Raw genomic sequence first — 72,089 nt, forward strand, 5'->3', positions numbered from 1 at the left:
TTACGCAGTAGGTTACTATCTGTAATCATGACTGCCAGCCACGTAGGAGGGGGAATGGTAAAGGAATGGGAACCAGTCGAAGCACTGTGTCCTTTTCGAAAGTGGGATTGAGGTACAAAGACAGATTAACCTTAACAACAATCCATCTTGAGTATCAGAGTCCAACATACAGAGTGCAGGAGAAGAGGTTAGATGAGCTTCCTTCCTTGAATATGTAACACTATTTTTTATAAGTGAGATGGTGCATTTCAGTCTCAAAGGCAGCAATTTCCTCGAATAGAACATTGCTAGCACCAGGATCTAAAGCAGGTTTTAGTAGAGTTTGAGTCAGTAAGTCTTTTATTAACTATCATGACCAACATAATGTGATACATATTACTTCCATCTTGACAGAAATAATATTCAGGCACAGGCTCCCACTATAAAGTAGTGACGACATTCCAATGCTATTGACATCTTTTTAATGCCTAAAAGAATGATTGGGAGTTTTACTTACCACATAATTTGGTAAAATGATGCAGTATGCCAGAAGACTTCCTTTTTTTTTTTTTTGCTTCAGTCTCGGCAATTCAGAGAAACTCTGCTGTGAAACACTGCCACTGCTGGTCATTTAGTATAATCTGCAGATGGAAAAGTCCACTTTTAGTACATTTAGTATAAGCAATACAAAAAGTTTAGATTTTCATAAAGGGTAACCAGATCAATACTATGGAGTCTGTTTTATTGTGAAAATCAACAGCTCAATTAAAAAATCAAATCTCAATTTGTGTTTATAACCTCTCATACTTCTCTGCATTCCCTTGCCTCATTTGCTAACACTCTCTAAACAATTGTAGCACGTACATTGGGATATAAATCTTTTTGCCAGCCAAGTGGCAGCGCACCCTTCTTACTTCCTTTGTTTCAGGATATGGTACACCAGTAGCGATTAAGCCAGCTGGTAAGTTGAGAGAGGAAGGGTTATGCTACAGTTAACAGGAATAATAGAAACTATGAATAGCATAATTTGCATCTTCTATTCAGCCAAATCCTACCAGTGCAGCAATGGTGAAGTTGAGACTCTTATGCTCAAACCTGCGTTCATACAAATGAGTAAGTCTAAATAAAGTTCTAATTTCTTTCTTCGTACCATCTCATCTTTTCGTTGGGCATCCTGTCTACCCTGCAACTCATCTCATTACCAAGATAAATGTATCCTACTCCTTGTTAGGCAACAGAGTGGCTCTCATGTCAGACAACATCTTCCTTTACCTTCATGATGCCAGCTGCTTTGCAACAGAGTGGTCTTCTAGTCAGAAAACATCTTGCTTTAGCTTTATGATGTCAGACTGCTAGGCAACAGAATGGCACCTCAAGTCAGACAACTTCTTGCTTTAGCTTTATGATGTCAGACACCCCTGGACCAATTGTCCTTGTGGAAGCTAACCACACAGGAGGATGAGATATCAGAAGTTACACAGTAGGTTACTATCTGTATTCATGACTGCCAGCCACGTAGGAGGGGGAATGGTAAAGGAATGGGAACCAGTCGAAGCACTGTGTCCTTTTCGAAAGTGGGATTGAGGTACAAAGACAGATTAACCTTAACAACAATCCATCTTGAGTATCAGAGTCCAACATAGAGAGTGCAGGAGAAGAGGTTAGATGAGCTTCCTTCCTTGAGTATGTAACACTATTTTTCATAAGTGAGATGGTGCATTTCAGTCTCAAAGGCAGATATTTCCTCAAATGGAACGTTGCTAGCACCAGGATCTAAAGCAGGTTTTAGTAGAGTTTGAGTCAGTCAGTCTTTTATTAACTATCATGACCAACATAATGTGATACATATTACTTACAGCTTGACAGAAATTATATTCAGGCACAGGCTCCCACTATAAAGTAGTGACAACATTCCAATGCTATTGACATCTTTTTAATGCCTAAAAGAATGATTGGGAGTTTTGCTTACCACATAAATTGGTAAAATGATGCAGTATGCCAGAAGACTTCCTTTTTTTTTTTTGCTTCATTCTCGGCAATTCAGAGAAACTCTGCTGTGAAACACTGCCACTGCTGGTCATTCAGTATAATCTGCAGATGGAAAAGTCCACTGTTAGTACATTTAGTATAAGCAATACAAAAAGTTTAGATTTTTATAAAGGGTAACCAGATCAATACTATGGAGTCTGTTTTATTGTGAAAATCAACAGCTCAATTAAAAAATCAAATCTCAATTTGTGTTTATAACCTCTCATACTTCTCTGCATTCCCTTGCCTCATTTGCTAACCCTCTCTAAACAATTGTAGCACGTACATTGGGATATAAATCTTTTTGCCAGCCAAGTGGCAGCGCACCCTTCTTACTTCCTTTGTTTTAGGATATGGTACACCAGTAGCGATTAAGCCAGCTGGTAAGTTGAGAGAGGAAGGGTTATGCTACAGTTAACAGGAATAATAGAAACTATGAATAGCATAATTTGCATCTTCTCTTTAGCCAAATCCTGCCAGTGCAGCAATGGTGAAGTTGAGACTCTTATGCTCAAACCTGCGTTCATACAAATGTGTAAGTCTAAATAAAGTTCTAATTTCTTTCTTCGTACCATCTCATCTTTTCGTTGGGCATCCTATCTACCCTGCAACTCGTCTCATTACCAAGATAAATGTATCCTACTCCTTGTTAGGCAACAGAGTGGCTCTCATGTCAGACAACATCTTCCTTTACCTTCATGATGCCAGCTGATTTGCAACAGAGTGGCCTTCTAGTCAGAAAACATCTTGCTTTAGCTTTATGATGTCAGACTGCTAGGCAACAGAATGGCACCTCATGTCAGACAACTTCTTGCTTTAGCTTTATGATGTCAGACACCCCTGGACCAATTGTCCTTGTGGAAGCTAACCACACAGGAGGATGAGATATCAGAAGTTACGCAGTAGGTTACTATCTGTAATCATGACTGCCAGCCACGTAGGAGGGGGAATGGTAAAGGAATGGGAACCAGTCGAAGCACTGTGTCCTTTTCGAAAGTGGGATTGAGGTACAAAGACAGATTAACCTTAACAACAATCCATCTTGAGTATCAGAGTCCAACATACAGAGTGCAGGAGAAGAGGTTAGATGAGCTTCCTTCCTTGAATATGTAACACTATTTTTTATAAGTGAGATGGTGCATTTCAGTCTCAAAGGCAGCAATTTCCTCGAATAGAACATTGCTAGCACCAGGATCTAAAGCAGGTTTTAGTAGAGTTTGAGTCAGTAAGTCTTTTATTAACTATCATGACCAACATAATGTGATACATATTACTTCCATCTTGACAGAAATAATATTCAGGCACAGGCTCCCACTATAAAGTAGTGACGACATTCCAATGCTATTGACATCTTTTTAATGCCTAAAAGAATGATTGGGAGTTTTACTTACCACATAAATTGGTAAAATGATGCAGTATGCCAGAAGACTTCCTTTTTTTTTTTTTTTGCTTCAGTCTCGGCAATTCAGAGAAACTCTGCTGTGAAACACTGCCACTGCTGGTCATTTAGTATAATCTGCAGATGGAAAAGTCCACTGTTAGTACATTTAGTATAAGCAATACAAAAAGTTTAGATTTTCATAAAGGGTAACCAGATCAATACTATGGAGTCTGTTTTATTGTGAAAATCAACAGCTCAATTAAAAAATCAAATCTCAATTTGTGTTTATAACCTCTCATACTTCTCTGCATTCCCTTACCTCATTTGCTAACACTCTCTAAACAATTGTAGCACGTACATTGGGATATAAATCTTTTTGCCAGCCAAGTGGCAGCGCACCCTTCTTACTTCCTTTGTTTTAGGATATGGTACACCAGTAGCGATTAAGCCAGCTGGTAAGTTGAGAGAGGAAGGGTTATGCTACAGTTAACAGGAATAATAGAAACTATGAATAGCATAATTTGCATCTTCTCTTTAGCCAAATCCTACCAGTGCAGCAATGGTGAAGTTGAGACTCTTATGCTTAAACCTGCGTTCATACAAATGTGTAAGTCTAAATAAAGTTTTAATTTCTTTCTTCGTACCATCTCATCTTTTCGTTGGGCATCCTATCTACCCTGCAACTCATCTCATTACCAAGATAAATGTATCCTACTCCTTGTTAGGCAACAGAGTGGCTCTCATGTCAGACAACATCTTCCTTTACCTTCATGATGCCAGCTGCTTTGCAACAGAGTGGCCTTCTAGTCAGAAAACATCTTGCTTTAGCTTTATGATGTCAGACTGCTAGGCAACAGAATGGCACCTCATGTCAGAAAACTTCTTGCTTTAGCTTTATGATGTCAGACACCCCTGGACCAATTGTCCTTGTGGAAGCTAACCACACAGGAGGATGAGATATCAGAAGTTACGCAGTAGGTTACTATCTGTATTCATGACTGCCAGGCACGTTGGAGGGGGAATGGTAAAGGAATGGGAACCAGTCAAAGCACTGTGTCCTTTTCGAAAGTGGGATTGAGGTACAAAGACAGATTAACCTTAACAACAAGCCATCTTGAGTATCAGAGTCCAACATAGAGAGTGCAGGAGAAGAGGTTAGATGAGCTTCCTTCCTTGAGTATGTAACACTATTTTTCATAAGTGAGATGGTGCATTTCAGTCTCAAAGGCAGATATTTCCTCGAATAGAACGTTGCTAGCACCAGGATCTAAAGCAGGTTTTAGTAGAGTTTGAGTCAGTCAGTCTTTAATTAACTATCATGACCAACATAATGTGATACATATTACTTCCATCTTGACAGAAATAATATTCAGGCACAGTCTCCCACTATAAAGTAGTGACAACATTCCAATGCTATGGACATCTTTTTAATGCCTAAAAGAATGATTGGGAGTTTTGCTTACCACATAAATTGGTAAAATGATGCAGTATGCCAGAAGACTTCCTTTTTTTTTTTGCTTCATTCTCGGCAATTCAGAGAAACTCTGCTGTGAAACACTGCCACTGCTGGTCATTCAGTATAATCTGCAGATGGAAAAGTCCACTTTTAGTACATTTAGTATAAGCAATACAAAAAGTTTAGATTTTCATAAAGGGTAACCAGATCAATACTATGGAGTCTGTTTTATTGTGAAAATCAACAGCTCAATTAAAAAATCAAATCTCAATTTGTGTTTATAACCTCTCATACTTCTCTGCATTCCCTTGCCTCATTTGCTAACACTCTCTAAACAATTGTAGCACGTACATTGGGATATAAATCTTTTTGCCAGGCAAGTGGCAGCGCACCCTTCTTACTTCCTTTGTTTTAGGATATGGTACACCAGTAGCGATTAAGCCAGCTGGTAAGTTGAGAGAGGAAGGGTTATGCTACAGTTAACAGGAATAATAGAAACTATGAATAGCATAATTTGCATCTTTTCTTTAGCCAAATCCTACCAGTGCAGCAATGGTGAAATTGAGACTCTTATGCTTAAACCTGCGTTCATACAAATGTGTAAGGCTAAATAAAGTTTTAATTTCTTTCTTCGTACCATCTCATCTTTTCGTTGGGCATCCTATCTACCCTGCAACTCATCTCATTACCAAGATAAATGTATCCTACTCCTTGTTAGGCAACAGAGTGGCTCTCATGTCAGACAACATCTTCCTTTACCTTCATGATGCCAGCTGCTTTGCAACAGAGTGGCCTTCTAGTCAGAAAACATATTGCTTTAGCTTTATGATGTCAGACTGCTAGGCAACAGAATGGCACCTCATGTCAGAAAACTTCTTGCTTTAGCTTTATGATGTCAGACACCCCTGGACCAATTGCCCTTGTGGAAGCTAACCACACAGGAGGATGAGATATCAGAAGTTACGCAGTAGGTTACTATCTGTATTCATGACTGCCAGCCACGTTGGAGGGGGAATGGTAAAGGAATGGGAACCAGTCAAAGCACTGTGTCCTTTTCGAAAGTGGGATTGAGGTACAAAGACAGATTAACCTTAACAACAATCCATCTTGAGTATCAGAGTCCAACATCCAGAGTGCAGGAGAAGAGGTTAGATGATCTTTCTTCCTTGAGTATGTAACACTATTTTTCATAAGTGAGATGGTGCATTTCAGTCTCAAAGGCAGATATTTCCTCGAATAGAACGTTGCTAGCACCAGGATCTAAAGCAGGTTTTAGTAGAGTTTGAGTCAGTCAGTCTTTTATTAACTATCATGACCAACATAATGTGATACATATTACTTCCATCTTGACAGAAATAATATTCAGGCACAGGCTCCCACTATAAAGTAGTGACAACATTCCAATGCTATTGACATCTTTTTAATGCCTAAAAGAATGATTGGGAGTTTTGCTTACCACATAAATTGGTAAAATGATGCAGTATGCCAGAAGACTTCCTTTTTTTTTTGCTTCATTCTCGGCAATTCAGAGAAACTCTGCTGTGAAACACTGCCACTGCTGGTCATTCAGTATAATCTGCAGATGGAAAAGTCCACTGTTAGTACATTTAGTATAAGCAATACAAAAAGTTTAGATTTTTATAAAGGGTAACCAGATCAATACTATGGAGTCTGTTTTATTGTGAAAATCAACAGCTCAATTAAAACATCAAATCTCAATTTGTGTTTATAACCTCTCATACTTCTCTGCATTCCCTTGCCTCATTTGCTAACACTCTCTAAACAATTGTAGCACGTACATTGGGATATAAATCTTTTTGCCAGCCAAGTGGCAGCGCACCCTTCTTACTTCCTTTGTTTTAGGATATGGTACACCAGTAGCGATTAAGCCAGCTGGTAAGTTGAGAGAGGAAGGGTTATGCTACAGTTAACAGGAATAATAGAAACTATGAATAGCATAATTTGCATCTTCTATTCAGCCAAATCCTACCAGTGCAGCAATGGTGAAGTTGAGACTCTTATGCTCAAACCTGCGTTCATACAAATGAGTAAGTCTAAATAAAGTTTTAATTTCTTTCTTCGTACCATCTCATCTTTTCGTTGGGCATCCTGTCTACCCTGCAACTCATCTCATTACCAAGATAAATGTATCCTACTCCTTGTTAGGCAACAGAGTGGCTCTCATGTCAGACAACATCTTCCTTTACCTTCATGATGCCAGCTGCTTTGCAACAGAGTGGCCTTCTAGTCAGAAAACATATTGCTTTAGCTTTATGATGTCAGACTGCTAGGCAACAGAATGGCACCTCATGTCAGAAAACTTCTTGCTTTAGCTTTATGATGTCAGACACCCCTGGACCAATTGTCCTTGTGGAAGCTAACCACACAGGAGGATGAGATATCAGAAGTTACGCAGTAGGTTACTATCTGTATTCATGACTGCCAGCCACGTTGGAGGGGGAATGGTAAAGGAATGGGAACCAGTCAAAGCACTGTGTCCTTTTCGAAAGTGGGATTGAGGTACAAAGACAGATTAACCTTAACAACAATCCATCTTGAGTATCAGAGTCCAACATCCAGAGTGCAGGAGAAGAGGTTAGATGAGCTTTCTTCCTTGAGTATGTAACACTATTTTTCATAAGTGAGATGGTGCATTTCAGTCTCAAAGGCAGATATTTCCTCGAATAGAACGTTGCTAGCACCAGGATCTAAAGCAGGTTTTAGTAGAGTTTGAGTCAGTCAGTCTTTTATTAACTATCATGACCAACATAATGTGATACATATTACTTCCATCTTGACAGAAATATTATTCAGGCACAGGCTCCCACTATAAATAAGTGAGGACATTCCGATGCTATTTACATCTTTTTAATGCCTAAAAGAATGATTGGGAGTTTTACTTACCACATAAATTGGTAAAATGATGCAGTATGTCAGAAGACTTCCTTTTTTTTTTTGCTTCAGTCTCGGCAATTCAGAGAAACTCTGCTGTGAAACACTGCCACTGCTGGTCATTCAGGATAATCTGCAGATGGAAAAGTCCACTGTTAGTACATTTAGTATAAGCAATACAAAAAGTTTAGATTTTTATATAGGGTAACCAGATCAATACTATGGAGTCTGTTTTATTGTGAAAATCAACAGCTCAATTAAAAAATCAAATCTCAATTTGTGTTTATAACCTCTCATACTTCTCTGCATTCCCTTGCCTCATTTGCTAACACTCTCTAAACAATTGTAGCACGTACATTGGGATATAAATCTTTTTGCCAGCCAAGTGGCAGCGCACCCTTCTTACTTCCTTTGTTTTAGGATATGGTACACCAGTAGCGATTAAGCCAGCTGGTAAGTTGAGAGAGGAAGGGTTATGCTACAGTTAACAGGAATAATAGAAACTATGAATAGCATAATTTGCATCTTCTCTTTAGCCAAATCCTACCAGTGCAGCAATGGTGAAGTTGAGACTCTTATGCTCAAACCTGCGTTCATACAAATGTGTAAGTCTAAATAAAGTTCTAATTTCTTTCTTCGTACCATCTCATCTTTTCGTTGGGCATCCTATCTACCCTGCAACTCATCTCATTACCAAGATAAATGTATCCTACTCCTTGTTAGGCAACAGAGTGGATCTCATGTCAGACAACATCTTCCTTTACCTTCATGATGCCAGCTGCTTTGCAACAGAGTGGCCTTCTAGTCAGAAAACATCTTACTTTAGCTTTATGATGTCAGACTGCTAGGCAACAGAATGGCACCTCATGTCAGACAACTTCTTGCTTTAGCTTTATGATGTCAGACACCCCTGGACCAATTGTCCTTGTGGAAGCTAACCACACAGGAGGATGAGATATCAGAAGTTACGCAGTAGGTTACTATCTGTATTCATGACTGCCAGCCACGTTGGAGGGGGAATGGTAAAGGAATGGGAACCAGTCAAAGAACTGTGTCCTTTTCGAAAGTGGGATTGAGGTACAAAGACAGATTAACCTTAACAACAATCCATCTTGAGTATCAGAGTCCAACATACAGAGTGCAGGAGAAGAGGTTAGATGAGCTTCCTTCCTTGAGTATGTAACACTATTTTTTATAAGTGAGATGGTGCATTTCAGTCTCAAAGGCAGCAATTTCCTCGAATAGAACGTTGCTAGCACCAGGATCTAAAGCAGGTTTTAGTAGAGTTTGATTCAGTCAGTCTTTTATTAACTATCATGACCAACATAATGTGATTCATATTACTTCCATCTTGACAGAAATTATATTCAGGCACAGGCTCCCACTATAAATTAGTGAGGACATTCCGATGCTATTTACATCTTTTTAATGACTAAAAGAATGATTGGGAGTTTTACTTACCACATAAATTGGTAAAATGATGCAGTATGCCAGAAGACTTCCTTATTTTTTTTTGCTTCAGTCTCGGCAATTCAGAGAAACTCTGCTGTGAAACACTGCCACTGCTGGTCATTCAGTATAATCTGCAGATGGAAAAGTCCACTGTTAGTACATTTAGTATAAGCAATACAAAAAGTTTAGATTTTTATAAAGGGTAACCAGATCAATACTATGGAGTCTGTTTTATTGTGAAAATCAACAGCTCAATTAAAAAATCAAATCTCAATTTGTGTTTATAACCTCTCATACTCCTCTGCATTCCCTTGCCTCATTTGCTAACACTCTCTAAACAATTGTAGCACGTACATTGGGATATAAATCTTTTTGCCAGGCAAGTGGCAGCGCACCCTTCTTACTTCCTTTGTTTTAGGATATGGTACACCAGTAGCGATTAAGCCAGCTGGTAAGTTGAGAGAGGAAGGGTTATGCTACAGTTAACAGGAATAATAGAAACTATGAATAGCATAATTTGCATCTTCTCTTTAGCCAAATCCTACCAGTGCAGCAATGGTGAAATTGAGACTCTTATGCTTAAACCTGCGTTCATACAAATGTGTAAGGCTAAATAAAGTTTTAATTTCTTTCTTCGTACCATCTCATCTTTTCGTTGGGCATCCTATCTACCCTGCAACTCATCTCATTACCAAGATAAATGTATCCTACTCCTTGTTAGGCAACAGAGTGGCTCTCATGTCAGACAACATCTTCCTTTACCTTCATGATGCCAGCTGCTTTGCAACAGAGTGGCCTTCTAGTCAGAAAACATATTGCTTTAGCTTTATGATGTCAGACTGCTAGGCAACAGAATGGCACCTCATGTCAGAAAACTTCTTGCTTTAGCTTTATGATGTCAGACACCCCTGGACCAATTGTCCTTGTGGAAGCTAACCACACAGGAGGATGAGATATCAGAAGTTACGCAGTAGGTTACTATCTGTATTCATGACTGCCAGCCATGTTGGAGGGGGAATGGTAAAGGAATGGGAACCAGTCAAAGCACTGTGTCCTTTTCGAAAGTGGGATTGAGGTACAAAGACAGATTAACCTTAACAACAATCCATCTTGAGTATCAGAGTCCAACATCCAGAGTGCAGGAGAAGAGGTTAGATGATCTTTCTTCCTTGAGTATGTAACACTATTTTTCATAAGTGAGATGGTGCATTTCAGTCTCAAAGGCAGATATTTCCTCGAATAGAACGTTGCTAGCACCAGGATCTAAAGCAAGTTTTAGTAGAGTTTGAGTCAGTCAGTCTTTTATTAACTATCATGACCAACATAATGTGATACATATTACTTCCATCTTGACAGAAATAATATTCAGGCACAGGCTTCCACTATAAATTAGTGAGGACATTCCGATGCTATTTACATCTTTTTAATGCCTAAAAGAATGATTGGGAGTTTTACTTACCACATAAATTGGTAAAATGATGCAGTATGTCAGAAGACTTCCTTCTTTTTTTTTTTTTGCTTCAGTCTCGGCAATTCAGAGAAACTCTGCTGTGAAACACTGCCACTGCTGGTCATTCAGGATATCCTGCAGATGGAAAAGTCCACTGTTAGTACATTTAGTATAAGCAATACAAAAAGTTTAGATTTTTATAAAGGGTAACCAGATCAATACTATGGAGTCTGTTTTATTGTGAAAATCAACAGCTCAATTAAAAAATCAAATCTCAATTTGTGTTTATAACCTCTCATACTTCTCTGCATTCCCTTGCCTCATTTGCTAACACTCTCTAAACAATTGTAGCACGTACATTGGGATATAAATCTTTTTGCCAGCCAAGTGGCAGCGCACCCTTCTTACTTCCTTTGTTTTAGGATATGGTACACCAGTAGCGATTAAGCCAGCTGGTAAGTTGAGAGAGGAAGGGTTATGCTACAGTTAACAGGAATAATAGAAACTATGAATAGCATAATTTGCATCTTCTCTTTAGCCAAATCCTACCAGTGCAGCAATGGTGAAGTTGAGACTCTTATGCTTAAACCTGCGTTCATACAAATGTGTAAGTCTAAATAAAGTTTTAATTTCTTTCTTCGTACCATCTCATCTTTTCGTTGGGCATCCTATCTACCCTGCAACTCATCTCATTACCAAGATAAATGTATCCTACTCCTTGTTAGGCAACAGAGTGGCTCTCATGTCAGACAACATCTTCCTTTACCTTCATGATGCCAGCTGCTTTGCAACAGAGTGGCCTTCTAGTCAGAAAATATCTTGCTTTAGCATTATGATGTCAGACTGCTAGGCAACAGAATGGCACCTCATGTCAGAAAACTTCTTGCTTTAGCTTTATGATGTCAGACACCCCTGGACCAATTGTCCTTGTGGAAGCTAACCACACAGGAGGATGAGATATCAGAAGTTACGCAGTAGGTTACTATCTGTATTCATGACTGCCAGCCATGTTGGAGGGGGAATGGTAAAGGAATGGGAACCAGTCAAAGCACTGTCCTTTTCGAAAGTGGGATTGAGGTACAAAGACAGATTAACCTTAACAACAATCCATCTTGAGTATCAGAGTCCAACATCCAGAGTGCAGGAGAAGAGGTTAGATGAGCTTTCTTCCTTGAGTATGTAACACTATTTTTTATAAGTGAGATGGTGCATTTCAGTCTCAAAGGCAGCAATTTCCTCGAATAGAACATTGCTAGCACCAGGATCTAAAGCAGGTTTTAGTAGAGTTTGAGTCAGTCAGTCTTTTATTAACTATCATGACCAACATAATGTGATTCATATTACTTCCATCTTGACAGAAATTATATTCAGGCACAGGCTCCCACTATAAATTAGTGAGGACATTCCGATGCTATTTACATCTTTTTAATGACTAAAAGAATGATTGGGAGTTTTACTTACCACATAAATTGGTAAAATGATGCAGTATGCCAGAAGACTTCCTTATTTTTTTTTGCTTCAGTCTCGGCAATTCAGAGAAACTCTGCTGTGAAACACTGCCACTGCTGGTCATTCAGGATAATCTGCAGATGGAAAAGTCCACTGTTAGTACATTTAGTATAAGCAATACAAAAAGTTTAGATTTTTATAAAGGCTAACCAGATCAATACTATGGAGTCTGTTTTATTGTGAAAATCAACAGCTCAATTAAAAAAATCAAATCTCAATTTGTGTTTATAACCTCTCATACTTCTCTGCATTCCCTTGCCTCATTTGCTAACACTCTCAAAACAATTGTAGCACGTACATTGGGATATAAATCTTTTTGCCAGCCAAGTGGCAGCGCACCCTTCTTACTTCCTTTGTTTTAGGATATGGTACACCAGTAGCGATTAAGCCAGCTGGTAAGTTGAGAGAGGAAGGGTTATGCTACAGTTAACAGGAATAATAGAAACTATGAATAGCATAATTTGCATCTTCTCTTTAGCCAAATCCTACCAGTGCAGCAATGGTGAAGTTGAGACTCTTATGCTTAAACCTGCGTTCATACAAATGTGTAAGTCTAAATAAAGTTTTAATTTCTTTCTTCGTACCATCTCATCTTTTCGTTGGGCATCCTATCTACCCTGCAACTCATCTCATTACCAAGATAAATGTATCCTACTCCTTGTTAGGCAACAGAGTGGCTCTCATGTCAGACAACATCTTCCTTTACCTTCATGATGCCAGCTGCTTTGCAACAGAGTGGCCTTCTAGTCAGAAAACATCTTGCTTTAGCTTTATGATGTCAGACTGCTAGGCAACAGAATGGCACCTCATGTCAGAAAACTTCTTGCTTTAGCTTTATGATGTCAGATACCCCTGGACCAATTGTCCTTGTGGAAGCTAACCACACAGGAGGATGAGATATCAGAAGTTACGCAGTAGGTTACTATCTGTATTCATGACTGCCAGCCACGTTGGAGGGGGAATGGTAAAGGAATGGGAACCAGTCAAAGCACTGTGTCCTTTTCGAAAGTGGGATTGAGGTACAAAGACAGATTAACCTTAACAACAATCCATCTTGAGTATCAGAGTCCAACATCCAGAGTGCAGGAGAAGAGGTTAGATGAGCTTTCTTCCTTGAGTATGTAACACTATTTTTCATAAGTGAGATGGTGCATTTCAGTCTCAAAGGCAGATATTTCCTCGAATAGAACGTTGCTAGCACCAGGATCTAAAGCAGGTTTTAGTAGAGTTTGAGTCAGTCAGTCTTTTATTAACTATCATGACCAACATAATGTGATACATATTACTTCCATCTTGACAGAAATAATATTCAGGCACAGGCTCCCACTATAAATTAGTGAGGACATTCCGATGCTATTTACATCTTTTTAATGCCTAAAAGAATGATTGGGAGTTTTACTTACCACATAAATTGGTAAAATGATGCAGTATGTCAGAAGACTTCCTTTTTTTTTTTTTTTGCTTCAGTCTCGGCAATTCAGAGAAACTCTGCTGTGAAACACTGCCACTGCTGGTCATTCAGTATAATCTGCAGATGGAAAAGTCCACTGTTAGTACATTTAGTATAAGCAATACAAAAAGTTTAGATTTTTATAAAGGGTAACCAGATCAATACTATGGAGTCTGTTTTATTGTGAAAATCAACAGCTCAATTAAAAAATCAAATCTCAATTTGTGTTTATAACCTCTCATACTTCTCTGCATTCCCTTACCTCATTTGCTAACACTCTCTAAACAATTGTAGCACGTACATTGGGATATAAATCTTTTTGCCAGCCAAGTGGCAGCGCACCCTTCTTACTTCCTTTGTTTTAGGATATGGTACACCAGTAGCGATTAAGCCAGCTGGTAAGTTGAGAGAGGAAGGGTTATGCTACAGTTAACAGGAATAATAGAAACTATGAATAGCATAATTTGCATCTTCTCTTTAGCCAAATCCTACCAGTGCAGCAATGGTGAAGTTGAGACTCTTATGCTTAAACCTGCGTTCATACAAATGTGTAAGTCTAAATAAAGTTTTAATTTCTTTCTTCGTACCATCTCATCTTTTCGTTGGGCATCCTATCTACCCTGCAACTCATCTCATTACCAAGATAAATGTATCCTACTCCTTGTTAGGCAACAGAGTGGCTCTCATGTCAGACAACATCTTCCTTTACCTTCATGATGCCAGCTGCTTTGCAACAGAGTGGCCTTCTAGTCAGAAAACATCTTGCTTTAGCTTTATGATGTCAGACTGCTAGGCAACAGAATGGCACCTCATGTCAGAAAACTTCTTGCTTTAGCTTTATGATGTCAGACACCCCTGGACCAATTGTCCTTATGGAAGCTAACCACACAGGAGGATGAGATATCCGAAGTTACGCAGTAGGTTACTATCTGTATTCATGACTGCCAGCCACGTTGGAGGGGGAATGGTAAAGGAATGGGAACCAGTCAAAGCACTGTGTCCTTTTCTTTTTTTTTTTTTTTTAATATCTTTATTCAGACAAAATTTCCCCCACCGCCCCCCCCCACATTTTTCTTTTACATCCGGTGTGTTTACAACATTACACAGTCATTTACAACAAATACAGATTTGTATTAATAAAAAAGTAAACAAAACAAAAAAATAAACAAAACAAAAGAGAAGAGAACCAAAATACATATTTAAGACAGCCGTGAAGAGAGGCAACAAAAACCGCTAAGCTTCAAAATAGTGCATCCTACGTTCTCTCCATAAAACTTATAAAGCTAACAAATTTCTCAACTACAATCAGAGACCGATTTCCTGCATTTCCATTTCTCAATAGGTAGCCATATCTTACCCCCCAGAGCTTTTGCCTTCCTTCCTCTTCTATCGTATATGGCCCTCTCCAGGTTGTATGTAGATAGTAGTCTTGCTACCCACGTCTGAAACGACGGTGCTGATTTCTCCTTCCATGCTTTAGCTACAATTATCCTAAATACTGCAGTGACCATGAATAAAAATTCTGGATAGGTTGTATTTACATCTAGGCTTACCCCCAAGATTATCAGCTCCTCAGTTAGTTTTGTTTGTATTCCCAGTGATTTATCCAGAAACTCTTCTATCGCCAGTTTTAGAGTATACAATTGTGGGCAGTTTGCAAACATATGTGTTATATTAGCCTGTGTAGAATTACACCTTGGACACGTTATTCCAGAGGTGCCGCCCCAGCTGGCTATTCTGGCTGGTGTGAAATATAATGAATAAACTGTTTTATAATGTTGAGTTTGAAGTGTCGCTGAGCATAAAATAGTTCGACCATAATCTAAAGAAGTTTGTAAGTCTTCCGGTCGTGCCTTTACCTGTTCTCTCCATTTATTACTGTATTTTTCTCTATCGTCTATCTTATAAACTTGGAGCTCTGCATACAGCTGTCTTATTGAGCATGCAAGGCTGCTTCCCAGGTATTCCATTATCCTACAGCTCTTCATCCCTCCTACACCCCCTGTTTTTGTGTGAAAGTAACTCCTCACTTGAAGGTATTTGAAGAAATTATTCCCAGCTATGTTATATCTTTGCTGTATATTTTGGAATGTTAAAATTGCCCCCTCTGCGTCCATTAGGTCCCCCAGTTTCTTAATCCCTTTTACATCCCATTCCCTCATAACTGTGTCACGGAAGATTTCCATTGGAAGATCATTGTTCATATAAAGCCTTAAATACCTGTTGTACCTTCCCAGTCCCAGTTTTTTCCTTATTGCTTTCCAAACTTTATAGATCGCACTCAGGGTCTTGAATCTTGTGTGCTTAAAGTATGCGAAGTCCACTGTTGTTACTAAGGCGTTTTCTGCCGCTTTACCCAAGAGGGCTTCATATACATTGGCCGGACCCTTTCTTCCCTCCTCCTCCTCCTGAGCACTTCCACCTAATAGTCCTTTGGAGTATTGTAGAGCTGTTGCCCAGTAATAAAATCTAAAATCAGGTGCTCCCCAACCTCCCCTTTCTCGTGATAGAGTTAAAAAACGGTATGCCCTACGTGTCTTCCCCTGTGCCCAAATTAGTTTATTAATTACTGATTCTATTTTATTAAACCATATCCCTTCAATAAAGAGTGGAATTGCCCTAAACAAATATAAAAATTTCGGAAAAGAGGGGCGTGGCCAAGATGGCGGCGGAGTAGGACGCCTTTTCGTGCCGCTCCGGCGCTGATCCAACAAAGCATCTAACAGCACGATTTTGGGGGTGCCCACGAGCCCCTACGGTGGCGGAGACGTTCGCCTAGCAGAGCGGCGGACGTTGGTGGGGTCGCCGAGGCGGTGTGGTCTTGGGAGCACCTGCGAGAGCGTCCGCAACCCGCGGCCTGTGAGACCCCGGGCTTTCCAGCCATCGCGGCCCGGCGTGGTCGAAGGGCGGGGCCCTAGATCCGCCTGCAGGCACTGGAGCAGACGGAAGGCTGTTCGGACCAGAGCTTGGACGAGGGAGGTCCTGACGACGAGACCCGGCTCATACCCCACCACACCTGGGGGGAGGTGGGGCACTGACCCCTGGCCGAGCAGTGACACTTGCACGACCGGTGGCGCCTTACTATCGCCATCGACCGGCCCTCCCCTCGCGGGTGGCGCCAGCGGCCTGCTCGAACTTTCGTAGCCCCGGGCCTGGTCGCAGCACGGAGCCGGATGGCGGCGGGGCCCAGGAGTGATTCTATCGCTTATTGGAGAGCGGAGGCTCGGAGGGCCGAGGCGGAAGGTCACCGGCTCCCTGGGATTCCCACCTGGATCGCGGGAGACGCTCCCGGGTTGAGTGCCTGTGTGTGGGGGGCCTGGAAACTCTTGGAGGCGACGGAGGGGACCGAGCACTTGATCCGCCTGCAGGCCCCGCTACTTCCCTTGGCCACGTGGGGCCGACACAGGGCGCGGTGAGCCGCCATGTCTACGGTGCAGCGCAAACGAAACCAGGGGAAGGACAAGGCCTCCCAACAACCGGCCTCCCCTGGAGCAAGTGGGTCGTCGAGGCACTCTGATGAAGACGCCCCAGCGACGAAGGCCTTCATGTCGGAGCTGTTCGCATCCATCAAGGAGGACATATCGGAACTCAGGACGCAGCTCGCCTCCGACCTACGGGAAGTGCGGAGGGACGTGGACGGCATAGGTGAGAGGGTGGCGACCCTGGAGGACAGGGACCTGAGCGTGGCCACCGACGTTCATATGCTCCAGCAAGATATAATCCGCCTCACCGAGCAGAATTTGGACCTTCAACTGCACACGGAAGACCTTGAAAACCGCTCCCGTAGAAACAACATCCGTATACGGGCGGTGCCTTGGGACGGTGAGGCGGGAGATCTCCGGGGGTACGTTCAGGAGCTGTTTCTCCAGGTCCTAGATGAGGCGGACACGACGGAAATACGGATGGACAGAGTGCACCGGGTGGGCTTGCCACGGCGAGGGGGGGGCCCTCCCCCCGACATATTGGTGTGCGTCCACGATTTTCAACTTAAGGAGAGGATACTCCGGAAGGCCAGGGCCGTCGAAACGCTGCAATTTCGGGGCCATCGGCCACAGCTCTTCCAGGACTTGGCCGCATCTACCCTACAAAAGCGAAGGGACTTCCGACCTATCACAGCGTTCCTGAAAGAGAGGGGGATCGCCTACTCCTGGGGGCACCCTTTCAGAATAATTTTCAGATGGCAGAATCGCCTGGCCCAAGTACGCACACTTCAGGCGGCAAAAGAGCTCTTGGGATTGGCGGATGTGCCGTCCTCGCAGGCCACGGCGGCCTCTCCGTCTCGACGGCGCCGCCGTTCGAACTCATGGCACAGGGTGGGGCGCTCCCCCGCCGGATCCCCTACTAGACAGCGTCCGGACCTTTCTACCAGCATGCAGGAACGAGGGGCGGCAGTCGCTTCGGTGGCCTCGGCCACGTTGGCCGACTCACAGCTCAGCTCTGGGGCGGCGTAACCCCCGAAGAATGGCGGATCGGCGCCGGGGAGGCTCGGGCCTTCTGATCGAGGGTTCTGCAAGTACTCTGGTGGGAGACGACCTCGATTACGGCCAAGGGGAATAGTGGTTTCATTCCTCTGGCCTGTCACTTGATTGGGGGCTTCCTACGGACTTCGGCCTGCTGATCTTGTTGAGTATGGTTTTTGCACTTTTTTTTCCATTTCTGTACAATGTTCTGTGTTGGTTCGGGGGGGTTTTGGTTGGGGGACTGTTGGGTTGGGGGGGGGGGCCCGTGACGGCGGGCGTTTGGGGTTGAATGCTGAGTGTGAGTGGTGGAATACGCGCCATGCTGTAGAGGGGCTGATCCTACGACTGTTCTGGAAACGTTTGGGAGCACGTGGTTGGGGGGAGGGGAGGAATGAGGGTTGGGCGCCATTTGCATTTCTGATAGCAAGCTCTATGTGTGGTGTCTATCATGCCGATTAGTATAGGCACTTGGAACGTCAAGGGCTTGAACTCCCCTCAGAAGAGACAGAAGGTCCTGAAATATCTTGTAGACCATCATCTTGATGTTGTGGGGCTGCAGGAAACCCATTTGACTCGAAAGGATGAACTGCGGCTCCGCCACAGGGCGTACCCCATTGTGTACAGGTCCTCAGCTGCCACGAAGCACCGGGGGGTAGCTTTAATGTTTAAGGCAGCGTTGCATTTTCAGCCTGTGGGGGTCCGCAACGATAGAGAGGGGCGGTGGTTGATGGTCAAGGGGCACGTCCAGGGCAGGCTGTGTACATTTGTGGTGCTCTACTTGCCTAATTCGGGCCAGAATAAGTATTTGCAGGAGCTGCTGGAGAAGGTGGGGGACTTTGCGGAAGGCCTTGTGTTCATGATGGGTGATTTTAACTTGGTTTGGGATGGAGAGGTGGATAGCTCGGGGGGGCGGAGGGCGGACACAGGGGTCTTCTCGGGGGCTACGCAGCGGGGGGTGGAAGAGATGGGTCTGGTTGATGGTTGGAGGTTTTTTCACCCTGATGTAAAGGACTATACGTTCTTTTCCCATGTACACCACTCCTACTCCCGTCTGGATTACGTCTTCCTCAGCCAATCACTTAGAGGGAACATATTAGATGCCGCCATTCTCCCGATCTCTGTGTCGGACCACAGTCTCCTGGTGCTCACGCTTCGGTGGTCGCCTCCGGACACCGCGAACCGGAAGTGGTACTTCCCGGCCTCGGTGGTCAGGGATGAGACGTCCCATCAGGCCTTGCGTCAGGCCATCCGGGACTTTTTTGATAGCAACCCCCCCTCGGACACGTCCCTAATGACCACCTGGGACGCCTTCAAGGCGACGATCAGGGGGACGTGCCTGGGCCTCAACTCGCAATTGAACACCTTACGTAGGAAGGAGAGGGAGGCGCTGGAGGCAGAGGTGCTCACGCTTGAGAGGGAGCACAAAGCTAATCCCTCGAGGGTGACCCTGCGTCCCCTGACGGCAGTGAGGGGCAAGTTGAAGGCGCACTATACGAATAGGGCTGAACTCACCCTCTTGCGGCTGGGTCGGCACTCCTACTCTGGGGGTAACAAGATTGGCAGACACCTGGCCCGGCAATTGAAAGATAAGAGGGAGCGTGAATACGTGGGTGGGATTAGGGACGTGGCGGGAGTGCTCCATCACAGTGACGGGGCGAAGGCTGATGTCTTTGGCCGCTTCTACGCCGCGTTGTACAAGGGGGAAGAGCTGGACACTGCTGAACAGCATGCATTCCTACAGCGCTTGTCGCTTCCGCAGGTATCAGGGGCCTGGAACGATCTACTTGATGCTCCGATCACGAGGGAGGAGGTCCTCGCTGCCATCAAGAACCTGAAATTACACAAAGCCCCCGGCCCCGATGGGTTCACCGCTGTCTTTTATCAGACCTATGCGACTGAGGTGTGTGACTTCCTGGTCGCCCTCTTTAACGATATGGTTGGATCTGGGGTGAATTCTGGGACCCTTGCGGAGGCGGTGATCACGGTCCTGCCGAAGCCAGGGAAGGACCCAGAGCAGTGTGCCTCTTACCGCCCCATAGCCTTGCTCAACATAGACGCGAAGCTCTACTCGGCTGTTCTAGCGAGCCGCCTGCAGGACCTGCTGCCGTCGATTATCCATGCGGACCAGTCTGGCTTCATCAAAGGCCGCCAGACGCATGATAACACTAGGAGGGTAATCCACCTTATAGAGAAGGCGGACAGGTTCCGCATCCCGGCGGTCTTGGTGGGGCTGGATGCGGAGAAGGCCTTCGACCGAGTGGACTGGGGCTTTCTTTTTCACACGTTACGTGCGTTTGGTTTTTCCGATCGCTTCATCGCGATGGTGAGAGCCAACTTTTGCAGCCCGCGATCCCGGGTGGCGGTGAACGGCCATTTGTCGGCCTTCTTCCAGCACTCACGGGGCACTAGGCAGGGGTGTCCCCTCTCGCCCTTGCTGTTTGCACTCAGTATTGAGCCTCTGGCGCTGGCTATCCGGGAGCATGAAGGGGTGAAGGGCATCCCGTTCACTGGGGAACAGCACAAGATCACCCTTTTTGCGGACGATGTCCTCTTGTCGGTGGCCGACCCCGCTAACTCTCTCCCGTGTGTGCGTGATATATTGCTGGAATTTGAGGCGGTGGCCGGCTTCAAGATTAACTATGGCAAGTCGCATGTCCTGAACCTGACCCTATCTCAGGCCGAGGTGGCTCGGGTGAAGGCGACGACACCGTTGGCCTGGGCCTCGGGCTCCCTGCTTTACCTAGGGGTTCACCTCACTCCTACGGTTGGCGGCCTCTTCGCGGCCAACTTCCCGCCCCTTATGGCCAAATCGCGCGCGGAACTGGAGAGGTGGAAGCCTAAATTCCTCTCCTGGTTAGGACGGGTACACGCTGTCAAGATGGTCCTTCTCCCCAAGTATCTATACCTATTCCAGGCCTTACCAATCCCACTGCCCTCCACTTTTTTTAGCCACCTCAAATCGATGATGTTGAAATTTGTCTGGCAGGGTGGTCGGGCGCGGATTTCGTTTACGCTCCTGCGGCGCCTGCGGAATGAAGGGGGGGTAGGCCTTCCGGACTTCAACCTCTACTACAAGGCGGCCCAACTTAGAGTTATGGTAGAGTGGTCACAGCAGTTCTCGGACAAACACTGGCTACACATGGACCGGAGTGTGGTAGGCCGGTCCATCTGGGACCTTGCATGGAAGCCGAAGCGGGACCGCCCGGTTAACGCGTATATTAGTACCCCCACGGGGACTACGCTGAAAGTTTGGGACACTCTGGCTGGCGATGAGAGGTGGACGACCTTTCCATCCCCATTCACTCCATTGCATTTTAATCCAGAGTTCCCTCCGGCGCTCGCCGAGGGCCCCTTTGACGGTTGGAGGGAGGGGGGATGCCGGGCGTTACTTCACTTGTTCCATGGCCCCGATCCCCTGACGTTTGAGAACTGCATGCGGGACTACCAAGTGCTGCCAGGGGAAAGGTATCGGCATTTGCAACTGCTACATTGGGTCACTTCGCCCGCGGTGCGGGAGGCGGCGATGAGACCTTTATCCGAGTTTGAGGCCTTTCTCCTGAAGACCTCGGCCATGAAGGGGACCATCTCCTTTCTATATCAGCTGATGCTCCGCTCGGTCCTTTCCCCTAGACCGCGATACATGGAGCAATGGGAGGAGATGGTGGGGAGAGATATCAGCGACGGAGAATGGTCGGCGCTTTGGAAGGACATGACGCGGTTTAATCACTCCATACTCCTGAGGGAGGCGCATTTCAAAACTCTTACGCAATGGTACATGGTCCCGGCTCGACTGCATCGCATTTTCCCAGCAGCCACGGACAGGTGTTGGAGAGGTTGTGGCCTTCTGGGGGACTTCCGCCACATTTGGTGGGATTGCCCGATCATTAAGCCCTTCTGGGTCGAGATCTTGTCCCATATTAAGGACATTCTGCAGTACCCTGTCGATGACTCCCCTGAATTCATGCTGCTGGGTTTGAGAGACCCCGGCCTGGAACACCAATCATGAGCCGATAAAAAGATCTTATGGCTGTGTCTCGGCGCGGCCAAGCTCACGTTGGCCTCGGCCTGGAAACGGAAGGAGGCCCCGGCGGTTTCCCTTTGGCACTCTAGACTGTGGAGACTCTTGAGTCTCGAGAGAATGGCGGATATATTTATGGGCAAATACAAAAACTTCAAGCACGAGTGGGGCCCCTTGGTGACCTTTCTTTCTGCGGGCTTGCCCTCGGCTGTGTGCCCAGCATCGTTAAGGAATTTACACTTATTTCAGCTTTAGAGTATGCTTGTTGGATGAATGTGGTTTGCGAGCTGCGCCGTCACGGGGGGGGGGGGGGAGTTCTTGGGGGGAAGGGTGGGTTGCTACATTGGGACAGTTACATCGCCGAGATGAGGCTTAAGTGAACACTGGAGCGCTCCTGGACTATTTGCTGGCTGCACTACTTGAGCTACCCCTTGGAGGGGGACTGATCCGGGACTGCCGACATTACCAGCAACTGCAGACTTTTTGTTTTGCTGCTCTGCCTCATCTTCCTTTTAAGCCTTCCCACTGTGTGGGACCTTCTACGCGCCCAATGTGGTACCTTTTGTTTATTGTTATTTTTTTCTCTGTCTGCAAAATAAAAAAAATTTTACAAAAAAAAAAAAACATTCGGAAAAGTAACCATTTTAACAAAATTAATTCTACCCATGAGAGTCAAGTGTAAGTTATTGACCCTCTCCAAATTGGTTTTGACTTTGTCTAGTAATGGTTCCATATTTATCTCTACTAACTTTTCCAAATCTGCTGTCACCTTAACACCCAAATATTTTGTATCTGAGACAACTCTTGCATCTACGAATGTAGTGTGTCTATTCTGAACTATTTGTGTTTTTCCCCTATTTATTGAATAGCCCGACACCTCTCCAAATTTTCTTGCCTCCTGTTCTATTTCGGCCAGTGACTCCTCTGGTGTAGGTGTTATAACAGCCACGTCGTCTGCGTAAGCAAATATTTTATACTTCTTTCCATGCAATAAAACTGGCTTAATCCACCTATTTTTTGTAAGCCTTCTCAGATAGGGATCTAAATAAATTGCGAATAATAAAGGTGAAGCTGGACATCCCTGCCTAGTTCCCCGTCTGATCTGTACTGCGTTGGAATATGATCTATTAATGCGTATCCTAGCACTAGGATGTTTATATAGTGCCTGGATTGCGGTTATATACCCTCGTCCAATACCAGCCCACTCCATAGCCTTCCATAGGTAGACCCAAGAGACCCTGTCAAAAGCCTTCTCAGCATCCAAAAAGATAGCCGCGACAGGGTCCCCCAAGGCTGCTTCAGCATCCAGAATAGTAATCAGCTGTCTAATATGTTCGGTAGTTCCTTTGCCGGGTATAAACCCATGCTGTGTAGGGGACACCACCCTCTCTATCACCTTACTCAATCTATTAGCCAATGCCTTAGAGAATATTTTTGCATCGGCATTGAGCAGAGTGATAGGTCTGTAAGAACCCGGCTCAGTGGGGGGTTTATCTTTTTTTAATATGACAATTATATCAGCGCCCGCCCAAGATTGAGGAACTATTCTGCCTCCCTGTGCCAAGCAGCAGATTGACCAAATATCTTTAGCTAGTGCCTCCCAAAAAGTTTTGTAAAATTCTACCGGGATCTGATCCTGGCCTGTTGCTTTGCCAGAGGGTAAGCTGAATATTGCATCCCTTATCTCCTGCACCGTTAGCTGCATATCCAATTTGTCCCTTTCTTCTATACTCAATCCCTCTTGTAAACCTTCCCTTAGATATTCCAGGCTTTTCAACTCTATCTCTCCATCATTTTTATCCTGCTCATAAAGCCTCTCATAAAATCTTCTGAACACCTCCTGTACCTCTTCAACTTTATTAACGATTACCCCATTGCCGTCCTTAATTTCTTTAATCTCGCCTGCAGCTAACGTTTGTCTAGTTCTTATTGCAAGCAAGTGCCCCACCCTCTCGTTATATTCATAGCATCTCTGCTGTGAAACACTGCCACTGCTGGTCATTCAGTATAATCTGCAGATGGAAAAGTCCACTGTTAGTACATTTAGTATAAGCAATACAAAAAGTTTAGATTTTTATAAAGGGTAACCAGATCAATACTATGGAGTCTGTTTTATTGTGAAAATCAACAGCTCAATTAAAAAATCAAATCTCAATTTGTGTTTATAACCTCTCATACTTCTCTGCGTCCCCTTGCCTCATTTGCTAACACTCTCTAAACAATTGTAGCACGTACATTGGGATATAAATCTTTTTGCCAGCCAAGTGGCAGCGCACCCTTCTTACTTCCTTTGTTTTAGGATATGGTACACCAGTAGCGATTAAGCCAGCTGGTAAGTTGAGAGAGGAAGGGTTATGCTACAGTTAACAGGAATAATAGAAACTATGAATAGCATAATTTGCATCTTCTCTTTAGCCAAATCCTACCAGTGCAGCAATGGTGAAGTTGAGACTCTTATGCTCAAACCTCCGTTCATACAAATGTGTAAGTCTAAATAAAGTTCTAATTTTTTTCTTTGTACCATCTCATCTTTTCGTTGGGCATCCTGTCTACCCTGCAACTCATCTCATTACCAAGATAAATATATCCTACTCCTTGTTAGGCAACAGAGTGGCTCTCATGTCAGACAACATCTTCCTTTACCTTCATGATGCCAGCTGCTTTGCAACAGAGTGGCCTTCTAGTCAGAAAACATCTTGCTTTAGCTTTATGATGTCAGACTGCTAGGCAACAGAATGGCACCTCATGTCAGACAACTTCTTGCTTTAGCTTTATGATGTCAGACACCCCTGGACCAATTGTCCTTGTGGAAGCTAACCACACAGGAGGATGAGATATCAGAAGTTATGCAGAAGGTTACTATCTGTGTTCATGACTGCCAGCCACGTAGGAGGGGGAATGGTAAAGGAATGGGAACCAGTCGAAGCACTGTGTCCTTTTCGAAAGTGGGATTGAGGTACAAAGACAGATTAACCTTAACAACAATCCATCTTGAGTATAAGAGTCCAACATACAGAGTGCAGGAGAAGAGGTTAGATGAGCTTCCTTCCTTGAGTATGTAACACTATTTTTTATTAGTGAGATGGTGCATTTCAGTCTCAAAGGCAGCAATTTCCTCGAATAGAACATTGCTAGCACCAGGATCTAAAGCAGGTTTTAGTAGAGTTTGAGTCAGTCTTTTATTAACTATCATGACCAACATAATGTGATTCATATTACTTCCATCTTGACAGAAATTATATTCAGGCACAGGCTCCCACTATAAATTAGTGAGGACATTCCGATGCTATTTACATCTTTTTAATGCCTAAAAGAATGATTGGGAGTTTTACTTACCACATAAATTGGTAAAATGATGCAGTATGTCAGAAGACTTCCTTTTTTTTTTTTTTGCTTCAGTCTCGGCAATTCAGAGAAACTCTGCTGTGAAACACTGCCACTGCTGGTCATTCAGGATAATCTGCAGATGGAAAAGTCCACTGTTAGTACATTTAGTATAAGCAATACAAAAAGTTTAGATTTTTATAAAGGCTAACCAGATCAATACTATGGAGTCTGTTTTATTGTGAAAATCAACAGCTCAATTAAAAAAATCAAATCTCAATTTGTGTTTATAACCTCTCATACTTCTCTGCATTCCCTTGCCTCATTTGCTAACACTCTCTAAACAATTGTAGCACGTACATTGGGATATAAATCTTTTTGCCAGCCAAGTGGCAGCGCACCCTTCTTCCTTCCTTTGTTTTAGGATATGGTACACCAGTAGCGATTAAGCCAGCTGGTAAGTTGAGAGAGGAAGGGTTATGCTACAGTTAACAGGAATAATAGAAACTATGAATAGCACAATTTGCATCTTCTCTTTAGCCAAATCCTACCAGTGCAGCAATGGTGAAGTTGAGACTCTTATGCTCAAACCTGCGTTCATACAAATGTGTAAGTCTAAATAAAGTTCTAATTTCTTTCTTCGTACCATCTCATCTTTTCGTTGGGCATCCTATCTACCCTGCAACTCATCTCATTACCAAGATAAATGTATCCTACTCCTTGTTAGGCAACAGAGTGGCTCTCATGTCAGACAACATCTTCCTTTACCTTCATGATGCCAGCTGATTTGCAACAGAGTGGCCTTCTAGTCAGAAAACATCTTGCTTTAGCTTTATGATGTCAGACTGCTAGGCAACAGTATGGCACCTCATGTCAGACAACTTCTTGCTTTAGCTTTATGATGTCAGACACCCCTGGACCAATTGTCCTTGTGGAAGCTAACCACACAGGAGGATGAGATATCAGAAGTTACGCAGTAGGTTACTATCTGTATTCATGACTGCCAGCCACGTAGGAGAGGGAATGGTAAAGGAATGGGAACCAGTCGAAGCACTGTGTCCTTTTTGAAAGTGGGATTGAGGTACAAAGACAGATTAACCTTAACAACAATCCATCTTGAGTATCAGAGTCCAACATACAGAGTGCAGGAGAAGAGGTTAGATGAGCTTCCTTCCTTGAGTATGTAACACTATTTTTTATTAGTGAGATGGTGCATTTCAGTCTCAAAGGCAGCAATTTCCTCGAATAGAACATTGCTAGCACCAGGATCTAAAGCAGGTTTTAGTAGAGTTTGAGTCAGTCAGTCTTTTATTAACTATCATGACCAACATAATGTGATTCATATTACTTCCATCTTGACAGAAATTATATTCAGGCACAGGCTCCCACTATAAATTAGTGAGGACATTCCGATGCTATTTACATCTTTTTAATGACTAAAAGAATGATTGGGAGTTTTACTTACCACATAAATTGGTAAAATGATGCAGTATGCCAGAAGACTTCCTTATTTTTTTTTGCTTCAGTCTCGGCAATTCAGAGAAACTCTGCTGTGAAACACTGCCACTGCTGGTCATTCAGTATAATCTGTAGATGGAAAAGTCCACTGTTAGTACATTTAGTATAAGCAATACAAAAAGTTTAGATTTTTATAAAGGGTAACCAGATCAATACTATGGAGTCTGTTTTATTGTGAAAATCAACAGCTCAATTAAAAAATCAAATCTCAATTTGTGTTTATAACCTCTCATACTTCTCTGCATTCCCTTGCCTCATTTGCTAACACTCTCTAAACAATTGTAGCACGTACATTGGGATATAAATCTTTTTGCCAGCCAAGTGGCAGCGCACCCTTCTTCCTTCCTTTGTTTTAGGATATGGTACACCAGTAGCGATTAAGCCAGCTGGTAAGTTGAGAGAGGAAGGGTTATGCTACAGTTAACAGGATTATTAGAAACTATGAATAGCATAATTTGCATCTTCTCTTTAGCCAAATCCTACCAGTGCAGCAATGGTGAAGTTGAGACTCTTATGCTCAAACCTGCGTTCATACAAATGTGTAAGTCTAAATAAAGTTCTAATTTCTTTCTTCGTACCATCTCATCTTTTTGTTGAGCATCCTATCTACCCTGCAACTCATCTCATTACCAAGATAAATGTATCCTACTCCTTGTTAGGCAACAGAGTGGCTCTCATGTCAGACAACATCTTCCTTTACCTTCATGATGCCAGCTGCTTTGCAACAGAGTGGCCTTCTAGTCAGAAAACATCTTCCTTTACCTTCATGATGCCAGCTGATTTGCAACAGAGTGGCCTTCTAGTCAGACAACTTCTTGCTTTAGCTTTATGATGTCAGACACCCCTGGACCAATTGTCCTTGTGGAAGCTAACCACACAGGAGGATGAGATATCAGAAGTTACGCAGTAGGTTACTATCTGTATTCATGACTGCCAGCCACGTTGGAGGGGGAATGGTAAAGGAATGGGAACCAGTCAAAGCACTGTGTCCTTTTCGAAAGTGGGATTGAGGTACAAAGACAGATTAACCTTAACAACAATCCATCTTCAGTATCAGAGTCCAACATAGAGAGTGCAGGAGAAGAGGTTAGATGAGCTTCCTTCCTTGAGTATGTAACACTATTTTTCATAAGTGAGATGGTGCATTTCAGTCTCAAAGGCAGATATTTCCTCGAATAGAACGTTGCTAGCACCAGGATCTAAAGCAGGTTTTAGTAGAGTTTGAGTCAGTCAGTCTTTTATTAACTATCATGACCAATATAATGAGATACATATTACTTCCATCTTGACAGAAATAATATTCAGGCACAGGCTCCCACTATAAATTAGTGAGGACATTCCGATGCTATTTACATCTTTTTAATGCCTAAAAGAATGATTGGGAGTTTTACTTACCACATAAATTGGTAAAATGATCCAGTATGCCAGAAGACTTCCTTTTTTTTTTGCTTCATTCTCGGCAATTCAGAGAAACTCTGCTGTGAAACACTGCCACTGCTGGTCATTCAGTATAATCTGCAGATGGAAAAGTCCACTGTTAGTACATTTAGTATAAGCAATACAAAAAGTTTAGATTTTTATAAAGGGTAACCAGATCAATACTATGGAGTCTGTTTTATTGTGAAAATCAACAGCTCAATTAAAAAATCAAATCTCAATTTGTGTTTATAACCTCTCATACTTCTCTGCATTCCCTTGCCTCATTTGCTAACACTCTCTAAACAATTGTAGCACGTACATTGGGATATAAATCTTGTTGCCAGCCAAGTGGCAGCGCACCCTTCTTACTTCCTTTGTTTTAGGATATGGTACACCAGTAGCGATTAAGCCAGCTGGTAAGTTGAGAGAGGAAGGGTTATGCTACAGTTAACAGGATTAATAGAAACTATGAATAGCATAATTTGCATCTTCTCTTTAGCCAAATCCTACCAGTGCAGCAATGGTGAAGTTGAGACTCTTATGCTCAAACCTGCGTTCATACAAATGTGTAAGTCTAAATAAAGTTCTAATTTCTTTCTTCGTACCATCTCATCTTTTCGTTGGGCATCCTATCTACCCTGCAACTCATCTCATTACCAAGATAAATGTATCCTACTCCTTGTTAGGCAACAGAGTGGCTCTCATGTCAGACAACATCTTCCTTTACCTTCATGATGCCAGCTGATTTGCAACAGAGTGGCCTTCTAGTCAGAAAACATCTTGCTTTAGCTTTATGATGTCAGACTGCTAGGCAACAGAATGGCACCTCATGTCAGACAACTTCTTGCTTTAGCTTTATGATGTCAGACACCCCTGGACCAATTGTCCTTGTGGAAGCTAACCACACAGGAGGATGAGATATCAGAAGTTACGCAGTAGGTTACTATCTGTATTCATGACTGCCAGCCACGTAGGAGGGGGAATGGTAAAGGAATGGGAACCAGTCGAAGCACTGTGTCCTTTTCGAAAGTGGGATTGAGGTACAAAGACAGATTAACCTTAACAACAATCCATCTTGAGTATCAGAGTCCAACATACAGAGTGCAGGAGAAGAGGTTAGATGAGCTTCCTTCCTTGAGTATGTAACACTATTTTTTATTAGTGAGATGGTGCATTTCAGTCTCAAAGGCAGCAATTTCCTCGAATAGAACATTGCTAGCACCAGGATCTAAAGCAGGTTTTAGTAGAGTTTGAGTCAGTCAGTCTTTTATTAACTATCATGACCAACATAATGTGATTCATATTACTTCCATCTTGACAGAAATAATATTCAGGCACAGGCTCCCACTATAAATTAGTGAGGACATTCCGATGCTATTTACATCTTTTTAATGCCTAAAAGAATGATTGGGAGTTTTACTTACCACATAAATTGGTAAAATGATGCAGTATGCCAGAAGACTTCCTTATTTTTTTTTGCTTCAGTCTCGGCAATTCAGAGAAACTCTGCTGTGAAACACTGCCACTGCTGGTCATTCAGTATAATCTGCAGATGGAAAAGTCCACTGTTAGTACATTTAGTATAAGCAATACAAAAAGTTTAGATTTTTATAAAGGGTAACAAGATCAATACTATGGAGTTTGTTTTATTGTCAAAATCAACAGCTCAATTAAAAAATCAAATCTCAATTTGTGTTTATAACCTCTCATACTTCTCTGCATTCCCTTGCCTCATTTGCTAACACTCTCTAAACAATTGTAGCACGTACATTGGGATATAAATCTTTTTGCCAGCCAAGTGGCAGCGCACCCTTCTTACTTCCTTTGTTTTAGGATATGGTACACCAGTAGCGATTAAGCCAGCTGGTAAGTTGAGAGAGGAAGGGTTATGCTACAGTTAACAGGATTAATAGAAACTATGAATAGCATAATTTGCATCTTCTCTTTAGCCAAATCCTACCAGTGCAGCAATGGTGAAGTTGAGACTCTTATGCTCAAACCTGCGTTCATACAAATGTGTAAGTCTAAATAAAGTTCTAATTTCTTTCTTCGTACCATCTCATCTTTTCGTTGGGCATCCTATCTACCCTGCAACTCATCTCATTACCAAAATAAATGTATCCTACTCCTTGTTAGGCAACAGAGTGGCTCTCATGTCAGACAACATCTTCCTTTACCTTCATGATGCCAGCTGCTTTGCAACAGAGTGGCCTTCTAGTCAGAAAACATCTTCCTTTACCTTCATGATGCCAGCTGATTTGCAACAGAGTGGCCTTCTAGTCAGACAACTTCTTGCTTTAGCTTTATGATGTCAGACACCCCTGGACCAATTGTCCTTGTGGAAGCTAACCACACAGGAGGATGAGATATCAGAAGTTACGCAGTAGGTTACTATCTGTATTCATGACTGCCAGCCACGTAGGAGGGGGAATGGTAAAGGAATGGGAACCAGTCGAAGCACTGTGTCCTTTTCGAAAGTGGGATTGAGGTACAAAGACAGATTAACCTGAACAACAATCCATCTTGAGTATCAGAGTCCAACATACAGAGTGCAGGAGAAGAGGTTAGATGAGCTTCCTTCCTTGAGTATGTAACACTATTTTTTATTAGTGAGATGGTGCATTTCAGTCTCAAAGGCAGCAATTTCCTCGAATAGAACATTGCTAGCACCAGGATCTAAAGCAGGTTTTAGTAGAGTTTGAGTCAGTCTGTCTTTTATTAACTATCATGACCAACATAATGTGATTCATATTACTTCCATCTTGACAGAAATTATATTCAGGCACAGGCTCCCACTATAAATTAGTGAGGACATTCCGATGCTATTTACATCTTTTTAATGACTAAAAGAATGATTGGGAGTTTTACTTACCACATAAATTGTTAAAATGATGCAGTATGCCAGAAGACTTCCTTATTTTTTTTTGCTTCAGTCTCGGCAATTCAGAGAAACTCTGCTGTGAAACACTGCCACTGCTGGTCATTCAGTATAATCTGCAGATGGAAAAGTCCACTGTTAGTACATTTAGTATAAGCAATACAAAAAGTTTAGATTTTTATAAAGGGTAACCAGATCAATACTATGGAGTCTGTTTTATTGTGAAAATCAACAGCTCAATTAAAAAATCAAATCTCAATTTGTGTTTATAACCTCTCATACTTCTCTGCATTCCCTTGCCTCATTTGCTAACACTCTCTAAACAATTGTAGCACGTACATTGGGATATAAATCTTTATGCCAGCCAAGTGGCAGCGCACCCTTCTTACTTCCTTTGTTTTAGGATATGGTACACCAGTAGCGATTAAGCCAGCTGGTAAGTTGAGAGAGGAAGGGTTATGCTACAGTTAACAGGATTATTAGAAACTATGAATAGCATAATTTGCATCTTCTCTTTAGCCAAATCCTACCAGTGCAGCAATGGTGAAGTTGAGACTCTTATGCTCAAACCTGCGTTCATACAAATGTGTAAGTCTAAATAAAGTTCTAATTTCTTTCTTCGTACCATCTCATCTTTTCGTTGGGCATCCTATCTACCCTGCAACTCATCTCATTACCAAGATAAATGTATCCTACTCCTTGTTAGGCAACAGAGTGGCTCTCATGTCAGACAACATCTTCCTTTACCTTCATGATGCCAGCTGATTTGCAACAGAGTGGCCTTCTAGTCAGAAAACATCTTGCTTTAGCTTTATGATGTCAGACTGCTAGGCAACAGAATGGCACCTCATGTCAGACAACTTCTTGCTTTAGCTTTATGATGTCAGACACCCCTGGACCAATTGTCCTTGTGGAAGCTAACCACACAGGAGGATGAGATATCAGAAGTTACGCAGTAGGTTACTATCTGTATTCATGACTGCCAGCCACGTAGGAGGGGGAATGGTAAAGGAATGGGAACCAGTCGAAGCACTGTGTCCTTTTCGAAAGTGGGATTGAGGTACAAAGACAGATTAACCTTAACAACAATCCATCTTGAGTATCAGAGTCCAACATACAGAGTGCAGGAGAAGAGGTTAGATGAGCTTCCTTCCTTGAGTATGTAACACTATTTTTTATTAGTGAGATGGTGCATTTCAGTCTCAAAGGCAGCAATTTCCTCGAATAGAACATTGCTAGCACCAGGATCTAAAGCAGGTTTTAGTAGAGTTTGAGTCAGTCAGTCTTTTATTAACTATCATGACCAACATAATGTGATTCATATTACTTCCATCTTGACAGAAATAATATTCAGGCACAGGCTCCCACTATAAATTAGTGAGGACATTCCGATGCTATTTACATCTTTTTAATGCCTAAAAGAATGATTGGGAGTTTTACTTACCACATAAATTGGTAAAATGATGCAGTATGCCAGAAGACTTCCTTATTTTTTTTTGCTTCAGGCTCGGCAATTCAGAGAAACTCTGCTGTGAAACACTGCCACTGCTGGTCATTCAGTATAATCTGCAGATGGAAAAGTCCACTGTTAGTACATTTAGTATAAGCAATACAAAAAGTTTAGATTTTTATAAAGGGTAACAAGATCAATACTATGGAGTTTGTTTTATTGTCAAAATCAACAGCTCAATTAAAAAATCAAATCTCAATTTGTGTTTATAACCTCTCATACTTCTCTGCATTCCCTTGCCTCATTTGCTAACACTCTCTAAACAATTGTAGCACGTACATTGGGATATAAATCTTTTTGCCATCCAAGTGGCAGCGCACCCTTCTTACTTCCTTTGTTTTAGGATATGGTACACCAGTAGCGATTAAGCCAGCTGGTAAGTTGAGAGAGGAAGGGTTATGCTACAGTTAACAGGATTAATAGAAACTATGAATAGCATAATTTGCATCTTCTCTTTAGCCAAATTCTACCAGTGCAGCAATGGTGAAGTTGAGACTCTTATGCTCAAACCTGCGTTCATACAAATGTGTAAGTCTAAATAAAGTTCTAATTTCTTTCTTCGTACCATCTCATCTTTTCGTTGGGCATCCTATCTACCCTGCAACTCATCTCATTACCAAAATAAATGTATCCTACTCCTTGTTAGGCAACAGAGTGGCTCTCATGTCAGACAACATCTTCCTTTACCTTCATGATGCCAGCTGCTTTGCAACAGAGTGGCCTTCTAGTCAGAAAACATCTTCCTTTACCTTCATGATGCCAGCTGATTTGCAACAGAGTGGCCTTCTAGTCAGACAACTTCTTGCTTTAGCTTTATGATGTCAGACACCCCTGGACCAATTGTCCTTGTGGAAGCTAACCACACAGGAGGATGAGATATCAGAAGTTACGCAGTAGGTTACTATCTGTATTCATGACTGCCAGCCACGTAGGAGGGGGAATGGTAAAGGAATGGGAACCAGTCGAAGCACTGTGTCCTTTTCGAAAGTGGGATTGAGGTACAAAGACAGATTAACCTTAACAACAATCCATCTTGAGTATCAGAGTCCAACATACAGAGTGCAGGAGAAGAGGTTAGATGAGCTTCCTTCCTTGAGTATGTAACACTATTTTTTATTAGTGAGATGGTGCATTTCAGTCTCAAAGGCAGCAATTTCCTCGAATAGAACATTGCTAGCACCAGGATCTAAAGCAGGTTTTAGTAGAGTTTGAGTCAGTCTGTCTTTTATTAACTATCATGACCAACATAATGTGATTCATATTACTTCCATCTTGACAGAAATTATATTCAGGCACAGGCTCCCACTATAAATTAGTGAGGACATTCCGATGCTATTTACATCTTTTTAATGACTAAAAGAATGATTGGGAGTTTTACTTACCACATAAATTGTTAAAATGATGCAGTATGCCAGAAGACTTCCTTATTTTTTTTTGCTTCAGTCTCGGCAATTCAGAGAAACTCTGCTGTGAAACACTGCCACTGCTGGTCATTCAGTATAATCTGCAGATGGAAAAGTCCACTGTTAGTACATTTAGTATAAGCAATACAAAAAGTTTAGATTTGTATAAAGGGTAACCAGATCAATACTATGGAGTCTGTTTTATTGTGAAAATCAACAGCTCAATTAAAAAATCAAATCTCAATTTGTGTTTATAACCTCTCATACTTCTCTGCATTCCCTTGCCTCATTTGCTAACACTCTCTAAACAATTGTAGCACGTACATTGGGATATAAATCTTTTTGCCAGCCAAGTGGCAGCGCACCCTTCTTCCTTCCTTTGTTTTAGGATATGGTACACCAGTAGCGATTAAGCCAGCTGGTAAGTTGAGAGAGGAAGGGTTATGCTACAGTTAACAGGAATAATAGAAACTATGAATAGCATAATTTGCATCTTCTCTTTAGCCAAATCCTACCAGTGCAGCAATGGTGAAGTTGAGACTCTTATGCTCAAACCTGCGTTCATACAAATGTGTAAGTCTAAATAAAGTTCTAATTTCTTTCTTCGTACCATCTCATCTTTTCGTTGGGCATCCTATCTACCCTGCAACTCATCTCATTACCAAGATAAATGTATCCTACTCCTTGTTAGGCAACAGAGTGGCTCTCATGTCAGACAACATCTTCCTTTACCTTCATGATGCCAGCTGCTTTGCAACAGAGTGGCCTTCTAGTCAGAAAACATCTTGCTTTAGCTTTATGATGTCAGACTGCTAGGCAACAGAATGGCATCTCATGTCAGAAAACTTCTTGCTTTAGCTTTATGATGTCAGACACCCCTGGACCAATTGTCCTTGTGGAAGCTAACCACACAGGAGGATGAGATATCAGAAGTTACACAGTAGGTTACTATCTGTATTCATGACTGCCAGCCACGTTGGAGGGGGAATGGTAAAGGAATGGGAACCAGTCAAAGCACTGTGTCCTTTTCGAAAGTGGGATTGAGGTACAAAGACAGATTAACCTTAACAACAATCCATCTTGAGTATCAGAGTCCAACATAGAGAGTGCAGGAGAAGAGGTTAGATGAGCTTCCTTCCTTGAGTATGTAACACTATTTTTCATAAGTGAGATGGTGCATTTCAGTCTCAAAGGCAGATATTTCCTCGAATAGAACGTTGCTAGCACCAGGATCTAAAGCAGGTTTTAGTAGAGTTTGAGTCAGTCAGTCTTTTATTAACTATCATGACCAATATAATGTGATACATATTAATTCCATCTTGACAGAAATAATATTCAGGCACAGGCTCCCACTATAAATTAGTGAGGACATTCCGATGCTATTTACATCTTTTTAATGCCTAAAAGAATGATTGGGAGTTTTACTTACCACATAAATTGGTAAAATGATGCAGTATGCCAGAAGACTTCCTTATTTTTTTTTGCTTCAGTCTCGGCAATTCAGAGAAACTCTGCTGTGAAACACTGCCACTGCTGGTCATTCAGTATAATCTGCAGATGGAAAAGTCCACTGTTAGTACATTTAGTATAAGCAATACAAAAAGTTTAGATTTGTATAAAGGGTAACCAGATCAATACTATGGAGTCTGTTTTATTGTGAAAATCAACAGCTCAATTAAAAAATCAAATCTCAATTTGTGTTTATAACCTCTCATACTTCTCTGCATTCCCTTGCCTCATTTGCTAACACTCTCTAAACAATTGTAGCACGTACATTGGGATATAAATCTTTTTGCCAGCCAAGTGGCAGCGCACCCTTCTTCCTTCCTTTGTTTTAGGATATGGTACACCAGTAGCGATTAAGCCAGCTGGTAAGTTGAGAGAGGAAGGGTTATGCTACAGTTAACAGGAATAATAGAAACTATGAATAGCATAATTTGCATCTTCTCTTTAGCCAAATCCTACCAGTGCAGCAATGGTGAAGTTGAGACTCTTATGCTCAAACCTGCGTTCATACAAATGTGTAAGTCTAAATAAAGTTCTAATTTCTTTCTTCGTACCATCTCATCTTTTCGTTGGGCATCCTATCTACCCTGCAACTCATCTCATTACCAAGATAAATGTATCCTACTCCTTGTTAGGCAACAGAGTGGCTCTCATGTCAGACAACATCTTCCTTTACCTTCATGATGCCAGCTGCTTTGCAACAGAGTGGCCTTCTAGTCAGAAAACATCTTGCTTTAGCTTTATGATGTCAGACTGCTAGGCAACAGAATGGCATCTCATGTCAGAAAACTTCTTGCTTTAGCTTTATGATGTCAGACACCCCTGGACCAATTGTCCTTGTGGAAGCTAACCACACAGGAGGATGAGATATCAGAAGTTACGCAGTAGGTTACTATCTGTATTCATGACTGCCAGCCACGTTGGAGGGGGAATGGTAAAGGAATGGGAACCAGTCAAAGCACTGTGTCCTTTTCGAAAGTGGGATTGAGGTACAAAGACAGATTAACCTTAACAACAATCCATCTTGAGTATCAGAGTCCAACATAGAGAGTGCAGGAGAAGAGGTTAGATGAGCTTCCTTCCTTGAGTATGTAACACTATTTTTCATAAGTGAGATGGTGCATTTCAGTCTCAAAGGCAGATATTTCCTCGAATAGAACGTTGCTAGCACCAGGATCTAAAGCAGGTTTTAGTAGAGTTTGAGTCAGTCAGTCTTTTATTAACTATCATGACCAATATAATGTGATACATATTAATTCCATCTTGACAGAAATAATATTCAGGCACAGGCTCCCACTATGAATTAGTGAGGACATTCCGATGCTATTTACATCTTTTTAATGCCTAAAAGAATGATTGGGAGTTTTACTTACCACATAAATTGGTAAAATGATGCAGTATGCCAGAAGACTTCCTTATTTTTTTTTGCTTCAGTCTCGGCAATTCAGAGAAACTCTGCTGTGAAACACTGCCACTGCTGGTCATTCAGTATAATCTGCAGATGGAAAAGTCCACTGTTAGTACATTTAGTATAAGCAATACAAAAAGTTTAGATTTTTATAAAGGGTAACCAGATCAATACTATGGAGTCTGTTTTATTGTGAAAATCAACAGCTCAATTAAAAAATCAAATCTCAATTTGTGTTTATAACCTCTCATACTTCTCTGCATTCCCTTGCCTCATTTGCTAACACTCTCTAAACAATTGTAGCACGTACATTGGGATATAAATTTTTTTGCCAGCCAAGTGGCAGCGCACCCTTCTTACTTCCTTTGTTTTAGGATATGGTACACCAGTAGCGATTAAGCCAGCTGGTAAGTTGAGAGAGGAAGGGTTATGCTACAGTTAACAGGAATAATAGAAACTATGAATAGCATAATTTGCATCTTCTCTTTAGCCAAATCCTACCAGTGCAGCAATGGTGAAGTTGAGACTCTTATGCTCAAACCTGCGTTCATACAAATGTGTAAGTCTAAATAAAGTTCTAATTTCTTTCTTCGTACCATCTCATCTTTTCGTTGGGCATCCTATCTACCCTGCAACTCATCTCATTACCAAGATAAATGTATCCTACTCCTTGTTAGGCAACAGAGTGGCTCTCATGTCAGACAACATCTTCCTTTACCTTCATGATGCCAGCTGATTTGCAACAGAGTGGCCTTCTAGTCAGAAAACATCTTGCTTTAGCTTTATGATGTCAGACTGCTAGGCAACAGAATGGCACTGCATGTCAGACAACTTCTTGCTTTAGCTTTATGATGTCAGACACCCCTGGACCAATTGTCCTTGTGTAAGCTAACCACACAGGAGGATGAGATATCAGAAGTTACGCAGTAGGTTACTATCTGTATTCATAACTGCCAGCCACGTAGGAGGGGGAATGGTAAAGGAATGGGAACCAGTCGAAGCACTGTGTCCTTTTCGAAAGTGGGATTGAGGTACAAAGACAGATTAACCTTAACAACAATCCATCTTGAGTATCAGAGTCCAACATACAGAGTGCAGGAGAAGAGGTTAGATGAGCTTCCTTCCTTGAGTATGTAACACTATTTTTTATTAGTGAGATGGTGCATTTCAGTCTCAAAGGCAGCAATTTCCTCGAATAGAACATTGCTAGCACCAGGATCTAAAGCAGGTTTTAGTAGAGTTTGAGTCAGTCAGTCTTTTATTAACTATCATGACCAACATAATGTGATTCATATTACTTCCATCTTGACAGAAATAATATTCAGGCACAGGCTCCCACTATAAATTAGTGAGGACATTCCGATGCTATTTACATCTTTTTAATGCCTAAAAGAATGATTGGGAGTTTTACTTACCACATAAATTGGTAAAATGATGCAGTATGCCAGAAGACTTCCTTATTTTTTTTTGCTTCAGTCTCGGCAATTCAGAGAAACTCTGCTGTGAAACACTGCCACTGCTGGTCATTCAGTATAATCTGCAGATGGAAAAGTCCACTGTTAGTACATTTAGTATAAGCAATACAAAAAGTTTATATTTTTATAAAGGGTAACAAGATCAATACTATGGAGTTTGTTTTATTGTCAAAATCAACAGCTCAATTAAAAAATCAAATCTCAATTTGTGTTTATAACCTCTCATACTTCTCTGCATTCCCTTGCCTCATTTGCTAACACTCTCTAAACAATTGTAGCACGTACATTGGGATATAAATCTTTTTGCCAGCCAAGTGGCAGCGCACCCTTCTTACTTCCTTTGTTTTAGGATATGGTACACCAGTAGCGATTAAGCCAGCTGGTAAGTTGAGAGAGGAAGGGTTATGCTACAGTTAACAGGATTAATAGAAACTATGAATAGCATAATTTGCATCTTCTCTTTAGCCAAATCCTACCAGTGCAGCAATGGTGAAGTTGAGACTCTTATGCTCAATCCTGCGTTCATACAAATGTGTAAGTCTAAATAAAGTTCTAATTTCTTTCTTCGTACCATCTCATCTTTTCGTTGGGCATCCTATCTACCCTGCAACTCATCTCATTACCAAAATAAATGTATCCTACTCCTTGTTAGGCAACAGAGTGGCTCTCATGTCAGACAACATCTTCCTTTACCTTCATGATGCCAGCTGCTTTGCAACAGAGTGGCCTTCTAGTCAGAAAACATCTTCCTTTACCTTCATGATGCCAGCTGATTTGCAACAGAGTGGCCTTCTAGTCAGACAACTTCTTGCTTTAGCTTTATGATGTCAGACACCCCTGGACCAATTGTCCTTGTGGAAGCTAACCACACAGGAGGATGAGATATCAGAAGTTACGCAGTAGGTTACTATCTGTATTCATGACTGCCAGCCACGTAGGAGGGGAATGGTAAAGGAATGGGAACCAGTCGAAGCACTGTGTCCTTTTCGAAAGTGGGATTGAGGTACAAAGACAGATTAACCTTAACAACAATCCATCTTGAGTATCAGAGTCCAACATACAGAGTGCAGGAGAAGAGGTTAGATGAGCTTCCTTCCTTGAGTATGTAACACTATTTTTTATTAGTGAGATGGTGCATTTCAGTCTCAAAGGCAGCAATTTCCTCGAATAGAACATTGCTAGCACCAGGATCTAAAGCAGGTTTTAGTAGAGTTTGAGTCAGTCTGTCTTTTATTAACTATCATGACCAACATAATGTGATTCATATTACTTCCATCTTGACAGAAATTATATTCAGGCACAGGCTCCCACTATAAATTAGTGAGGACATTCCGATGCTATTTACATCTTTTTAATGACTAAAAGAATGATTGGGAGTTTTACTTACCACATAAATTGTTAAAATGATGCAGTATGCCAGAAGACTTCCTTATTTTTTTTTGCTTCAGTCTCGGCAATTCAGAGAAACTCTGCTGTGAAACACTGCCACTGCTGGTCATTCAGTATAATCTGCAGATGGAAAAGTCCACTGTTAGTACATTTAGTATAAGCAATACAAAAAGTTTAGATTTTTATAAAGGGTAACCAGATCAATACTATGGAGTCTGTTTTATTGTGAAAATCAACAGCTCAATTAAAAAATCAAATCTCAATTTGTGTTTATAACCTCTCATACTTCTCTGCATTCCCTTGCCTCATTTGCTAACACTCTCTAAACAATTGTAGCACGTACATTGGGATATAAATCTTTATGCCAGCCAAGTGGCAGCGCACCCTTCTTACTTCCTTTGTTTTAGGATATGGTACACCAGTAGCGATTAAGCCAGCTGGTAAGTTGAGAGAGGAAGGGTTATGCTACAGTTAACAGGATTATTAGAAACTATGAATAGCATAATTTGCATCTTCTCTTTAGCCAAATCCTACCAGTGCAGCAATGGTGAAGTTGAGACTCTTATGCTCAAACCTGCGTTCATACAAATGTGTAAGTCTAAATAAAGTTCTAATTTCTTTCTTCGTACCATCTCATCTTTTTGTTGGGCATCCTATCTACCCTGCAACTCATCTCATTACCAAGATAAATGTATCCTACTCCTTGTTAGGCAACAGAGTGGCTCTCATGTCAGACAACATCTTCCTTTACCTTCATGATGCCAGCTGCTTTGCAACAGAGTGGCCTTCTAGTCAGAAAACATCTTCCTTTACCTTCATGATGCCAGCTGATTTGCAACAGAGTGGCCTTCTAGTCAGACAACTTCTTGCTTTAGCTTTATGATGTCAGACACCCCTGGACCAATTGTCCTTGTGGAAGCTAACCACACAGGAGGATGAGATATCAGAAGTTACGCAGTAGGTTACTATCTGTATTCATGACTGCCAGCCACGTAGGAGGGGAATGGTAAAGGAATGGGAACCAGTCGAAGCACTGTGTCCTTTTCGAAAGTGGGATTGAGGTACAAAGACAGATTAACCTTAACAACAATCCATCTTGAGTATCAGAGTCCAACATACAGAGTGCAGGAGAAGAGGTTAGATGAGCTTCCTTCCTTGAGTATGTAACACTATTTTTTATTAGTGAGATGGTGCATTTCAGTCTCAAAGGCAGCAATTTCCTCGAATAGAACATTGCTAGCACCAGGATCTAAAGCAGGTTTTAGTAGAGTTTGAGTCAGTCTGTCTTTTATTAACTATCATGACCAACATAATGTGATTCATATTACTTCCATCTTGACAGAAATTATATTCAGGCACAGGCTCCCACTATAAATTAGTGAGGACATTCCGATGCTATTTACATCTTTTTAATGACTAAAAGAATGATTGGGAGTTTTACTTACCACATAAATTGTTAAAATGATGCAGTATGCCAGAAGACTTCCTTATTTTTTTTTGCTTCAGTCTCGGCAATTCAGAGAAACTCTGCTGTGAAACACTGCCACTGCTGGTCATTCAGTATAATCTGCAGATGGAAAAGTCCACTGTTAGTACATTTAGTATAAGCAATACAAAAAGTTTAGATTTTTATAAAGGGTAACCAGATCAATACTATGGAGTCTGTTTTATTGTGAAAATCAACAGCTCAATTAAAAAATCAAATCTCAATTTGTGTTTATAACCTCTCATACTTCTCTGCATTCCCTTGCCTCATTTGCTAACACTCTCTAAACAATTGTAGCACGTACATTGGGATATAAATCTTTATGCCAGCCAAGTGGCAGCGCACCCTTCTTACTTCCTTTGTTTTAGGATATGGTACACCAGTAGCGATTAAGCCAGCTGGTAAGTTGAGAGAGGAAGGGTTATGCTACAGTTAACAGGATTATTAGAAACTATGAATAGCATAATTTGCATCTTCTCTTTAGCCAAATCCTACCAGTGCAGCAATGGTGAAGTTGAGACTCTTATGCTCAAACCTGCGTTCATACAAATGTGTAAGTCTAAATAAAGTTCTAATTTCTTTCTTCGTACCATCTCATCTTTTTGTTGGGCATCCTATCTACCCTGCAACTCATCTCATTACCAAGATAAATGTATCCTACTCCTTGTTAGGCAACAGAGTGGCTCTCATGTCAGACAACATCTTCCTTTACCTTCATGATGCCAGCTGCTTTGCAACAGAGTGGCCTTCTAGTCAGAAAACATCTTCCTTTACCTTCATGATGCCAGCTGATTTGCAACAGAGTGGCCTTCTAGTCAGACAACTTCTTGCTTTAGCTTTATGATGTCAGACACCCCTGGACCAATTGTCCTTGTGGAAGCTAACCACACAGGAGGATGAGATATCAGAAGTTACGCAGTAGGTTACTATCTGTATTCATGACTGCCAGCCACGTTGGAGGGGGAATGGTAAAGGAATGGGAACCAGTCAAAGCACTGTGTCCTTTTCGAAAGTGGGATTGAGGTACAAAGACAGATTAACCTTAACAACAATCCATCTTCAGTATCAGAGTCCAACATAGAGAGTGCAGGAGAAGAGGTTAGATGAGCTTCCTTCCTTGAGTATGTAACACTATTTTTCATAAGTGAGATGGTGCATTTCAGTCTCAAAGGCAGATATTTCCTCGAACAGAACGTTGCTAGCACCAGGATCTAAAGCAGGTTTTAGTAGAGTTTGAGTCAGTCAGTCTTTTATTAACTATCATGACCAATATAATGAGATACATATTACTTCCATCTTGACAGAAATAATATTCAGGCACAGGCTCCCACTATAAATTAGTGAGGACATTCCGATGCTATTTACATCTTTTTAATGCCTAAAAGAATGATTGGGAGTTTTACTTACCACATAAATTGGTAAAATGATCCAGTATGCCAGAAGACTTCCTTATTTTTTTTTGCTTCAGTCTCGGCAATTCAGAGAAACTCTGCTGTGAAACACTGCCACTGCTGGTCATTCAGTATAATCTGCAGATGGAAAAGTCCACTGTTAGTACATTTAGTATAAGCAATACAAAAAGTTTAGATTTTTATAAAGGGTAACCAGATCAATACTATGGAGTCTGTTTTATTGTGAAAATCAACAGCTCAATTAAAAAATCAAATCTCAATTTGTGTTTATAACCTCTCATACTTCTCTGCATTCCCTTGCCTCATTTGCTAACACTCTCTAAACAATTGTAGCACGTACATTGGGATATAAATCTTTTTGCCAGCCAAGTGGCAGCGCACCCTTCTTACTTCCTTTGTTTTAGGATATGGTACACCAGTAGCGATTAAGCCAGCTGGTAAGTTGAGAGAGGAAGGGTTATGCTACAGTTAACAGGAATAATAGAAACTATGAATAGCATAATTTGCATCTTCTCTTTAGCCAAATCCTACCAGTGCAGCAATGGTGAAGTTGAGACTCTTATGCTCAAACCTGCGTTCATACAAATGTGTAAGTCTAAATAAAGTTCTAATTTCTTTCTTCGTACCATCTCATCTTTTCGTTGGGCATCCTATCTACCCTGCAACTCATCTCATTACCAAGATAAATGTATCCTACTCCTTGTTAGGCAACAGAGTGGCTCTCATGTCAGACAACATCTTCCTTTACCTTCATGATGCCAGCTGATTTGCAACAGAGTGGCCTTCTAGTCAGAAAACATCTTGCTTTAGCTTTATGATGTCAGACTGCTAGGCAACAGAATGGCACTGCATGTCAGACAACTTCTTGCTTTAGCTTTATGATGTCAGACACCCCTGGACCAATTGTCCTTGTGTAAGCTAACCACACAGGAGGATGAGATATCAGAAGTTACGCAGTAGGTTACTATCTGTATTCATAACTGCCAGCCACGTAGGAGGGGGAATGGTAAAGGAATGGGAACCAGTCGAAGCACTGTGTCCTTTTCGAAAGTGGGATTGAGGTACAAGACAGATTAACCTTAACAACAATCCATCTTGAGTATCAGAGTCCAACATACAGAGTGCAGGAGAAGAGGTTAGATGAGCTTCCTTCCTTGAGTATGTAACACTATTTTTTATTAGTGAGATGGTGCATTTCAGTCTCAAAGGCAGCAATTTCCTCGAATAGAACATTGCTAGCACCAGGATCTAAAGCAGGTTTTAGTAGAGTTTGAGTCAGTCTGTCTTTTATTAACTATCATGACCAACATAATGTGATTCATATTACTTCCATCTTGACAGAAATTATATTCAGGCACAGGCTCCCACTATAAATTAGTGAGGACATTCCGATGCTATTTACATCTTTTTAATGACTAAAAGAATGATTGGGAGTTTTACTTACCACATAAATTGTTAAAATGATGCAGTATGCCAGAAGACTTCCTTATTTTTTTTTGCTTCAGTCTCGGCAATTCAGAGAAACTCTGCTGTGAAACACTGCCACTGCTGGTCATTCAGTATAATCTGCAGATGGAAAAGTCCACTGTTAGTACATTTAGTATAAGCAATACAAAAAGTTTAGATTTTTATAAAGGGTAACCAGATCAATACTATGGAGTCTGTTTTATTGTGAAAATCAACAGCTCAATTAAAAAATCAAATCTCAATTTGTGTTTATAACCTCTCATACTTCTCTGCATTCCCTTGCCTCATTTGCTAACACTCTCTAAACAATTGTAGCACGTACATTGGGATATAAATCTTTATGCCAGCCAAGTGGCAGCGCACCCTTCTTACTTCCTTTGTTTTAGGATATGGTACACCAGTAGCGATTAAGCCAGCTGGTAAGTTGAGAGAGGAAGGGTTATGCTACAGTTAACAGGATTATTAGAAACTATGAATAGCATAATTTGCATCTTCTCTTTAGCCAAATCCTACCAGTGCAGCAATGGTGAAGTTGAGACTCTTATGCTCAAACCTGCGTTCATACAAATGTGTAAGTCTAAATAAAGTTCTAATTTCTTTCTTCGTACCATCTCATCTTTTTGTTGGGCATCCTATCTACCCTGCAACTCATCTCATTACCAAGATAAATGTATCCTACTCCTTGTTAGGCAACAGAGTGGCTCTCATGTCAGACAACATCTTCCTTTACCTTCATGATGCCAGCTGCTTTGCAACAGAGTGGCCTTCTAGTCAGAAAACATCTTCCTTTACCTTCATGATGCCAGCTGATTTGCAACAGAGTGGCCTTCTAGTCAGACAACTTCTTGCTTTAGCTTTATGATGTCAGACACCCCTGGACCAATTGTCCTTGTGGAAGCTAACCACACAGGAGGATGAGATATCAGAAGTTACGCAGTAGGTTACTATCTGTATTCATGACTGCCAGCCACGTTGGAGGGGGAATGGTAAAGGAATGGGAACCAGTCAAAGCACTGTGTCCTTTTCGAAAGTGGGATTGAGGTACAAAGACAGATTAACCTTAACAACAATCCATCTTCAGTATCAGAGTCCAACATAGAGAGTGCAGGAGAAGAGGTTAGATGAGCTTCCTTCCTTGAGTATGTAACACTATTTTTCATAAGTGAGATGGTGCATTTCAGTCTCAAAGGCAGATATTTCCTCAAATAGAACGTTGCTAGCACCAGGATCTAAAGCAGGTTTTAGTAGAGTTTGAGTCAGTCAGTCTTTTATTAACTATCATGACCAATATAATGAGATACATATTACTTCCATCTTGACAGAAATAATATTCAGGCACAGGCTCCCACTATAAATTAGTGAGGACATTCCGATGCTATTTACATCTTTTTAATGCCTAAAAGAATGATTGGGAGTTTTACTTACCACATAAATTGGTAAAATGATCCAGTATGCCAGAAGACTTCCTTATTTTTTTTTGCTTCAGTCTCGGCAATTCAGAGAAACTCTGCTGTGAAACACTGCCACTGCTGGTCATTCAGTATAATCTGCAGATGGAAAAGTCCACTGTTAGTACATTTAGTATAAGCAATACAAAAAGTTTAGATTTTTATAAAGGGTAACCAGATCAATACTATGGAGTCTGTTTTATTGTGAAAATCAACAGCTCAATTAAAAAATCAAATCTCAATTTGTGTTTATAACCTCTCATACTTCTCTGCATTCCCTTGCCTCATTTGCTAACACTCTCTAAACAATTGTAGCACGTACATTGGGATATAAATCTTGTTGCCAGCCAAGTGGCAGCGCACCCTTCTTACTTCCTTTGTTTTAGGATATGGTACACCAGTAGCGATTAAGCCAGCTGGTAAGTTGAGAGAGGAAGGGTTATGCTACAGTTAACAGGATTATTAGAAACTATGAATAGCATAATTTGCATCTTCTCTTTAGCCAAATCCTACCAGTGCAGCAATGGTGAAGTTGAGACTCTTATGCTCAAACCTGCGTTCATACAAATGTGTAAGTCTAAATAAAGTTCTAATTTCTTTCTTCGTACCATCTCATCTTTTCGTTGGGCATCCTATCTACCCTGCAACTCATCTCATTACCAAGATAAATGTATCCTACTCCTTGTTAGGCAACAGAGTGGCTCTCATGTCAGACAACATCTTCCTTTACCTTCATGATGCCAGCTGCTTTGCAACAGAGTGGCCTTCTAGTCAGAAAACATCTTCCTTTACCTTCATGATGCCAGCTGATTTGCAACAGAGTGGCCTTCTAGTCAGACAACTTCTTGCTTTAGCTTTATGATGTCAGACACCCCTGGACCAATTGTCCTTGTGGAAGCTAACCACACAGGAGGATGAGATATCAGAAGTTACGCAGTAGGTTACTATCTGTATTCATGACTGCCAGCCACGTTGGAGGGGGAATGGTAAAGGAATGGGAACCAGTCAAAGCACTGTGTCCTTTTCGAAAGTGGGATTGAGGTACAAAGACAGATTAACCTTAACAACAATCCATCTTGAGTATCAGAGTCCAACAGAGAGTGCAGGAGAAGAGGTTAGATGAGCTTCCTTCCTTGAGTATGTAACACTATTTTTCATAAGTGAGATGGTGCATTTCAGTCTCAAAGGCAGATATTTCCTCGAATAGAACGTTGCTAGCACCAGGATCTAAAGCAGGTTTTAGTAGAGTTTGAGTCAGTCAGTCTTTTATTAACTATCATGACCAATATAATGAGATACATATTACTTCCATCTTGACAGAAATAATATTCAGGCACAGGCTCCCACTATAAATTAGTGAGGACATTCCGATGCTATTTACATCTTTTTAATGCCTAAAAGAATGATTGGGAGTTTTACTTACCACATAAATTGGTAAAATGATGCAGTATGCCAGAAGACTTCCTTATTTTTTTTTGCTTCAGTCTCGGCAATTCAGAGAAACTCTGCTGTGAAACACTGCCACTGCTGGTCATTCAGTATAATCTGCAGATGGAAAAGTCCACTGTTAGTACATTTAGTATAAGCAATACAAAAAGTTTAGATTTTTATAAAGGGTAACCAGATCAATACTATGGAGTCTGTTTTATTGTGAAAATCAACAGCTCAATTAAAAAATCAAATCTCAATTTGTGTTTATAACCTCTCATACTTCTCTGCATTCCCTTGCCTCATTTGCTAACACTCCCTAAACAATTGTAGCACGTACATTGGGATATAAATCTTTTTGCCAGCCAAGTGGCAGCGCACCCTTCTTACTTCCTTTGTTTTAGGATATGGTACACCAGTAGCGATTAAGCCAGCTGGTAAGTTGAGAGAGGAAGGGTTATGCTACAGTTAACAGGAATAATAGAAACTATGAATAGCATAATTTGCATCTTCTCTTTAGCCAAATCCTACCAGTGCAGCAATGGTGAAGTTGAGACTCTTATGCTCAAACCTGCGTTCATACAAATGTGTAAGTCTAAATAAAGTTCTAATTTCTTTCTTCGTACCATCTCATCTTTTCGTTGGGCATCCTATCTACCCTGCAACTCATCTCATTACCAAGATAAATGTATCCTACTCCTTGTTAGGCAACAGAGTGGCTCTCATGTCAGACAACATCTTTCTTTACCTTCATGATGCCAGCTGCTTTGCAACAGAGTGGCCTTCTAGTCAGAAAACATCTTGCTTTAGCTTTATGATGTCAGACTGCTAGGCAACAGAATGGCACCTCATGTCAGAAAACTTCTTGCTTTAGCTTTATGATGTCAGACACCCCTGGACCAATTGTCCTTGTGGAAGCTAACCACACAGGAGGATGAGATATCAGAAGTTACGCAGTAGGTTACTATCTGTATTCATGACTGCCAGCCACGTTGGAGGGGGAATGGTAAAGGAATGGGAACCAGTCAAAGCACTGTGTCCTTTTCGAAAGTGGGATTGAGGTACAAAGACAGATTAACCTTAACAACAATCCATCTTGAGTATCAGAGTCCAACATAGAGAGTGCAGGAGAAGAGGTTAGATGAGCTTCCTTCCTTGAGTATGTAACACTATTTTTCATAAGTGAGATGGTGCATTTCAGTCTCAAAGGCAGCAATTTCCTCGAATAGAACGTTGCTAGCACCAGGATCTAAAGCAGGTTTTAGTAGAGTTTGAGTCAGTCAGTCTTTTATTAACTATCATGACCAACATAATGTGATTCATATTACTTCCATCTTGACAGAAATAATATTCAGGCACAGGCTCCCACTATAAATTAGTGAGGACATTCCGATGCTATTTACATCTTTTTAATGCCTAAAAGAATGATTGGGAGTTTTACTTACCACATAAATTGGTAAAATGATGCAGTATGCCAGAAGACTTCCTTTTTTTTTTTTTGCTTCAGTCTCGGCAATTCAGAGAAACTCTGCTGTGAAACACTGCCACTGCTGGTCATTCAGTATGATCTGCAGATGGAAAAGTCCACTGTTAGTACATTTAGTATAAGCAATACAAAAAGTTTAGATTTTTATAAAGGGCAACCAGATCAATACTAGGGAGTCTGTTTTATTGTGAAAATCAACAGCTCAATTAAAAAATCAAATCTCAATTTGTGTTTATAACCTCTCATACTTCTCTGCATTCCCTTGCCTCATTTGCTAACACTCTCTAAACAATTGTAGCACGTACATTGGGATATAAATCTTTTTGCCAGCCAAGTGGCAGCGCACCCTTCTTACTTCCTTTGTTTTAGGATATGGTACACCAGTAGCGATTAAGCCAGCTGGTAAGTTGAGAGAGGAAGGGTTATGCTACAGTTAACAGGAATAATAGAAACTATGAATAGCATAATTTGCATCTTCTCTTTAGCCAAATCCTACCAGTGCAGCAATGGTGAAGTTGAGACTCTTATGCTCAAACCTGCGTTCATACAAATGTGTAAGTCTAAATAAAGTTCTAATTTCTTTCTTCGTACCATCTCATCTTTTCGTTGGGCATCCTATCTACCCTGCAACTCATCTCATTACCAAGATAAATGTATCCTACTCCTTGTTAGGCAACAGAGTGGCTCTCATGTCAGACAACATCTTCCTTTACCTTCATGATGCCAGCTGCTTTGCAACAGAGTGGCCTTCTAGTCAGAAAACATCTTGCTTTAGCTTTATGATGTCAGACTGCTAGGCAACAGAATGGCACCTCATGTCAGACAACTTCTTGCTTTAGCTTTATGATGTCAGACACCCCTGGACCAATTGTCCTTGTGGAAGCTAACCACATAGGAGGATGAGATATCAGAAGTTACGCAGTAGGTTACTATCTGTATTCATGACTGCCAGCCACGTAGGAGGGGGAATGGTAAAGGAATGGGAACCAGTCGAAGCACTGTGTCCTTTTCGAAAGTGGGATTGAGGTACAAAGACAGATTAACCTTAACAACAATCCATCTTGAGTATCAGAGTCCAACATACAGAGTGCAGGAGAAGAGGTTAGATCAGCTTCCTTCCTTGAGTATGTAACACTATTTTTTATAAGTGAGATGGTGCATTTCAGTCTCAAAGGCAGCAATTTCCTCGAATAGAACATTGCTAGCACCAGGATCTAAAGCAGGTTTTAGTAGAGTTTGAGTCAGTCAGTCTTTTATTAACTATCATGACCAACATAATGTGATTCATATTACTTCCATCTTGACAGAAATTATATTCAGGCACAGGCTCCCACTATAAATTAGTGAGGACATTCCGATGCTATTTACATCTTTTTAATGACTAAAAGAATGATTGGGAGTTTTACTTACCACATAAATTGGTAAAATGATGCAGTATGCCAGAAGACTTCCTTATTTTTTTTTGCTTCAGTCTCGGCAATTCAGAGAAACTCTGCTGTGAAACACTGCCACTGCTGGTCATTCAGTATAATCTGCAGATGGAAAAGTCCACTGTTAGTACATTTAGTATAAGCAATACAAAAAGTTTAGATTTTTATAAAGGGTAACCAGATCAATACTATGGAGTCTGTTTTATTGTGAAAATCAACAGCTCAATTAAAAAATCAAATCTCAATTTGTGTTTATAACTGCTCATACTTCTCTGCATTCCCTTGCCTCATTTGCTAACACTCTCTAAACAATTGTAACACGTACATTGGGATATAAATCTTTTTGCCAGCCAAGTGGCAGCGCACCCTTCTTACTTCCTTTGTTTTAGGATATGGTACACCAGTAGCGATTAAGCCAGCTGGTAAGTTGAGAGAGGAAGGGTTATGCTACAGTTAACAGGATTATTAGAAACTATGAATAGCATAATTTGCATCTTCTCTTTAGCCAAATCCTACCAGTGCAGCAATGGTGAAGTTGAGACTCTTATGCTCAAACCTGCGTTCATACAAATGTGTAAGTCTAAATAAAGTTCTAATTTCTTTCTTCGTACCATCTCATCTTTTTGTTGGGCATCCTATCTACCCTGCAACTCATCTCATTACCAAGATAAATGTATCCTACTCCTTGTTAGGCAACAGAGTGGCTCTCATGTCAGACAACATCTTCCTTTACCTTCATGATGCCAGCTGCTTTGCAACAGAGTGGCCTTCTAGTCAGAAAACATCTTCCTTTACCTTCATGATGCCAGCTGATTTGCAACAGAGTGGCCTTCTAGTCAGACAACTTCTTGCTTTAGCTTTATGATGTCAGACACCCCTGGACCAATTGTCCTTGTGGAAGCTAACCACACAGGAGGATGAGATATCAGAAGTTACGCAGTAGGTTACTATCTGTATTCATGACTGCCAGCCACGTTGGAGGGGGAATGGTAAAGGAATGGGAACCAGTCAAAGCACTGTGTCCTTTTCGAAAGTGGGATTGAGGTACAAAGACAGATTAACCTTAACAACAATCCATCTTCAGTATCAGAGTCCAACATAGAGAGTGCAGGAGAAGAGGTTAGATGAGCTTCCTTCCTTGAGTATGTAACACTATTTTTCATAAGTGAGATGGTGCATTTCAGTCTCAAAGGCAGATATTTCCTCGAATAGAACGTTGCTAGCACCAGGATCTAAAGCAGGTTTTAGTAGAGTTTGAGTCAGTCAGTCTTTTATTAACTATCATGACCAATATAATGAGATACATATTACTTCCATCTTGACAGAAATAATATTCAGGCACAGGCTCCCACTATAAATTAGTGAGGACATTCCGATGCTATTTACATCTTTTTAATGCCTAAAAGAATGATTGGGAGTTTTACTTACCACATAAATTGGTAAAATGATCCAGTATGCCAGAAGACTTCCTTATTTTTTTTTGCTTCAGTCTCGGCAATTCAGAGAAACTCTGCTGTGAAACACTGCCACTGCTGGTCATTCAGTATAATCTGCAGATGGAAAAGTCCACTGTTAGTACATTTAGTATAAGCAATACAAAAAGTTTAGATTTTTATAAAGGGTAACCAGATCAATACTATGGAGTCTGTTTTATTGTGAAAATCAACAGCTCAATTAAAAAATCAAATCTCAATTTGTGTTTATAACCTCTCATACTTCTCTGCATTCCCTTGCCTCATTTGCTAACACTCTCTAAACAATTGTAGCACGTACATTGGGATATAAATCTTGTTGCCAGCCAAGTGGCAGCGCACCCTTCTTACTTCCTTTGTTTTAGGATATGGTACACCAGTAGCGATTAAGCCAGCTGGTAAGTTGAGAGAGGAAGGGTTATGCTACAGTTAACAGGATTATTAGAAACTATGAATAGCATAATTTGCATCTTCTCTTTAGCCAAATCCTACCAGTGCAGCAATGGTGAAGTTGAGACTCTTATGCTCAAACCTGCGTTCATACAAATGTGTAAGTCTAAATAAAGTTCTAATTTCTTTCTTCGTACCATCTCATCTTTTCGTTGGGCATCCTATCTACCCTGCAACTCATCTCATTACCAAGATAAATGTATCCTACTCCTTGTTAGGCAACAGAGTGGCTCTCATGTCAGACAACATCTTCCTTTACCTTCATGATGCCAGCTGCTTTGCAACAGAGTGGCCTTCTAGTCAGAAAACATCTTGCTTTAGCTTTATGATGTCAGACTGCTAGGCAACAGAATGGCACCTCATGTCAGACAACTTCTTGCTTTAGCTTTATGATGTCAGACACCCCTGGACCAATTGTCCTTGTGGAAGCTAACCACATAGGAGGATGAGATATCAGAAGTTACGCAGTAGGTTACTATCTGTATTCATGACTGCCAGCCACGTAGGAGGGGGAATGGTAAAGGAATGGGAACCAGTCGAAGCACTGTGTCCTTTTCGAAAGTGGGATTGAGGTACAAAGACAGATTAACCTTAACAACAATCCATCTTGAGTATCAGAGTCCAACATACAGAGTGCAGGAGAAGAGGTTAGATCAGCTTCCTTCCTTGAGTATGTAACACTATTTTTTATAAGTGAGATGGTGCATTTCAGTCTCAAAGGCAGCAATTTCCTCGAATAGAACATTGCTAGCACCAGGATCTAAAGCAGGTTTTAGTAGAGTTTGAGTCAGTCAGTCTTTTATTAACTATCATGACCAACATAATGTGATTCATATTACTTCCATCTTGACAGAAATTATATTCAGGCACAGGCTCCCACTATAAATTAGTGAGGACATTCCGATGCTATTTACATCTTTTTAATGACTAAAAGAATGATTGGGAGTTTTACTTACCACATAAATTGGTAAAATGATGCAGTATGCCAGAAGACTTCCTTATTTTTTTTTGCTTCAGTCTCGTCAACTCAGAGAAACTCTGCTGTGAAACACTGCCACTGCTGGTCATTCAGTATAATCTGCAGATGGAAAAGTCCACTGTTAGTACATTTAGTATAAGCAATACAAAAAGTTTAGATTTTTATAAAGGGTAACCAGATCAATACTATGGAGTCTGTTTTATTGTGAAAATCAACAGCTCAATTAAAAAATCAAATCTCAATTTGTGTTTATAACCTCTCATACTTCTCTGCATTCCCTTGCCTCATTTGCTAACACTCTCTAAACAATTGTAGCACGTACATTGGGATATAAATCTTTTTGCCAGCCAAGTGGCAGCGCACCCTTCTTACTTCCTTTGTTTTAGGATATGGTACACCAGAAGCGATTAAGCCAGCTGGTAAGTTGAGAGAGGAAGGGTTATGCTACAGTTAACAGGAATAATAGAAACTATGAATAGCATAATTTGCATCTTCTCTTTAGCCAAATCCTACCAGTGCAGCAATGGTGAAGTTGAGACTCTTATGCTCAAACCTGCGTTCATACAAATGTGTAAGTCTAAATAAAGTTCTAATTTCTTTCTTCGTACCATCTCATCTTTTCGTTGGGCATCCTATCTACCCTGCAACTCATCTCATTACCAAGATAAATGTATCCTACTCCTTGTTAGGCAACAGAGTGGCTCTCATGTCAGACAACATCTTCCTTTACCTTCATGATGCCAGCTGATTTGCAACAGAGTGGCCTTCTAGTCAGAAAACATCTTGCTTTAGCTTTATGATGTCAGACTGCTAGGCAACAGAATGGCACCTCATGTCAGACAACTTCTTGCTTTAGCTTTATGATGTCAGACACCCCTGGACCAATTGTCCTTGTGGAAGCTAACCACACAGGAGGATGAGATATCAGAAGTTACGCAGTAGGTTACTATCGGTATTCATGACTGCCAGCCACGTAGGAGGGAGAATGGTAAAGGAATGGGAACCAGTCGAAGCACTGTGTCCTTTTCGAAAGTGGGATTGAGGTACAAAGACAGATTAACCTTAACAACAATCCATCTTGAGTATCAGAGTCCAACATACAGAGTGCAGGAGAAGAGGTTAGATGAGCTTCCTTCCTTGAGTATGTAACACTATTTTATATAAGTGAGATGGTGCATTTCAGTCTCAAAGGCAGCAATTTCCTCGAATAGAACATTGCTAGCACCAGGATCTAAAGCAGGTTTTAGTAGAGTTTGAGTCAGTCAGTCTTTTATTAACTATCATGACCAACATAATGTGATTCATATTACTTCCATCTTGACAGAAATTATATTCAGGCACAGGCTCCCACTATAAATTAGTGAGGACATTCCGATGCTATTTACATCTTTTTAATGACTAAAAGAATGATTGGGAGTTTTACTTACCACATAAATTGGTAAAATGATGCAGTATGCCAGAAGACTTCCTTATTTTTTTTTGCTTCAGTCTCGGCAATTCAGAGAAACTCTGCTGTGAAACACTGCCACTGCTGGTCATTCAGTATAATCTGCAGATGGAAAAGTCCACTGTTAGTACATTTAGTATAAGCAATACAAAAAGTTTAGATTTTTATAAAGGGTAACCAGATCAATACTATGGAGTCTGTTTTATTGTGAAAATCAACAGCTCAATTAAAAAATCAAATCTCAATTTGTGTTTATAACCTCTCATACTTCTCTGCATTCCCTTGCCTCATTTGCTAACACTCTCTAAACAATTGTAGCACGTACATTGGGATATAAATCTTTTTGCCAGCCAAGTGGCAGCGCACCCTTCTTACTTCCTTTGTTTTAGGATATGGTACACCAGTAGCGATTAAGCCAGCTGGTAAGTTGAGAGAGGAAGGGTTATGCTACAGTTAACAGGATTAATAGAAACTATGAATAGCATAATTTGCATCTTCTCTTTAGCCAAATCCTACCAGTGCAGCAATGGTGAAGTTGAGACTCTTATGCTCAAACCTGCGTTCATACAAATGTGTAAGTCTAAATAAAGTTCTAATTTCTTTCTTCGTACCATCTCATCTTTTCGTTGGGCATCCTATCTACCCTGCAACTCATCTCATTACCAAGATAAATGTATCCTACTCCTTGTTAGGCAACAGAGTGGCTCTCATGTCAGACAACATCTTCCTTTACCTTCATGATGCCAGCTGCTTTGCAACAGAGTGGCCTTCTAGTCAGAAAACATCTTGCTTTAGCTTTATGATGTCAGACTGCTAGGCAACAGAATGGCACCTCATGTCAGACAACTTCTTGCTTTAGCTTTATGATGTCAGACACCCCTGGACCAATTGTCCTTGTGGAAGCTAACCACATAGGAGGATGAGATATCAGAAGTTACGCAGTAGGTTACTATCTGTATTCATGACTGCCAGCCACGTAGGAGGGGGAATGGTAAAGGAATGGGAACCAGTCGAAGCACTGTGTCCTTTTCGAAAGTGGGATTGAGGTACAAAGACAGATTAACCTTAACAACAATCCATCTTGAGTATCAGAGTCCAACATACAGAGTGCAGGAGAAGAGGTTAGATGAGCTTCCTTCCTTGAGTATGTAACACTATTTTATATAAGTGAGATGGTGCATTTCAGTCTCAAAGGCAGCAATTTCCTCGAATAGAACATTGCTAGCACCAGGATCTAAAGCAGGTTTTAGTAGAGTTTGAGTCAGTCAGTCTTTTATTAACTATCATGACCAACATAATGTGATTCATATTACTTCCATCTTGACAGAAATTATATTCAGGCACAGGCTCCCACTATAAATTAGTGAGGACATTCCGATGCTATTTACATCTTTTTAATGACTAAAAGAATGATTGGGAGTTTTACTTACCACATAAATTGGTAAAATGATGCAGTATGCCAGAAGACTTCCTTATTTTTTTTTGCTTCAGTCTCGGCAATTCAGAGAAACTCTGCTGTGAAACACTGCCACTGCTGGTCATTCAGTATAATCTGCAGATGGAAAAGTCCACTGTTAGTACATTTAGTATAAGCAATACAAAAAGTTTAGATTTTTATAAAGGGTAACCAGATCAATACTATGGAGTCTGTTTTATTGTGAAAATCAACAGCTCAATTAAAAAATCAAATCTCAATTTGTGTTTATAACCTCTCATACTTCTCTGCATTCCCTTGCCTCATTTGCTAACACTCTCTAAACAATTGTAGCACGTACATTGGGATATAAATCTTTTTGCCAGCCAAGTGGCAGCGCACCCTTCTTACTTCCTTTGTTTTAGGATATGGTACACCAGTAGCGATTAAGCCAGCTGGTAAGTTGAGAGAGGAAGGGTTATGCTACAGTTAACAGGATTAATAGAAACTATGAATAGCATAATTTGCATCTTCTCTTTAGCCAAATCCTACCAGTGCAGCAATGGTGAAGTTGAGACTCTTATGCTCAAACCTGCGTTCATACAAATGTGTAAGTCTAAATAAAGTTCTAATTTCTTTCTTCGTACCATCTCATCTTTTCGTTGGGCATCCTATCTACCCTGCAACTCATCTCATTACCAAGATAAATGTATCCTACTCCTTGTTAGGCAACAGAGTGGCTCTCATGTCAGACAACATCTTCCTTTACCTTCATGATGCCAGCTGCTTTGCAACAGAGTGGCCTTCTAGTCAGAAAACATCTTGCTTTAGCTTTATGATGTCAGACTGCTAGGCAACAGAATGGCACCTCATGTCAGACAACTTCTTGCTTTAGCTTTATGATGTCAGACACCCCTGGACCAATTGTCCTTGTGGAAGCTAACCACATAGGAGGATGAGATATCAGAAGTTACGCAGTAGGTTACTATCTGTATTCATGACTGCCAGCCACGTAGGAGGGGGAATGGTAAAGGAATGGGAACCAGTCGAAGCACTGTGTCCTTTTCGAAAGTGGGATTGAGGTACAAAGACAGATTAACCTTAACAACAATCCATCTTGAGTATCAGAGTCCAACATACAGAGTGCAGGAGAAGAGGTTAGATGAGCTTCCTTCCTTGAGTATGTAACACTATTTTTTATAAGTGAGATGGTGCATTTCAGTCTCAAAGGCAGCAATTTCCTCGAATAGAACATTGCTAGCACCAGGATCTAAAGCAGGTTTTAGTAGAGTTTGAGTCAGTCAGTCTTTTATTAACTATCATGACCAACATAATGTGATTCATATTACTTCCATCTTGACAGAAATTATATTCAGGCACAGGCTCCCACTATAAATTAGTGAGGACATTCCGATGCTATTTACATCTTTTTAATGACTAAAAGAATGATTGGGAGTTTTACTTAAAACATAAATTGGTAAAATGATGCAGTATGCCAGAAGACTTCCTTATTTTTTTTGCTTCAGTTTGGCCAATCAGGGAGACTCTGCTGTGAAACACTGCCACTGCTGGTCATTCAGTATAATCTGCAGATGGAAAAGTCCACTGTTAGTACATTTAGTATAAGCAATACAAAAAGTTTAGATTTTTATAAAGGGTAACCAGATCAATACTATGGAGTCTGTTTTATTGTGAAAATCAACAGCTCAATTAAAAAATCAAATCTCAATTTGTGTTTATAACCTCTCATACTTCTCTGCATTCCCTTGCCTCATTTGCTAACACTCTCTAAACAATTGTAGCACGTACATTGGGATATAAATCTTTTTGCCAGCCAAGTGGCAGCGCACCCTTCTTACTTCCTTTGTTTTAGGATATGGTACACCAGTAGCGATTAAGCCAGCTGGTAAGTTGAGAGAGGAAGGGTTATGCTACAGTTAACAGGATTAATAGAAACTATGAATAGCATAATTTGCATCTTCTCTTTAGCCAAATCCTACCAGTGCAGCAATGGTGAAGTTGAGACTCTTATGCTCAAACCTGCGTTCATACAAATGTGTAAGTCTAAATAAAGTTCTAATTTCTTTCTTCGTACCATCTCATCTTTTCGTTGGGCATCCTATCTACCCTGCAACTCATCTCATTACCAAGATAAATGTATCCTACTCCTTGTTAGGCAACAGAGTGGCTCTCATGTCAGACAACATCTTCCTTTACCTTCATGATGCCAGCTGCTTTGCAACAGAGTGGCCTTCTAGTCAGAAAACATCTTGCTTTAGCTTTATGATGTCAGACTGCTAGGCAACAGAATGGCACCTCATGTCAGACAACTTCTTGCTTTAGCTTTATGATGTCAGACACCCCTGGACCAATTGTCCTTGTGGAAGCTAACCACATAGGAGGATGAGATATCAGAAGTTACGCAGTAGGTTACTATCTGTATTCATGACTGCCAGCCACGTAGGAGGGGGAATGGTAAAGGAATGGGAACCAGTCGAAGCACTGTGTCCTTTTCGAAAGTGGGATTGAGGTACAAAGACAGATTAACCTTAACAACAATCCATCTTGAGTATCAGAGTCCAACATACAGAGTGCAGGAGAAGAGGTTAGATGAGCTTCCTTCCTTGAGTATGTAACACTATTTTTTATAAGTGAGATGGTGCATTTCAGTCTCAAAGGCAGCAATTTCCTCGAATAGAACATTGCTAGCACCAGGATCTAAAGCAGGTTTTAGTAGAGTTTGAGTCAGTCAGTCTTTTATTAACTATCATGACCAACATAATGTGATTCATATTACTTCCATCTTGACAGAAATTATATTCAGGCACAGGCTCCCACTATAAATTAGTGAGGACATTCCGATGCTATTTACATCTTTTTAATGACTAAAAGAATGATTGGGAGTTTTACTTAAAACATAAATTGGTAAAATGATGCAGTATGCCAGAAGACTTCCTTATTTTTTTTGCTTCAGTTTGGCCAATCAGGGAGACTCTGCTGTGAAACACTGCCACTGCTGGTCATTCAGTATAATCTGCAGATGGAAAAGTCCACTGTTAGTACATTTAGTATAAGCAATACAAAAAGTTTAGATTTTTATAAAGGGTAACCAGATCAATACTATGGAGTCTGTTTTATTGTGAAAATCAACAGCTCAATTAAAAAATCAAATCTCAATTTGAGTTTATAACCTCTCATACTTCTCTGCATTCCCTTGCCTCATTTGCTAACACTCTCTAAACAATTGTAGCACGTACATTGGGATATAAATCTTTTTGCCAGCCAAGTGGCAGCGCACCCTTCTTACTTCCTTTGTTTTAGGATATGGTACACCAGTAGCGATTAAGCCAGCTGGTAAGTTGAGAGAGGAAGGGTTATGCTACAGTTAACAGGAATAATAGAAACTATGAATAGCATAATTTGCATCTTCTCTTTAGCCAAATCCTACCAGTGCAGCAATGGTGAAGTTGAGACTCTTATGCTCAAACCTGCGTTCATACAAATGTGTAAGTCTAAATAAAGTTCTAATTTCTTTCTTCGTACCATCTCATCTTTTCGTTGGGCATCCTATCTACCCTGCAACTCATCTCATTACCAAGATAAATGTATACTACTCCTTGTTAGGCAACAGAGTGGCTCTCATGTCAGACAACATCTTCCTTTACCTTCATGATGCCAGCTGATTTGCAACAGAGTGGCCTTCTATTCAGAAAACATCTTGCTTTAGCTTTATGATGTCAGACACCCCTGGACCAATTGTCCTTGTGGAAGCTAACCACACAGGAGGATGAGATATCAGAAGTTACTCAGTAGGTTACTATCTGTATTCATGACTGCCAGCCACGTAGGAGGGGGAATGGTAAAGGAATGGGAACCAGTCGAAGCACTGTGTCCTTTTCGAAAGTGGGATTGAGGTACAAAGACAGATTAACCTTAACAACAATCCATCTTGAGTATCAGAGTCCAACATACAGAGTGCAGGAGAAGAGGTTAGATGAGCTTCCTTCCTTGAGTATGTAACACTATTTTTTATTAGTGAGATGGTGCATTTCAGTCTCAAAGGCAGCAATTTCCTCGAATAGAACATTGCTAGCACCAGGATCTAAAGCAGGTTTTAGTAGAGTTTGAGTCAGTCTGTCTTTTATTAACTATCATGACCAACATAATGTGATTCATATTACTTCCATCTTGACAGAAATTATATTCAGGCACAGGCTCCCACTATAAATTAGTGAGGACATTCCGATGCTATTTACATCTTAATGACTAAAAGAATGATTGGGAGTTTTACTTACCACATAAATTGTTAAAATGATGCAGTATGCCAGAAGACTTCCTTATTTTTTTTTGCTTCAGTCTCGGCAATTCAGAGAAACTCTGCTGTGAAACACTGCCACTGCTGGTCATTCAGTATAATCTGCAGATGGAAAAGTCCACTGTTAGTACATTTAGTATAAGCAATACAAAAAGTTTAGATTTTTATAAAGGGTAACCAGATCAATACTATGGAGTCTGTTTTATTGTGAAAATCAACAGCTCAATTAAAAAATCAAATCTCAATTTGTGTTTATAACCTCTCATACTTCTCTGCATTCCCTTGCCTCATTTGCTAACACTCTCTAAACAATTGTAGCACGTACATTGGGATATAAATCTTTATGCCAGCCAAGTGGCAGTGAACCCTTCTTACTTCCTTTGTTTTAGGATATGGTACACCAGTAGCGATTAAGCCAGCTGGTAAGTTGAGAGAGGAAGGGTTATGCTACAGTTAACAGGATTATTAGAAACTATGAATAGCATAATTTGCATCTTCTCTTTAGCCAAATCCTACCAGTGCAGCAATGGTGAAGTTGAGACTTTTATGCTCAAACCTGCGTTCATACAAATGTGTAAGTCTAAATAAAGTTCTAATTTCTTTCTTCGTACCATCTCATCTTTTTGTTGGGCATCCTATCTACCCTGCAACTCATCTCATTACCAAGATAAATGTATCCTACTCCTTGTTAGGCAACAGAGTGGCTCTCATGTCAGACAACATCTTCCTTTACCTTCATGATGCCAGCTGCTTTGCAACAGAGTGGCCTTCTAGTCAGAAAACATCTTCCTTTACCTTCATGATGCCAGCTGATTTGCAACAGAGTGGCCTTCTAGTCAGACAATTTCTTGCTTTAGCTTTATGATGTCAGACACCCCTGGACCAATTGTCCTTGTGGAAGCTAACCACACAGGAGGATGAGATATCAGAAGTTACTCAGTAGGTTACTATCTGTATTCATGACTGCCAGCCACGTAGGAGGGGGAATGGTAAAGGAATGGGAACCAGTCGAAGCACTGTGTCCTTTTCGAAAGTGGGATTGAGGTACAAAGACAGATTAACCTTAACAACAATCCATCTTGAGTATCAGAGTCCAACATACAGAGTGCAGGAGAAGAGGTTAGATGAGCTTCCTTCCTTGAGTATGTAACACTATTTTTTATTAGTGAGATGGTGCATTTCAGTCTCAAAGGCAGCAATTTCCTTGAATAGAACATTGCTAGCACCAGGATCTAAAGCAGGTTTTAGTAGAGTTTGAGTCAGTCTGTCTTTTATTAACTATCATGACCAACATAATGTGATTCATATTACTTCCATCTTGACAGAAATTATATTCAGGCACAGGCTCCCACTATAAATTAGTGAGGACATTCCGATGCTATTTACATCTTAATGACTAAAAGAATGATTGGGAGTTTTACTTACCACATAAATTGTTAAAATGATGGAGTATGCCAGAAGACTTCCTTATTTTTTTTTGCTTCAGTCTCGGCAATTCAGAGAAACTCTGCTGCGAAACACTGCCACTGCTGGTCATTCAGTATAATCTGCAGATGGAAAAGTCCACTGTTAGTACATTTAGTATAAGCAATACAAAAAGTTTAGATTTTTATAAAGGGTAACCAGATCAATACTATGGAGTCTGTTTTATTGTGAAAATCAACAGCTCAATTAAAAAATCAAATCTCAATTTGTGTTTATAACCTCTCATACTTCTCTGCATTCCCTTGCCTCATTTGCTAACACTCTCTAAACAATTGTAGCACGTACATTGGGATATAAATCTTGTTGCCAGCCAAGTGGCAGCGCACCCTTCTTACTTCCTTTGTTTTAGGATATGGTACACCAGTAGCGATTAAGCCAGCTGGTAAGTTGAGAGAGGAAGGGTTATGCTACAGTTAACAGGAATAGAAACTATGAATAGCATAATTTGCATCTTCTCTTTAGCCAAATCCTACCAGTGCAGCAATGGTGAAGTTGAGACTCTTATGCTCAAACCTGCGTTCATACAAATGTGTAAGTCTAAATAAAGTTCTAATTTCTTTCTTCGTACCATCTCATCTTTTCGTTGGGCATCCTATCTACCCTGCAACTCATCTCATTACCAAGATAAATGTATCCTACTCCTTGTTAGGCAACAGAGTGGCTCTCATGTCAGACAACATCTTCCTTTACCTTCATGATGCCAGCTGATTTGCAACAGAGTGGCCTTCTAGTCAGAAAACATCTTGCTTAAGCTTTATGATGTCAGACTGCTAGGCAACAGAATGGCACCTCATGTCAGACAACTTCTTGCTTTAGCTTTATGATGTCAGACACCCCTGGACCAATTGTCCTTGTGGAAGCTAACCACACAGGAGGATGAGATATCAGAAGTTACGCAGTAGGTTACTATCTGTATTCATGACTGCCAGCCACGTAGGAGGGGGAATGGTAAAGGAATGGGAACCAGTCGAAGCACTGTGTCCTTTTCGAAAGTGGGATTGAGGTACAAAGACAGATTAACCTTAACAACAATCCATCTTGAGTATCAGAGTCCAACATACAGAGTGCAGGAGAAGAGGTTAGATGAGCTTCCTTCCTTGAGTATGTAACACTATTTTTTATTAGTGAGATGGTGCATTTCAGTCTCAAAGGCAGCAATTTCCTCGAATAGAACATTGCTAGCACCAGGATCTAAAGCAGGTTTTAGTAGAGTTTGAGTCAGTCAGTCTTTTATTAACTATCATGACCAACATAATGTGATTCATATTACTTCCATCTTGACAGAAATAATATTCAGGCACAGGCTCCCACTATAAATTAGTGAGGACATTCCGATGCTATTTACATCTTTTTAATGCCTAAAAGAATGATTGGGAGTTTTACTTACCACATAAATTGGTAAAATGATGCAGTATGCCAGAAGACTTCCTTATTTTTTTTTGCTTCAGTCTCGGCAATTCAGAGAAACTCTGCTGTGAAACACTGCCACTGCTGGTCATTCAGTATAATCTGCAGATGGAAAAGTCCACTGTTAGTACATTTAGTATAAGCAATACAAAAAGTTTAGATTTTTATAAAGGGTAACCAGATCAATACTATGGAGTCTGTTTTATTGTGAAAATCAACAGCTCAATTAAAAAATCAAATCTCAATTTGTGTTTATAACCTCTCATACTTCTCTGCATTCCCTTGCCTCATTTGCTAACACTCTCTAAACAATTGTAGCACGTACATTGGGATATAAATCTTTATGCCAGCCAAGTGGCAGCGCACCCTTCTTACTTCCTTTGTTTTAGGATATGGTACACCAGTAGCGATTAAGCCAGCTGGTAAGTTGAGAGAGGAAGGGTTATGCTACAGTTAACAGGATTAATAGAAACTATGAATAGCATAATTTGCATCTTCTCTTTAGCCAAATCCTACCAGTGCAGCAATGGTGAAGTTGAGACTCTTATGCTCAAACCTGCGTTCATACAAATGTGTAAGTCTAAATAAAGTTCTAATTTCTTTCTTCGTACCATCTCATCTTTTCGTTGGGCATCCTATCTACCCTGCAACTCATCTCATTACCAAAATAAATGTATCCTACTCCTTGTTAGGCAACAGAGTGGCTCTCATGTCAGACAACATCTTCCTTTACCTTCATGATGCCAGCTGCTTTGCAACAGAGTGGCCTTCTAGTCAGAAAACATCTTCCTTTACCTTCATGATGCCAGCTGATTTGCAACAGAGTGGCCTTCTAGTCAGACAACTTCTTGCTTTAGCTTTATGATGTCAGACACCCCTGGACCAATTGTCCTTGTGGAAGCTAACCACACAGGAGGATGAGATATCAGAAGTTACGCAGTAGGTTACTATCTGTATTCATGACTGCCAGCCACGTAGGAGGGGAATGGTAAAGGAATGGGAACCAGTCGAAGCACTGTGTCCTTTTCGAAAGTGGGATTGAGGTACAAAGACAGATTAACCTTAACAACAATCCATCTTGAGTATCAGAGTCCAACATACAGAGTGCAGGAGAAGAGGTTAGATGAGCTTCCTTCCTTGAGTATGTAACACTATTTTTTATTAGTGAGATGGTGCATTTCAGTCTCAAAGGCAGCAATTTCCTCGAATAGAACATTGCTAGCACCAGGATCTAAAGCAGGTTTTAGTAGAGTTTGAGTCAGTCTGTCTTTTATTAACTATCATGACCAACATAATGTGATTCATATTACTTCCATCTTGACAGAAATTATATTCAGGCACAGGCTCCCACTATAAATTAGTGAGGACATTCCGATGCTATTTACATCTTTTTAATGACTAAAAGAATGATTGGGAGTTTTACTTACCACATAAATTGTTAAAATGATGCAGTATGCCAGAAGACTTCCTTATTTTTTTTTGCTTCAGTCTCGGCAATTCAGAGAAACTCTGCTGTGAAACACTGCCACTGCTGGTCATTCAGTATAATCTGCAGATGGAAAAGTCCACTGTTAGTACATTTAGTATAAGCAATACAAAAAGTTGAGATTTTTATAAAGGGTAACCAGATCAATACTATGGAGTCTGTTTAATTGTGAAAATCAACAGCTCAATTAAAAAATCAAATCTCAATTTGTGTTTATAACCTCTCATACTTCTCTGCATTCCCTTGCCTCATTTGCTAACACTCTCTAAACAATTGTAGCACGTACATTGGGATATAAATCTTTATGCCAGCCAAGTGGCAGCGCACCCTTCTTACTTCCTTTGTTTTAGGATATGGTACACCAGTAGCGATTAAGCCAGCTGGTAAGTTGAGAGAGGAAGGGTTATGCTACAGTTTACAGGATTATTAGAAACTATGAATAGCATAATTTGCATCTTCTCTTTAGCCAAATCCTACCAGTGCAGCAAACGTGAAGTTGAGACTCTTATGCTCAAACCTGCGTTCATACAAATGTGTAAGTCTAAATAAAGTTCCAATTTCTTTCTTCGTACCATCTCATCTTTTTGTTGGGCATCCTATCTACCCTGCAACTCATCTCATTACCAAGATAAATGTATCCTACTCCTTGTTAGGCAACAGAGTGGCTCTCATGTCAGACAACATCTTCCTTTACCTTCATGATGCCAGCTGCTTTGCAACAGAGTGGCCTTCTAGTCAGAAAACATCTTCCTTTACCTTCATGATGCCAGCTGATTTGCAACAGAGTGGCCTTCTAGTCAGACAACTTCTTGCTTTAGCTTTATGATGTCAGACACCCCTGGACCAATTGTCCTTGTGGAAGCTAACCACACAGGAGGATGAGATATCAGAAGTTACGCAGTAGGTTACTATCTGTATTCATGACTGCCAGCCACGTTGGAGGGGGAATGGTAAAGGAATGGGAACCAGTCAAAGCACTGTGTCCTTTTCGAAAGTGGGATTGAGGTACAAAGACAGATTAACCTTAACAACAATCCATCTTCAGTATCAGAGTCCAACATAGAGAGTGCAGGAGAAGAGGTTAGATGAGCTTCCTTCCTTGAGTATGTAACACTATTTTTCATAAGTGAGATGGTGCATTTCAGTCTCAAAGGCAGATATTTCCTCGAATAGAACGTTGCTAGCACCAGGATCTAAAGCAGGTTTTAGTAGAGTTTGAGTCAGTCAGTCTTTTATTAAATATTACTTCCATCTTGACAGAAATAATATTCAGGCACAGGCTCCCACTATAAATTAGTGAGGACATTCCGATGCTATTTACATCTTTTTAATGCCTAAAAGAATGATTGGGAGTTTTACTTACCACATAAATTGGTAAAATGATCCAGTATGCCAGAAGACTTCCTTATTTTTTTTTTGCTTCAGTCTCGGCAATTCAGAGAAACTCTGCTGTGAAACACTGCCACTGCTGGTCATTCAGTATAATCTGCAGATGGAAAAGTCCACTGTTAGTACATTTAGTATAAGCAATACAAAAAGTTTAGATTTTTATAAAGGGTAACCAGATCAATACTATGGAGTCTGTTTTATTGTGAAAATCAACAGCTCAATTAAAAAATCAAATCTCAATTTGTGTTTATAACCTCTCATACTTCTCTGCATTCCCTTGCCTCATTTGCTAACACTCTCTAAACAATTGTAGCACGTACATTGGGATATAAATCTTGTTGCCAGCCAAGTGGCAGCGCACCCTTCTTACTTCCTTTGTTTTAGGATATGGTACACCAGTAGCGATTAAGCCAGCTGGTAAGTTGAGAGAGGAAGGGTTATGCTACAGTTAACAGGATTAATAGAAACTATGAATAGCATAATTTGCATCTTCTCTTTAGCCAAATCCTACCAGTGCAGCAATGGTGAAGTTGAGACTCTTATGCTCAAACCTGCGTTCATACAAATGTGTAAGTCTAAATAAAGTTCTAATTTCTTTCTTCGTACCATCTCATCTTTTCGTTGGGCATCCTATCTACCCTGCAACTCATCTCATTACCAAGATAAATGTATCCTACTCCTTGTTAGGCAACAGAGTGGCTCTCATGTCAGACAACATCTTCCTTTACCTTCATGATGCCAGCTGATTTGCAACAGAGTGGCCTTCTAGTCAGAAAACATCTTGCTTTAGCTTTATGATGTCAGACTGCTAGGCAACAGAATGGCACCTCATGTCAGACAACTTCTTGCTTTAGCTTTATGATGTCAGACACCCCTGGACCAATTGTCCTTGTGGAAGCTAACCACACAGGAGGATGAGATATCAGAAGTTACGCAGTAGGTTACTATCTGTATTCATGACTGCCAGCCACGTAGGAGGGGGAATGGTAAAGGAATGGGAACCAGTCGAAGCACTGTGTCCTTTTCGAAAGTGGGATTGAGGTACAAAGACAGATTAACCTTAACAACAATCCATCTTGAGTATCAGAGTCCAACATACAGAGTGCAGGAGAAGAGGTTAGATGAGCTTCCTTCCTTGAGTATGTAACACTATTTTTTATTAGTGAGATGGTGCATTTCAGTCTCAAAGGCAGCAATTTCCTCGAATAGAACATTGCTAGCACCAGGATCTAAAGCAGGTTTTAGTAGAGTTTGAGTCAGTCAGTCTTTTATTAACTATCATGACCAACATAATGTGATTCATATTACTTCCATCTTGACAGAAATAATATTCAGGCACAGGCTCCCACTATAAATTAGTGAGGACATTCCGATGCTATTTACATCTTTTTAATGCCTAAAAGAATGATTGGGAGTTTTACTTACCACATAAATTGGTAAAATGATGCAGTATGCCAGAAGACTTCCTTATTTTTTTTTGCTTCAGTCTCGGCAATTCAGAGAAACTCTGCTGTGAAACACTGCCACTGCTGGTCATTCAGTATAATCTGCAGATGGAAAAGTCCACTGTTAGTACATTTAGTATAAGCAATACAAAAAGTTTAGATTTTTATAAAGGGTAACAAGATCAATACTATGGAGTTTGTTTTATTGTCAAAATCAACAGCTCAATTAAAAAATCAAATCTCAATTTGTGTTTATAACCTCTCATACTTCTCTGCATTCCCTTGCCTCATTTGCTAACACTCTCTAAACAATTGTAGCACGTACATTGGGATATAAATCTTTTTGCCATCCAAGTGGCAGCGCACCCTTCTTACTTCCTTTGTTTTAGGATATGGTACACCAGTAGCGATTAAGCCAGCTGGTAAGTTGAGAGAGGAAGGGTTATGCTACAGTTAACAGGATTAATAGAAACTATGAATAGCATAATTTGCATCTTCTCTTTAGCCAAATCCTACCAGTGCAGCAATGGTGAAGTTGAGACTCTTATGCTCAAACCTGCGTTCATACAAATGTGTAAGTCTAAATAAAGTTCTAATTTCTTTCTTCGTACCATCTCATCTTTTCGTTGGGCATCCTATCTACCCTGCAACTCATCTCATTACCAAGATAAATGTATCCTACTCCTTGTTAGGCAACAGAGTGGCTCTCATGTCAGACAACATCTTCCTTTACCTTCATGATGCCAGCTGCTTTGCAACAGAGTGGCCTTCTAGTCAGAAAACATCTTGCTTTAGCTTTATGATGTCAGACTGCTAGGCAACAGAATGGCATCTCATGTCAGAAAACTTCTTGCTTTAGCTTTATGATGTCAGACACCCCTGGACCAATTGTCCTTGTGGAAGCTAACCACACAGGAGGATGAGATATCAGAAGTTACGCAGTAGGTTACTATCTGTATTCATGACTGCCAGCCACGTTGGAGGGGGAATGGTAAAGGAATGGGAACCAGTCAAAGCACTGTGTCCTTTTCGAAAGTGGGATTGAGGTACAAAGACAGATTAACCTTAACAACAATCCATCTTGAGTATCAGAGTCCAACATAGAGAGTGCAGGAGAAGAGGTTAGATGAGCTTCCTTCCTTGAGTATGTAACACTATTTTTCATAAGTGAGATGGTGCATTTCAGTCTCAAAGGCAGATATTTCCTCGAATAGAACGTTGCTAGCACCAGGATCTAAAGCAGGTTTTAGTAGAGTTTGAGTCAGTCAGTCTTTTATTAACTATCATGACCAATATAATGTGATACATATTAATTCCATCTTGACAGAAATAATATTCAGGCACAGGCTCCCACTATAAATTAGTGAGGACATTCCGATGCTATTTACATCTTTTTAATGCCTAAAAGAATGATTGGGAGTTTTACTTACCACATAAATTGGTAAAATGATGCAGTATGCCAGAAGACTTCCTTATTTTTTTTTGCTTCAGTCTCGGCAATTCAGAGAAACTCTGCTGTGAAACACTGCCACTGCTGGTCATTCAGTATAATCTGCAGATGGAAAAGTCCACTGTTAGTACATTTAGTATAAGCAATAAAAAAAGTTTATATTTTTATAAAGGGTAACAAGATCAATACTATGGAGTTTGTTTTATTGTCAAAATCAACAGCTCAATTAAAAAATCAAATCTCAATTTGTGTTTATAACCTCTCATACTTCTCTGCATTCCCTTGCCTCATTTGCTAACACTCTCTAAACAATTGTAGCACGTACATTGGGATATAAATCTTTTTGCCAGCCAAGTGGCAGCGCACCCTTCTTACTTCCTTTGTTTTAGGATATGGTACACCAGTAGCGATTAAGCCAGCTGGTAAGTTGAGAGAGGAAGGGTTATGCTACAGTTAACAGGATTAATAGAAACTATGAATAGCATAATTTGCATCTTCTCTTTAGCCAAATCCTACCAGTGCATCAATGGTGAAGTTGAGACTCTTATGCTCAAACCTGCGTTCATACAAATGTGTAAGTCTAAATAAAGTTCTAATTTCTTTCTTCGTACCATCTCATCTTTTCGTTGGGCATCCTATCTACCCTGCAACTCATCTCATTACCAAGATAAATGTATCCTACTCCTTGTTAGGCAACAGAGTGGCTCTCATGTCAGACAACATCTTCCTTTACCTTCATGATGCCAGCTGATTAGCAACAGAGTGGCCTTCTAGTCAGAAAACATCTTGCTTTAGCTTTATGATGTCAGACTGCTAGGCAACAGAATGGCACTGCATGTCAGACAACTTCTTGCTTTAGCTTTATGATGTCAGACACCCCTGGACCAATTGTCCTTGTGGAAGCTAACCACACAGGAGGATGAGATATCTTTTATTAACTATCATGACCAACATAATGTGATTCATATTACTTCCATCTTGACAGAAATAATATTCAGGCACAGGCTCCCACTATAAATTAGTACCTTCATGATGCCAGCTGATTTGCAACAGAGTGGCCTTCTAGTCAGACAACTTCTTGCTTTAGCTTTATGATGTCAGACACCCCTGGACCAATTGTCCTTGTGGAAGCTAACCACACAGGAGGATGAGATATCAGAAGTTACGCAGTAGGTTACTATCTGTATTCATGACTGCCAGCCACGTAGGAGGGGAATGGTAAAGGAATGGGAACCAGTCGAAGCACTGTGTCCTTTTCGAAAGTGGGATTGAGGTACAAAGACAGATTAACCTTAACAACAATCCATCTTGAGTATCAGAGTCCAACATACAGAGTGCAGGAGAAGAGGTTAGATGAGCTTCCTTCCTTGAGTATGTAACACTATTTTTTATTAGTGAGATGGTGCATTTCAGTCTCAAAGGCAGCAATTTCCTCGAATAGAACATTGCTAGCACCAGGATCTAAAGCAGGTTTTAGTAGAGTTTGAGTCAGTCTGTCTTTTATTAACTATCATGACCAACATAATGTGATTCATATTACTTCCATCTTGACAGAAATTATATTCAGGCACAGGCTCCCACTATAAATTAGTGAGGACATTCCGATGCTATTTACATCTTTTTAATGACTAAAAGAATGATTGGGAGTTTTACTTACCACATAAATTGTTAAAATGATGCAGTATGCCAGAAGACTTCCTTATTTTTTTTTGCTTCAGTCTCGGCAATTCAGAGAAACTCTGCTGTGAAACACTGCCACTGCTGGTCATTCAGTATAATCTGCAGATGGAAAAGTCCACTGTTAGTACATTTAGTATAAGCAATACAAAAAGTTGAGATTTTTATAAAGGGTAACCAGATCAATACTATGGAGTCTGTTTTATTGTGAAAATCAACAGCTCAATTAAAAAATCAAATCTCAATTTGTGTTTATAACCTCTCATACTTCTCTGCATTCCCTTGCCTCATTTGCTAACACTCTCTAAACAATTGTAGCACGTACATTGGGATATAAATCTTTATGCCAGCCAAGTGGCAGCGCACCCTTCTTACTTCCTTTGTTTTAGGATATGGTACACCAGTAGCGATTAAGCCAGCTGGTAAGTTGAGAGAGGAAGGGTTATGCTACAGTTAACAGGATTATTAGAAACTATGAATAGCATAATTTGCATCTTCTCTTTAGCCAAATCCTACCAGTGCAGCAATGGTGAAGTTGAGACTCTTATGCTCAAACCTGCGTTCATACAAATGTGTAAGTCTAAATAAAGTTCTAATTTCTTTCTTCGTACCATCTCATCTTTTTGTTGGGCATCCTATCTACCCTGCAACTCATCTCATTACCAAGATAAATGTATCCTACTCCTTGTTAGGCAACAGAGTGGCTCTCATGTCAGACAACATCTTCCTTTACCTTCATGATGCCAGCTGCTTTGCAACAGAGTGGCCTTCTAGTCAGAAAACATCTTCCTTTACCTTCATGATGCCAGCTGATTTGCAACAGAGTGGCCTTCTAGTCAGACAACTTCTTGCTTTAGCTTTATGATGTCAGACACCCCTGGACCAATTGTCCTTGTGGAAGCTAACCACACAGGAGGATGAGATATCAGAAGTTACGCAGTAGGTTACTATCTGTATTCATGACTGCCAGCCACGTTGGAGGGGGAATGGTAAAGGAATGGGAACCAGTCAAAGCACTGTGTCCTTTTCGAAAGTGGGATTGAGGTACAAAGACAGATTAACCTTAACAACAATCCATCTTCAGTATCAGAGTCCAACATAGAGAGTGCAGGAGAAGAGGTTAGATGAGCTTCCTTCCTTGAGTATGTAACACTATTTTTCATAAGTGAGATGGTGCATTTCAGTCTCAAAGGCAGATATTTCCTCGAATAGAACGTTGCTAGCACCAGGATCTAAAGCAGGTTTTAGTAGAGTTTGAGTCAGTCAGTCTTTTATTAACTATCATGACCAATATAATGAGATACATATTACTTCCATCTTGACAGAAATAATATTCAGGCACAGGCTCCCACTATAAATTAGTGAGGACATTCCGATGCTATTTACATCTTTTTAATGCCTAAAAGAATGATTGGGAGTTTTACTTACCACATAAATTGGTAAAATGATCCAGTATGCCAAAAGACTTCCTTATTTTTTTTTGCTTCAGTCTCGGCAATTCAGAGAAACTCTGCTGTGAAACACTGCCACTGCTGGTCATTCAGTATAATCTGCAGATGGAAAAGTCCACTGTTAGTACATTTAGTATAAGCAATACAAAAAGTTTAGATT

General features: G+C 40.8%; 4 long non-coding RNA genes across 4 annotated transcripts in view; all 4 read right to left on the minus strand.

The window, feature by feature from the left end:
• The window catches only part of LOC147676761 (uncharacterized), an 11,723-nt gene extending 2,404 nt beyond the window's left edge, over positions 1–9,319 (minus strand). Inside the window, exons 1-7 of the long non-coding RNA XR_015302437.1 lie at positions 9,198–9,319; positions 7,749–7,869; positions 6,301–6,420; positions 4,852–4,972; positions 3,399–3,523; positions 1,949–2,070; positions 497–620 (exon numbers count right to left, since the gene is read on the minus strand). This is a non-coding gene — a long non-coding RNA (uncharacterized LOC147676761). The remainder of the gene's footprint in view (positions 1–496; positions 621–1,948; positions 2,071–3,398; positions 3,524–4,851; positions 4,973–6,300; positions 6,421–7,748; positions 7,870–9,197) is intronic.
• Positions 9,320–25,411: 16,092 nt separating this feature from the next.
• On the minus strand, positions 25,412–42,920 carry LOC147676762 (uncharacterized). Its single transcript, XR_015302438.1, has 12 exons — positions 42,799–42,920; positions 41,351–41,472; positions 39,904–40,025; positions 38,457–38,578; positions 37,007–37,128; positions 35,557–35,678; positions 34,107–34,228; positions 32,659–32,780; positions 31,209–31,330; positions 29,761–29,882; positions 26,865–26,986; positions 25,412–25,535 (listed from the first exon to the last, which is right to left on the minus strand). It is a non-coding gene; the product is annotated as an uncharacterized LOC147676762 (long non-coding RNA).
• Positions 42,921–44,247: 1,327 nt separating this feature from the next.
• Positions 44,248–55,963, minus strand: LOC147676763 (uncharacterized). The gene is made up of 9 exons (XR_015302439.1): positions 55,841–55,963; positions 54,391–54,512; positions 52,941–53,062; positions 51,491–51,612; positions 50,043–50,164; positions 48,592–48,714; positions 47,142–47,263; positions 45,696–45,817; positions 44,248–44,369 (listed from the first exon to the last, which is right to left on the minus strand). It is a non-coding gene; the product is annotated as an uncharacterized LOC147676763 (long non-coding RNA).
• Positions 55,964–71,960: 15,997 nt separating this feature from the next.
• Positions 71,961–72,089, minus strand: part of LOC147676764 (uncharacterized) — a 21,045-nt gene continuing 20,916 nt past the window's right edge. The window contains exon 12 of the long non-coding RNA XR_015302440.1: positions 71,961–72,028. This is a non-coding gene — a long non-coding RNA (uncharacterized LOC147676764). The remainder of the gene's footprint in view (positions 72,029–72,089) is intronic.

This window comes from Lissotriton vulgaris, chromosome 12 (genome assembly GCF_964263255.1).
Source record: "Lissotriton vulgaris chromosome 12, aLisVul1.2, whole genome shotgun sequence".
Taxonomy (NCBI): domain Eukaryota; kingdom Metazoa; phylum Chordata; class Amphibia; order Caudata; family Salamandridae; genus Lissotriton; species Lissotriton vulgaris.